Below are 72,089 nucleotides of genomic sequence, written 5' to 3' on the forward strand. Positions count from 1 at the left end.
GCAGAATAGATAAGCGGAAAAAATTTACTGGGCTCACCAAAATGAAAAATAATTCAAAATCCAAAAGGACAACTATCTATCCCAACTGCGGATCGACACAAGTACAAAATAACAAATAATAATAAAGACACGATTCTTCACGGGGAGCGAACACAAAGAGTTCTACAACGTGAAAAAGTTCGTCGACTATAGCAAGAGATCGTCCAGTTAGATTAGCCGGGCGGTCTAAGGCGCTGCAGTCATGGACTGTGCGGCTGGTCCCGGCGGAGGGTCGAGTCCGCCCTCTGGCATGGGTGTGTGTGTTTGTCATTCCTTTGCTTGCGGACTGCATTTCCTTAGGATTCTACCAATGAATCTCAGTCTGGCATCTGGTTTAACAACGATTAATTTTATATATGGAAACCTCCTCCCAAATCTAATGAAAAATTCGATATGGTAGCTAAATTTCATACGCAGCAACATATGGCGTAAAACGCACCAAACGCGAATCATAGGGACCCCTATTTTTCCACTGCCAACTTATCGAGTTTTGGGTAGTCTCTTACTGAAATGGTCCGCAGCTCGTGGTCTTGCGGTAGCGTTCTCGATTTCCGCGCACGGGGTCCCGGGTTCGATTCCCGGCGGGGTCAGGGATTTTTCCTGCTTCGAGATGACTGGGTGTTGTTGTGTCGTCTGCATCATCATTCATCCCCATTATGATCGGAGGAAGGCAATGGCAAACCACCTCCACTTGGACCTTGGCTCGTACCGCAATGCTGGTCTCCCGCATCGTCCCCTATGCTCCTCGGAGTATGGGACCTCATCATCATTACTAAAATGTGTATATCGTAAGTATGACCATTAGCGAGATGATGAGCCCTCCAGCACTAAGCTGACATATAACGCTACAAGTGAGGCAGAAATCAAAAATTTTTGCTGAATAGTTTCTGTAAAATCGTTTGAGAAAGATTAAAGGGTGCGTGCGTTCCGGTTATGTCAGCGTGAGCGACGCCAGTCGGCGCGTGCGAAATATGTGTACGCGTCTCAATATGCCCAGCAGCCGCGAGACGTTCGAAACGTGCGCGTCGAGCTCTAGTGTCGTGTCACGTCACACGTGCTATACGCGCCTCAGTTTGCGCTTAGCTAAGACGAGCACTCGAGCAAGCGTTACGGGCACGGAGTCCGGCGAGTGGTTGCCGGGAATATTTATGGGCCGATTTGAATCCGTGGCTGACATCGAGTGCCGTCTTCGTGCGCAGACTGGCCAGCCAGCTCTGCGACGTGGCACCGACGACAGAGCTGAAGTCAGTTTCGCTGTGCTGAATTCCGAGCACCCTTTGGAACACGAAAGCTTCAGCTTCGATTCGTTAACTTCAGTCAAGTTTTGGATTTTGAGCTCTTAACTGTTCAAAATGGTTCAAATGGCTCTGAGCACTATGGGACTCAACTTCTAAGCTCATCAGTCCCCTAGAACTTAGAACTACTTAAACCTAACTAACCTAAGGACATCACACACATCCATGCCCGAGACAGGATTCGAACCTGCGACCGTAGCGGCCACGCGGTTCCAGACTGTAGCGCCTTTAACCGCTTGGCCACACCGTCCGGCTCTTAACTGTTATTTTCTTATTGATACCTAGTAGAAATCCTTGGGTGACAGAAGAAATATTGAATTTAATTGATGAAAGGAGAAAATATAAAAATGCAGTAAACGAATCAGGCAAAAAGGAATACAAACGTCTCAAAAATGAGATCGACAGGAAGTGCAAAATGGCTAAGCAGGCATGCCTAGAGGACAAATGTAAGGATGTAGATGCTTATCTCACTAGGGGTAAGATAGATACTGCCTACACGACAATTAAAGAGACTTTTGGAGAAAAGAGAGCCACTTGCATGAATATCAAGAGCTCAGATGGAAACCCAGTTCTAAGCAAAGAAGGGAAAGCAGAAAGGTGGAAGGAGTATATAGAGGGTCTATACAAGGGCGATGTACTTAAGGGCAATGTTATAGAAAGGGAAGAGGACGTAGATGAAGATGAAATGGGAGATATGATACTGCATGAAGAGTTTGATAGAGCACTGAAGGACCTAAGTCGAAACAAGGCCCCGGGAGTAGACAACATTCCATTAGAACTACTGACAGCCAGTCCTGACAAAACTCTACCATCTGGTGAGCAAAATGTATGAGACTGGCGAAATAGCCTCAGATTTCAAGAAGAATATAATAATTCCAATCCCAAAGAAAACAGGCGCTGACAGATGTGAGAATTACCGAACTATCAGTTTAATAAATGGCTCTGAGCACTATGCGACTTAACTTCTGAGGTCATCAGTCGCCTAGAACTTAGAACTAATTAAACCTAACTAACCTAAGGACATCACATACATCCATGCCCGAGGCAGGATTCGAACCTGCAACCGTAGCGGTCGCTCGGCTCCAGACTGTAGCGCCTAGAACCGCACGGCCACTCCGGCCGTCAGTTTCATAAATCACGGCTGCAAAAAACCAACGCGAATTGTTTACAGACGAATGGAAAAACTGGTAGAAGCCGACCTCGGGTAAGATCAGTTTGGATTCCATAGAAATATGGGAACACGTGAGGCAATACTGACCTTACGACTTATCTTAGAAAATAGATTAGGGAAAGACAAACCTACATTTCTAGCATTTGTAGACTTAGAGAAAGCTTTTGACAATGTTCACTGGAATACTCTCTTTCAAATTCTGACGGTGGCATGGGTAAAATACAGGGAGCGAAAGGCTATTTACAATTTGTACATAAATCAGATGGCTGTCATAAGAGTCGAGGGACATGGAAGGGAAGCAGTGGTTAGGAAGGGAGTGAGACAGGTTTGTAGCCTCTCCCCGATGTTATTCAATCTTTATATTGAGCAAGCAGTAAAGGAAACAAAAGAAAAATTCAGAGTAGGTATTAAAATCCATGGAGAAGAACAACAACAACCTATAGGTCTGCTGCGGTCATTGCAATTTCTTAGCTGATCTATTTCACCACCAGTTGGTTCCTTGAATTGTGGCTGTTGTTTGCTTTTCCTGAGTCGATACTGACCTTGGTTGTTGGTTAACAGGACATCTTGAACTGTGTGAGCCGAACGGTGTTTTCTGAGCCGGAGCGGTAACGTGTATCTTCTACGCTGTGGCCGGATCCCCCGTTGTAACGCAGTACCTTGATGGTTGGGTTTTACTCGACCTCCCTGCCAAACGTCCAGATAAGTACGTTTCTCTTGTAATACAGCCGGGTTCCGGTTTCGACATACCTTCGGGCACAGCAGACGTAATCGCCCTGTTAATTATATTGACTTATGACGCGCCTGCATCTCAAAATTTGCAATTGCTAAGGCTATGTAATTGGGTTGGGCAGCGTAGTTTTCTCTCGTTTTCTCGCCGTTGTTGTAGAGGCGTTATCTTGCGTTTGGCTAGTTATTGTTGCTTTCACGTAATTAGCCTTGCTGTGCCAATATTTATTTTGCCGATCGGTACCCAACGGAAAGGGTTTTGAAAGGCCGGTCCTCTCGTCATAGCCTTTCTTGTCCTCTCTATTTGGTGTACTCTTGTGCTCCTTGCGTATAAGCCTTCTGGTGCACCCCTTGTGAGGAGGCAGTTCAAACTCTTCGTTACTAAACTGAAGTAGTTATTCATGAAGGCCTACCTGTTTTCTATTTGGTAGTCCTACTAAACTGAAGCTGTTATTACTGAAGGTCCGCCTGTTTTCTATTTAAATATTTTCAACATTTCGCGGCCCTGTCAGCAACTGTATAAACATTAATTTTAATAACCAACAGCACCAGTTGCAAAGTTTACCTAGATTTACCTAGGTTTCAATCGGGATAACCCAATCTTCTTCAGAATAAAAGGAAATACCGTTTGTCCATAGTGGACATCGTCAAACTAAAACAACAAATCCATAAATTATCGTCAGACTGTAAAAACTTATCTCAAACTGCCTCGGCCCCACTTCGCGACAGCGATGCGGCAGTCACGAGTAGTTACTTTTATTTCGAAGAATGTTGAGTTAGCCCGACTGAAACCTAGGTAAATTTAGGTAAACTTTGCAACTGGTGCTGTTTGTTTTTTAAATTTAAATTAATGTTCTCTATTTGATAATTTTAATTAACCGAAGATGTTATTGTTGAACGCCTGCCTGCTCCCTTTTAATTAAATTAATAGCTGTTTCAAAATTTGGGTTAGCTGAAACTCTTATTAATCAAGGCCTACCTGATTTTATTCCCCTATTATTGTACTCTTACTCAATGTGTTGTAATTAACTGTAATTATGACTGCCAAAGGCCTGCCTGTTTCAGTGGTATTTATGTCAATAAGGCAGTAACAGGAAATGACACATGATGGTACATGGGCCCTAACATTTCGCCTCACATTCCTTTATCCATAATTGTAGGTTTCAACTGGTGTTCACTCTCAAGATATGGGTCCTTGCAGCGGTGGCGTGAATTCTTCACAAATCAGAACTGGCGCCCTGTGAACTCGCTACAGGCGCGGAGTTCCAAAACAAACGACAACAAAACGAAAGTCTGCGTTTTAGGAAGCTTCCTATCCGCTGTAGACACAAACGCTTCATCAGTATAATCAACAGGAATCATATGGTGCACCTCTCCGCCATACCCGGCTCAATGGGATCCCAAATTTTACTAGGCACTACGACGGAAGTTCTAGCTACACGGGTTGTAAATGAATATCAATATTCAACTAACGCAAGCTGTATAATAGAGACTGGAAGGCAAAAATATCACAAAATTACCTAATTAACATAATTGTACTCTATAGTATGGATTCCTATGATCTAATACTATCTTGCTCCATGAAGGATTTCTGGTAGTTGTGCGGTGAATGACTACAGATTTCACTGTTGATAATTGCTCTTAAGATTAGGTGGGTGGCTTTCAGTGACCTCTTCTTGTGTACTCTATGTTGTCATTGTGCCTGAATGTCTCCTATTATCGTTTTGGAGGTAGTACTGGCTGATACAGGCTCCTGTTTGGTGGGGGTGCTTGCTGTTACGTCCGTTGTCCCCTGTGGTTCTATTGTGATTTCCCCAAATTGATCCAGGCAAATGGTTCCTTTGAAAAGGCAAGCCGATTTCCTTCCCCATCCTTGACAAAGTCAGAGCTTATGTTCCATTTCTAATGACCTCGATGTAGGTGTGTTATTAAACCCATTCTACCTTTCTTCTGTGAGGTTTTGTCTCTATTTGTGTGACCTTCTTTGCAGTTGTTTCTCTTCTGCCAGGTGTTGCCATGGTGATCAGACCCCGCATATTATTTCCCTCATACTCTCTTCATCCAGCGTGAATTCAAATTCTTGCAGGGTATCTTAACATATTTATTTATTTAGCGTATGGCTCATAACATCACAGTAAAAATTACAGAAACAGCACGATTTTAAAAAATATACATGTGTATAAGCAGAACAATAAATAACAGTTTGTATATAAGGGCACCACCAATTGTAAATTTACACTCACAGAAGAGCAATCACAAACAAACGTCGAGCTTAGATCATATATAGTCGATTGCCTCTTGGGTCGCCATTAGGAAATCCTGTGGGTCACCCTCATGTGCCCTTAGTGGGCATTCCTGCACGATGTGTTTGACCGTCTGTCTCTCAGCCCCACAGTCGCAAGCGGCCGAAGGAAGTTTACCCCATCTGTGTAAGGAGTCGGCGCATCTCCCACAGTTGGTTCTGATGCGATTAAGAGTTGACCAAACTTTGGGAGGGCAATCAAATCCCTTTGGTTTACTAAAGATGCATGGCATACTGTGGCTGTTTACTGCTGTTCTGCTTTCCCATTCCTCTTTCCATCAGTAATCTATTTTAAAGTTGGTTTGGTGCAGCGCCTGTGCGGTCTTTAGTGGAGGGTGCCTAGACCGGAGTCGGTTTCCTTGGATGTCGTGAGTATCTTCATGGATTTGTAATTGAGGGTTGGTCATGATTTTGTGAATTTCTCTAATCAGAGCGTGTTCTCAGCGCAGGTTAGGAGGGGCTATGTTACTGAGAACGGGCAGCCACACTGTAGGAGTTGGCCTGATTGTGCCTGATATAATACGCATTGTTGCATTAAGTTGACTATCTACCATGTGTGTGTGTTTGCTGTTGAGCCACACTGGGGCACAGTATTCTACCACTGGATATACCAAGCCAAGTTCGGATGTTCTTAAGGTAGATGCTGTGGAGCCCCAAGTGGTGCCACAGAGCTTCTGCAATATGTTGTTTCGTTTTTTAAGTTTCGCTGCAGTTTTCGTCAGGTGTTCTTTGAATGTTAGTGTCCTATCTAAGGTAAACCAAAGGTACTTTGGGTGTTTGTTGTGATTTAGTATTTTCCCGTCTAGATATACATGTAGTTCTCTGTAGGCCATTTTGTTGTCCAAATGGAAGGCAGATACTTCCGTCTTTGTAGCACTAAGTTGTAGCCTCAATTTTATAAAGTACTCGCTGAGAATCCCTAGGTCACTCGTAAGGATATCTTCGGCAGTTTCTATATTTCTGTGGGCTGTTGCCAGAGCCCAGTCGTCAGCATAACCAAATTTGCGCGATCTGGTTGCAGGCATGTCAGCGATGTAAAGGCTGAAAAGAAGGGGCGCAAGGACAGAGCCTTGTGGGAGTCCATTATTGAGTTTCATCTGTTTACTTCTCTCATTCCCCATTATTACTTGGAAGGTTCTATTTGACAACAAATCGTCAATGAGGTTGGTTATCTTCTTGCAGGGGACGGCACAGATTGACTTGTACATGAGTCCCTGTTTCCAAACTGTATCATAGGCTGCTGTTAGGTCTATGAATGCTGCAGCTACTTTATGTTTCTTCTGCAACCCCGCCTCTATATATGTTGTCAGTGATAGGACTTGACCTGTACAGCAGCAGCAGGGACGGAATCCTGCTTGTTCGATAGGGATTTTTTTGAGTATAGTTTGGCCTATTCTGTTGAGGAGCAGTCTTTCCAGTAATTTATAGACCATACTGAGAAGAGCAATGGGGTAGTAACTCTCTGGTCTATCGCCTGGTTTACCAGGTTTCACTACTGCGGTGATCTTTGCTCGTTTAAGTGAGGGAGGAATGTTACCCACTTGGAGAATGTCTGTAAAGAACTTAGCCAGCCATTGTTTTGTGTAGGCTCTGACATGTATGATGAACTCAGGGTGGATACCATCGAAACCCGGAGCTTTGCCTGGTTTAACCTTCTTCAGGGCATTGGTAACCTCCTCGATACGAATATCTGATGAATATTGTGAGTCCATTGCACGAGTCCTTTTTAATGTTTTTAAGTCCTTCTTCACTTTTGTTGTGTGCTTTCTATCTCGTGGGGCTCTGGATGCAGAAACTATGCGGGATGCAACCTTGTTGGGACATATTTCGTCCTTTCTATGTTCAGGTGGATTTGGGCCTCCAAGTTTACGCAGTAGGGACCAGGCTTGTCGGCTTGACTTTGAAAAGTGTAGATTTTCAACAGTATTCTCCCATTTTTGTCGTCTAATAAAGTCGATGTTATGTAATAGTTCATCCGCTGTTTCCCAGTCCCCATTCTTGAGGAACTCCGCGTACAGGTCATCGCATATTCAAGTCCAACCGGGAATGTGTTTTTTGCGGTACCCTCTTGGGATCGCTGTTTTCGCAGAGGTAATGACCGCTCCCACAAACCTCTTGCTGGTTGGAGGGATCCAGCTCAAGGTATAATCAAGTTTTTCAGAGAATTTGGTTTAGTCAGATTTTGTAAAATTCCATCTTGGTCCAGGGTAAGACCTTATTATCGGGATGGATATACTGATATTAATAAGCACAGGGCGGTGCTGGCTATGAGGAAAGTCCGTCAGGACCCTTCTGGAGGCTGTCAGTGGTTTATCGTTTGTATCCCTCGAAACAAAGCACAGATCCTGGTTATAGTCGCAGTTCCATGCGGCTGATCTGAATGTCCTTCGGTCGTTGGCATCAAAGAGCAGATATGTATTTTGTTCCTCGGACCAATCGACCAGCATAACTCCATTGCTATCATTCGTACTATATTTCCACTCTTCATGGTGACTATTATAGTCCCCAACGTATACGCTTGGGTGTGGGTGGATCTTTATCACTTTAGCCGGCCATGTAGTAGCAGGAGGTTTATAGATGTTAGTTACTGTAACTTCTCCTATTTTGTTGACAACTTCATGGGTATCATTTGCAATGGAGGCCTCAACTAGAAAGGCGTCCTCTGTCCCCACACACGTATGTCGCAACGCCATAGTGTCTGTCATACGTGGCTCCAAGTAGATCATATCCCAGTTTCCTTCCTCTAGCTTCAAGTTGGGCTCTATTTTCAGCATGAGTTTCCTGTATGGCTACCAGGTCAATGTCGTTATCGTGTAAAATTCTCTGCAATACTTGACATTTTGCTCTGCTTATGCCCTCAATGTTGAAATGGCAGATTTGGATGCATGGTCCGAGATCCTTAGTCAGTTAGTCCATATTTGCCAAGCAATATTTGTTTGTGGCATGGTGGTAGCTTCATATTGCAGAGGCGAATTTTTTCAGCGTTGTTACTCGGATCCTCAAGAATCTTTTTGACTATAGCCTCAAAGAATCTGAAAGGACTCTTAAACCCTGAGGCGACTAGATTCTTCAAAAACATGATTTCGTGTTTGACGCGTTCTTGCGTCTTGTTCAACCAGTAGTCCACCAAGGACGCATCCCTGAATTCTTCATACGATGTGCACGTTGCAGCGATCGTATGCATTTCTCTCTGCTACACTGTCGTTGAGTACCCACAGACGAAACCTAATTTACATTTGAATGGCCACTGTGGAGGTAGTGAGAGGTCAAATTGTGAGATGAAAGTCTTGGGTTGCTAGGTGTTCCCGTTATCTTTGTAACTGTGAAATTTTCTGACGGACACAAAGTGTCTGAAGTCAAATATGTCGTCCATTCGTCGGCGCAGTCTCCTCTGAAATTCGATCCAGTGCTGCTTCCATTCTCGCAATAACGGCGTCGCTTACTACAGGACTCGCCACTTTGTTCACGTGCTCGTCAGTTCTGAATAGTGGTTTGCAACTGTCTTCGCCGCTTCTCGTTCGTTCATCTCGCGATATCTGTTCTACACACTTCTGTAATTCTGTAAGATCGTTTGGAATTACGTCATAATGGGTTATGCATTTCACGCTCGCTTCCTCTACTGGTTGCTTTAACAACTCATAATACTGCTCAGCTTCTTGATATCCACGTGAGCCTTCTTTTTCTCATTGTTTGCTGTCTTTGCTAACAGTTTAGCCTCCTGTGATTCCTACAATGCATGCATAGCTAGTTTTCGGGTCTTTCTGCCTTCCTTTTTCTCTTCCGCTCTAATTTTTCCAATCAATGCTTGTGGCCTCTGTGTTGGCCTTCCTAATGCTTCCTTTCCCCTCTGTGTTGCCCCTCCTACTTCCTTTCCCCTCTGTGTGACCCTTTCTTCCGCTTCTTTTACCATATTCTTTAGTGTTACCTTGAATTCTAGTTCCCTCTGGACTACCCTTTCTTCTATTTTCATCAAGAATGCTAACAGATCTTCCCCACTCTTTCCGGTTTCTCTTGCGTGTGGATGTGTGTGAATTTGAACATCTGACTGGTCGGCTAGGTAAACCAGACCCCGATTTGTTTTGGGCCTCACCATTTGGTCTGCCTTCTGGGTCATTCTCGCATAGTGATGCGACTTCTTCATCTTCCTCGTCTACGTTATCATAACATAACTCATCTTGGATCTCTCCCACTCAGTCGACCCCCTCATTTTGCATCCATTGAGCATCTCTAACATATAAATAGTAAGTGTCGGATGCAACAAAGTGGTATACCTCCTTCAGGAGATGGCATCGAATTGCACATAATCAGATCTTGCAAATGAGGTACCCAAAAATTAGAAACATACAGCCCTGGTTTAATAAGACAAAATATGTTACGTAGCAAAGTAGTGCCTCATTGCCTCGGACCCCTTTTAAAATTACTGTGGGCCTCACCATCTTTTGTTATTATTATTATTATTTGCGTCACTGAGGATCAAAAACTTACGGTCCCAATAAAAACTTAAGCAACCAAAACGAAATATGTATACCAAAAACTTACATTTACCACTAAGACCCCTTCACATCTGTTCCTCTTCTTTCGACGTGCCCCTGAGCTTGCTCAGTGCCTTATCTATCCACGTCTACCTGTTCTGACTCTTTACCTACGACTAAATCCTCCATGCTAATGTCTGCCTCTGCGTGCATGAGCACTCTTACGTGCTTCATGTCTACCTTACCGTACTTAATATTTGCTATTGCATCAACTTCTACTCCCCGGTCCTTACTATGCGTGATAATAAGCACTGCATACTAATATACACGATTTTAAAATTTACAGCATGACACAACAGATTTTCCCAGTAACTGATAACCTTAGAGGTACCTTGTTACCAAAAATGAATAGAGAACGATGACAAAATCCTTCAAAATCACAACGCCGCTATTAATGCCACTAAACGACGTAGAGACGTGGTGCAGAACCCACGGAACAAAAATACATAACAAAAACAAACAAATGAAAAATAGGAGCCATTAAACTAAGACTAATCTAATATTGGCGTGGATCTAATAAAGGTTGCCACAGTTGGTAGAAAAATAGAAACAATAAAATGAAAAAAATGAACTGTACACTTGACCTACTAAGTGACATATTGTAAGAGAAAAAGAAAATCTGCCGACAGAGAAGACTGAGTATGGTTAAAGAATTTATGTAAAACACCACAGTTGTGGAAGTGAAATATTACCGGAATGGTGGTACTCCCAGGCTCCGTCACAGATAACCTTAGAACTGGCGTAAAATTTTAATTGGGCAATGGAATCGCTACCTCAAAAATGATTCTAACATGGAATTCTAAGGCGGAAAATTGCTGGATGACTATTTTTACTCAGTCGACAAATAGTAATAACAATTAATTGAAGGAAAGTATAAGTTACTTCAAATGAAATACAAATACAATTAAATTGGGACTCACAATACCCGACGTCTAAATCTAGCGACCTGTCGCCTTTCATATCCAAACAAAGAGTGTCTTTTCATGTGTCCCTGTTCCCGACTCTGCTGTTTGCGTCTTTAAGGCTGAGCCCTCCAAGCCGGAAAAATGTTACTTTTTCCCGCCAACAGCGTTAAAACCGCCACATTTATTAAATTCTCACCACAGAATGCCTCAAATTGCGGGCCAATCACAGCACTTCTTCAGCACCAATGTGCTCTAACAATTCCCTTCTAACGTCAGTAGGCGATGGGCGTTGTTTATACACTTTTGAATGTCCAGAAGCCTAACGTACGTGACGGTAACTCTGCGAAGACTGTCCCATCACGTAGGCCCAAACATTTCAAAACTTGTGATTTTTTACCAGCACTTGAGGCGGCTTCCTCCAGCATTCTACACAGCCGAACTGTGGAAACACCGTGAACCCCTTCTTAGCTTGACTGATAGGGTTGTTCCGTGATCCCTCTCAGGTCGCTCCTTGCCACCCGAAAGCCAAAACAAAGTTTTCGAATGCCCCTGTAGTTCAAAAGAGCTCCGTGTGAACTGAGAGGTTCTCACGCCTTCTTAGAATGAAGCTACACATCTCGACCGACAACCACTGGAATTTTATAAAATACATTCCACAACATTTAATAACATTATGTCGGCCTCGATAGCTGAATGGTCAGCCTGGCGATCTGCCGTCCTAAGGGGCCCGGGTTCAATTACCGGCTGCGTCGGGGATTTTCTCCTCTCAGGGACTGGGTGTTGTGTTGTCTTCATCATCATCATTTCATCCCCATCCGGCGCGCAGGTCGCCCAGTGTGGCGTCGAATGTAATAAGACCTGCACCAAGGCGGTAGGACCTGCACCGTAAGGGGCCTCCCGGCCAATGACGCCAAACGCTCATTTCCATTTCCAATAACGTTATGAGACTTTTAGCAGGATGAAACTAAAGTATCTTGCATGTCGCCAGACGTGACAAGGGGCAGATGAATTTAGCACATAAATGGAAGGAGGTAAGCCAGACGGCCTGAAACCTTTCAAATGGATAGAAGCCTTCGTCCAGCTTAGAGATTTTGCATAAGACCAGAGGTATCCTGCTCTCTCGGTAAGATCTTTTGCTAAAGTTGGTAGTTCTTGTATGCTTCGCGCATCGATCTTTTTACTGCGGGACGCGAATTTCTAATAACTTGTTTGTCGTCATTTGTGTGTTCTTTTTCAAACCGAGAGTGCAACAGTCTCTATTCCTCAATATTTTCCGAATTTTGTTGTTAAACCACGGTGGTTCTTTTCCGTCCTTAATCTACTTCCCTGACACACACAAACCTTCAGAGCGCGATTTACACTCTGTTTAAACTTTGCCCATAACTCCTCTCCGCCCATCATATTGGAATTAAATTATGTCAATTCATTGTCTAAGTTGTGTGCTAACAACGGCTTATCTGCTCTTTCTACCAGAAATACTCTCATAACCTTCTTCATGGATTTATTAATTTTAACAACTATCGTCGCTATGATGACGTCATTATCCCTACTTCACAAGAATGTCTGGCCGAGCAAAATACAACGAACAGTCAATACTATGAAGTTTAATGTCATTTCCAACTAATATTGCGTGACATGGGTATTTCCACGCTATTGAGCGTTCACTTTCTTTGAATCATTCTAAAAATGACACGACGGAATTGTGTGGCCGATAACAACATCCGATAACCCAACTTGATTTCACCTAGGTCTGGTACGTCCAGATAAGTTCACAGTTAGAATTGATTTCGACCTCGAGAGACACACTACGTTTGTCAGCAGTGATGTACACTTCACCTGCTATGTTGTCTAATCTCTCTTTTCGGTATACGTTCCACATCTCGCTTAACACTTCAGGACTTTCTACTTCGGGTGTCAGCCAGCTGTCGGTTCCGAGAATAATTTGAGAGTGACATCTTTCTTGGAGAGTAGTAAGTTAAGGACTTTTCTTCCTAATACTTCTACAACTGACGGTTAAAGTTTTTACGGTAGAAGTGTCTTTACTTCATATGGGGTTTCATTTCCCTCTGTATCTTAAACGTAGTGGAAGATAGAAACAGAGTTAATATTTAAATTAATATAGGACTACGAAGTATTTATTTTCAAAGGAATATCAGATTTTTATGAGTATACCCTGTACACGTATATACATACAATCTTGGGGATACTTCTTAAAATCACCTATAGGACCTAAGTTACCATTTACCTTTCACAAACGTGCAATGTGCACTCAGTCGTATGTACTAAAAATATCTACACAATGGCCAAACTCGTCCCATCCTTTTGCGAACATGATGGAGTCACATCATTCGCTTCTGCTGGCATTCGACGTTCAAAACCGCTGAAAGCTGAGGCACATAAACAGAGCCTTTCAAAAAAAAATCCCACCAAAGAAAATCACGCATCGAGAGATCAGGGTCTCTTGGAAGCCTGTGGGCAATGCGACCTACCTTACGACTGGTCCATCATTAAGGCAGCTCATTGCCTTATCTCTTGCAACCACACATGAGCATTAACCCATCCTAAGGAGACAATGACATCGTTTCTGAACTCCCTTATGTAAGTCTCAGTAGACGCGCCCGTCTCGAAGTAGTGGTCCCGTCCCAAAACGAGTCGATGGATAGGTTCTGCCGGGGAACTAGTGTTGCGTGGTACAACATCTCACCTTCGCCCAGGGAAACGAGTGAAGACCACACGGGTGTTGAAGGAGGAGAAGAAGGACTACCGTTTGGCGGGTCCGGCTCGAGTGACAACCATTCTTTTAGGGATAGTATAAAAACACCTGGAGGATGGCACCACAACCATTCCGAAGTGCGCAAGAACTGATTTTGGACCAGTTAATGACTGGAACTTTACATACATGACTGTAACAGTTGAAATGACTGTGCCACTCCATCGTTTCTCTAGTAAAAATCATTATGACTAAAGTAAACACAAGTCTAACCCACAGCCCCCAACAGACCCTTAGTGATCTGTTGATGCTCAGAGTCCCTGGGTTCCTTTATATATTAACTACTTGGAATGTTCAAACTATGTTCCGAACAGGTAAACTTTACAACGTCGTTAGGGAACTGACACAACTAGGCATAAAAATACTTGACATGGCCAAATGAAGTACGCCTCAGATACGGAGTGGTAGTGTATTTATAAAAAAAAAATGGTAAAATCAATTATACATACAGTACATTTAATTCACAGAACATCAAGATAATTATTAGCACCCATTGCCAAAAAATCTGATAAACTTTACACGATTCTTAAAATAACGAAGATAAAAAGATATTACAATGAATGTAGGTGACTTGAATGGCAAAGTCTGACAAGGAAAAGTTGGTGGAATTTGCATGGGATCATGGATTAGGAGTCACGAACGAATGTGGCCAAAGATTGAGTTCTCTCAATAGTATAGATTTGTAATAACGAATTTGTTGAACAAACTGCCCAAACGTCGATTATGAGCGTGGACATCACCAAGGCATATACTGAAAATATAATAGGATATCAAATTGACTTCATCCTCTTTAAGAGGACGTCGTTATCAGGAGATAGGAAACTAGCGTTCTACGGATCGGAGCGTGGAATGTCAGATCCCTTAATCGGGCAGATAGGTTAGAAAATTTAAAAAGTGAAATGGATAGGTTAAAGTTAGCTATAGTGGGAATTAGTGAAGTTCGGTGGCAGGAGGAACAAAACTTTTGGTCAGGTGAATACAGGGTTATAAATACAAAATCAAATAGGGGTAATGCAGGAGTAGGTTTAATAATGAATAAAAAAATAGGAGTGCGGGTAAGCTACTACAAACAGCATAGTGAACGCATTATTGTGGCCAAGATAGACACAAAGCCCAAGCCTACTACAGTAGTACAAGTTTATATGCCAACTAGCTCTGCAGATGATGAAGAAATTGATGAAATGTATGATGAGATAAAAGAAATTATTCATATAGTGAAGGGAGACGAAAATTTAATAGTCGGGGGTGACTGGAATTCGTCAGTAGGAAAAGGGAGAGAAGGAAACATAGTAGGTGAATATGGATTGGGGGGAAGAAATGAAAGAGGAAGCCGTCTGGCAGAAATTTGCACAGAACATAACTTAATCATACCTAACAATTGTTTCAAAAATCATGAAAGAAGGTTGTATACATGGAAGAATCCTGGAGATACTAAAAGGTATCAGATAGATTATATAATGGTAAGTCAGAGATTTAGGAACCAGGTCTTAAATTTCCAGAGGCAGATGTGGACTCTGACCACAATCTATTGGTTATGAACTGTAGATTAAAACTGAAGAAACTACAAAAAGGTGCTAATTTAAGGAGATGGGACCTGGATAAACAGACTAAACCAGAGGTTGTAGAGAGTTTCAGGGAGAGCATGAGGGAACAATTGACAGGAGTGGGGGAAAGAAATACAGTAGAAGAAGAATGGGTAGCTCTGAGGGATGAAGTAGTGAAGGCAGCAGAGGATCAAGTAGGTAAAAAGACGAGGGCTAATAGAAATCCTTGGGTAACAGAAGAAATATTGAATTTAATTGATGAAAGGAGAAAATATAAAAATGCAGTAAATGAAGCGGGCAAAAAGGAATACAAACGTCTCAAAAATGAGATCGACAGGAAGTTCAAAATGGCTAAGCAGGTTTGGCTAGAGGACAAATGTAAGGATGTAGAGGCTTATCTCACTAGGGGTAAGATAGATACTGCCTACAGGAAAATTAAAGAGACATTTGGAGAGAAGAGAACCACTTGTATGAATATTAAGAGCTCAGATGGGAACCCAGTTCTAAGCAAAGAAGGGAAGGCAGAAAGGTGGAAGGAGTTTATAGAGGGTCTATACAGGGGCGATGTACTTGAGAACAATGTTATGGAAATGGAAGAGGATGTAGAAGAAGACGAAATGGGAGATAAGATACTGCGTGAAGAGTTTGACAGAGCACTGGAAGACCTGAGTCGAAACAAGGCCCCAGGAGTAGACAACATTCCATTAGAACTACTGACAGCCTTGGGAGAGCCAGTCATGACAAAACTCTACCATCTGGTGAGCAAGATGTATGAGATAGGCGAAATACCCTCAGACTTCAAGAAGAATGTAATAATTCCAATCCCAAAGAAAGCAGGTGTTGACAGATGTGAAAATTACCGAACAATCAGTTTAATTAGTCACAGCAGCAAACTACTAACGCGAATTCTTTACAGACGAATGGAAAAACTGGTAGAAGCGGACCTCGGCGAAGATCAGTTTGGATTCCGTAGAAATGTTGGAACACGTGAGGCAATGTTAACCTTACGACTTATCTTAGAAGAAAGATTAAGAAAAGGCAAACCTACATTTCTAGCATTTGTAGACTTAGAGAAAGCTTTTGACAATGTTAACTGGAATACTCTCTTTCAAATTCTGAAGGTGGCAGGGGTAAAATACAGGGAGCGAAAGGCTATTTACAATTTGTACAGAAACCAGATGGCAGTTATAAGAGTCGAGGGGCATGAAATGGAAGCAGTGGTTGGGAAGGGAGTGAGACAGGGTTGTAGCCTCTCCCCGATGTTATTCAATCTGTATATTGAGCAAGCAGTAAAGGAAACAAAAGAAAAATTCGAAGTAGGTATTAAAATTCATGGAGAAGAAATAAAAACTTTGAGGTTCGCCGATGACATTGTAATTCTGTCAGAGACAGCAAAGGACTTGGAAGAGCAGTTGAACGGAATGGACAGTGTTTTGAAAGGAGGATATAAGATGAACATCAACAAAAGCAAAACGAGGATAGTGGAATGTAGTCGAATTAAATTGGGTGATGCTGAGGGAATTAGATTAGGAAATGAGACACTTAAAGTAGTAAAGGAGTTTTGCTATTTAAGGAGTAAAATAACTGATGATGGTCGAAGCAGAGAGGATATAAAATGCAGACTGGCAATGACAAGGAAATCGTTTCTGAAGAAGAGAAATTTGTTAACATCGAGTATAGATTTAAGTGTCAGGAAGTCGTTTCTGAAAGTGTTTGTACGGAGTGTAGCCCTGTATGGATGTGAAACATGGACGATAAATAGTTTGGACAAGAAGAGAATAGAAGCTTTCGAAATGTGGTGCTACAGAAGAATGCTGAAGATTAGATGGATAGATCACATAACTAATGAGGAGGTATTGAATAGAATTGGGGAGAAGAGGAGTTTGTGGCACAACTTGACAAAAAGAAGGGACCGGTTGGTAGGACATATTTTGAGGCATCAAGGGATCACAAATTTAGCATTGGAGGGCAGCGTGGAGGGTAAAAATCGTAGAGGGAGACCAAGAGATGAATACACTAAGCAGATTCAGAAGGATGTAGGTTGCAGTGTTACTGGGAGATGAAGAAGCTTGCACAGGATAGAGCAGCACGGAGAGCTGCATCAAACCAGTCTCAGGATTGAAGACCACAACAACTACAACAACTCTTTAACCAAAGCTACAGAAATGCCATCAAATTTACCAAGGAGTCGCAGACCATAATCCTGTCGATGCAAATCTTTAAAAACTGAAAAAGGAAACTCTGTTGAATATAATTAATACAGAATTACTTAAAGAAAAGGCGACAGGAACAAAGGTAGAAGATAGAAGAATGGCGAAACTAACTCTCACATCAAAAGGCTACAGTGTTAACGAGGACTGAAAACCGTAAAGGAGGGCCTACTTGAAGCTAGGAAAGGACAATACACAACAAAGTCGAAAACAAAAATTTCGTTAGAGAGGATACACTTATTTGCCAAGATCACTCATAATAACCTTTATTCTAGATTTCTGCAAAGCGAGAAAGTTGTGTGCTTCACTTAGTGCCTGGCATGGTAAGGTAGTCCTTAGTTTACTCGTTTTGGGAAGCAAGTTGCGTTCTGTGCTAATACATTAGAAAAGGTTCAAATGGTTCAAATGGCTCTGAGCACTATGGGACTTAACATCTATGGTCATCAGTCCCCAAGAACTTAGAACTACTTAAAGCTAACTAACCTAAGAACATTACACAACACCCAGTCATCACGAGGCAGAGAAAATCCCTGACCCCGCCGGGAATCGAACCATTAGAAAAGGTAAACTTCTTTGAGAATGAAGGTCATTAGTGATCTCGGCAAGGAAGTTTATCTTCTGTGATGTATTATCACAGGTCCCCTTGCATCTCAAAATGAATAAAATAAAAAAATAAAACAAAACACATGATACACTGACTAAGGGGGCGAAATGTAAAGTAATTAACAAAGAAAAATAGAAAGAATTTGTTCAACATATCGAATTGTGGATAATTCATGCTAAAGAAAATCATATAAATAAAAACATGTGAAGAAACAGAAGAGGAGGATGAAACATGATTCTTTTGGTGTCCAAAAAGATCAGTGAAGTTACAGGGATGAGAAAAAGGAAAGAAACGACAATTTAATCAAATATAAACAAGGAAACGTAATCCTGGATACTTCACAGAAGCTTAGAGGATGGGAAATATACATAAAAGATATTTTTGAAGACCACAGCGGCGAGCTGAAGGACGAAGTACCAGTGGGCCTATATTCTCTATCTATTACAAAAATTGCACTGGAATAGACATTAAAATGGGGAAAAAGGAGGTAATCACCTTGTTCACATTCCTGTTTTCGCTTACAACTTGCGACTTGTTCGTTTCCGTTATAGGGACTCATACCTCAAACTGATACATTTATCCTTCTCCATCATCCTTAAAAGTTTGTAACATCATCACAGAATCACCCTGTATATACACTCCTGGAAATTGAAATAAGAACACCGTGAATTCATTGTCCCAGGAAGGGGAAACTTTATTGACACATTCCTGGGGTCAGATACATCACATGATCACACTGACAGAACCACAGGCACATAGACACAGGCAACAGAGCATGCACAATGTCGGCACTAGTACAGTGTATATCCACCTTTCGCAGCAATGCAGGCTGCTATTCTCCCATGGAGACGATCGTAGAGATGCCGGATGTAGGCCTATGGAACGGCTTGCCATGCCATTTCCACCTCGCGCCTCAGTTGGACCAGCGTTCGTGCTGGACGTGCAGACCGCGTGAGACGACGCTTCATCCAGTCCCAAACGTGCTCAATGGGGGACAGATCCGGGGATCTTGCTGGCCAGGGTAGTTGACTTACACCTTCTAGAGCACGTTGGGTGGCACGGGATACATGCGGACGTGCATTGTCCTGTTGGAACAGCAAGTTCCCTTGCCGGTCTAGGAATGGTAGAACGATGGGTTCGATGACGGTTTGGATGTACCGTGCACTATTCAGTGTCCCCTCGACGATCACCAGTGGTGTACGGCCAGTGTAGGAGATCGCTCCCCACACCATGATGCTGGGTGTTGGCCCTGTGTGCCTCGGTCGTATGCAGTCCTGATTGTGGCGCTCACCTGCACGGCGCCAAACACGCATACGACCATCATTGGCACCAAGGCAGAAGCGACTCTCATCGCTGAAGACGACACGTCTCCATTCGTCCCTCCATTCACGCCTGTCGCGACACCACTGGAGGCGGGCTGCACGATGTTGGGGCGTGAGCGGAAGACGGCCTAACGGTGTGCGGGACCGTAGCCCAGCTTCATGGAGACGGTTGCGAATGGTCCTCGCCGATACCCCAGGAGCAACAGTGTCCCTAATTTGCTGGGAAGTGGCGGTGCGGTCCCCTACGGCACTGCGTAGGATCCTACGGTCTTGGCGTGCATCCGTGCGTCGCTGCGGTCCGGTCCCAGGTCGACGGGCACGTGCACCTTCCGCCGACCACTGGCGACAACATCGATGTACTGTGGAGACCTCACGCCCCACGTGTTGAGCAATTCGGCGGTACGTCCACCCGGCCTCCCGCATGCCCACTATACGCCCTCGCTCAAAGTCCGTCAACTGCACATACGGTTCACGTCCACGCTGTCGCGGCATGCTACCAGTGTTAAAGACTGCGATGGAGCTCCGTATGCCACGGCAAACTGGCTGACACTGACGGCGGCGGTGCACAAATGCTGCGCAGCTAGCGCCATTCGACGGCCAACACCGCGGTTCCTGGTGTGTCCGCTGTGCCGTGCGTGTGATCATTGCTTGTACAGCCCTCTCGCAGTGTCCGGAGCAAGTATGGTGGGTCTGACACACCGGTGTCAATGTGTTCTTTTTTCCATTTCCAGGAGTGTATTTCTATCGGCTCTCTAAGCTTCTCCCTCAAGGTAAGTGGCTGTTTCGCCAGTACGAGAGCTTCTCGAAACACTGGGTGTCCCAGAAGTCTTACCCTGCTTACAAACATTCATGAGGCATAAAATATGACACGTGCACAAGTACTTTTTATCTCGAATTGTCGGACATCATATGCAAATAACATGTTCTCAAATCGAGAGAAAACCCTGTGTTTACTCTGGTATCACGAGCCACAGTTACAGAGACAGTCCAGTCAAAATTCCAGACAGCATACCATTGACAGCCACTAGATTTTAAAAGCATCAAGAAATGGTATTCGAAATTTAAGAAAACAGGTAACGCCTGTGAGCCGTGTTGCGGCTCGCGCTGGTGCCGTTGGTAGGTTGGCGTCATCTAATAGCGATAATGGCGTCTCGTTTTCTTCTCGTGTTTACTGGCGCCACTACGTTTTCTAGATTTGTCTGTCTGCGAGTGGCAGCAGCAGCGGTTATCGATGTCTAGTATCCTAATACTATCTTTGGAAGGGCGTCAAGTGTTTTCTGGGCCGGGAGTTCGGTTGGGACGGAGCAGCAGTGAGGTCTGGCAGCACGAGGACATGCCAGGACTGCTGGAGGCACGCAGTCACTGCCGGATCGAGGGGCTGTAGTTTAGAGGGCCACAACCTCGCTCTCCACTGGACCCAGGACGATTGAGTTGAGTGAACATTAACCTAGTTGTGAAAGCTCCACTATTTTGAGATCACGCCGTTTGTTCACGCATTGCTGCTCTCAGAGTTGCTGAGATGAAGAGCAACTTGTGGTGTGCTTGGAGTTGGCGGAATTAATTAGCCATCCTCCACTTTATTATTTATCATTGAATTCTTGGTGTTTATTGATGAAGTTCAACCAGTGGTATTTTTCTGCCTAGTGGACGCTAACGCCCCAGTTAACTGCCCTGGAGGTTAGCGTATTTTTGCTGCAGTGTACCTTTCCTCACCTTGCCACTGCTGTCCGGTAAGGTTCGACAGCCTCCTTGATTGTGGTTCGGATATTTGTTTCTGTTGGGCTACTCTGGTCGTATTGAGTCATTCTGCTTCTGAATGTTCTAAACACTGGATTCTGATGACAGTGCTGTCCGCTGGTTCTGCCTTGCCTGGGTTATTCCATCGTTATATTGGTGATCAGACATTAAGAAGATGTTGCAAGAGTGTTGGCCTGCGTTTAAACTGTCTCTAGTTTGAGTTGCCATCTGGTTAAGTGAATACAACTCTTGTCTGACTGTCTCATCGTTTACGAAGTTGAGCCACTTTCCCAGGTCGATCCTTGGAGCACTGTCTGAGACCCACTTCTCTCTTGATTTGGTCAGATTCTGATGATTGTCAATAACGCCTTCAGCCGTGAATGCAATTTGTCTTAAGAATTTTTAATTATATATTGTCTCTTAATAGTGAAAATTAGATGATTGTCCTTTTTTATGATATTTTAGTACTTCTTGGAGAAGTTAACTCGTTCTTAAGAATTTGGTATCTAGGCCTTCAGCCGTCAAATTGTTTTTGAGTTATTAGTATTGGGGCCTTCAGCCAACAAATAATTTGAATTTCTTGTCAGTAAGGCCTTCAGCCGTGAGTGCAACTTGCTTAAGAAATTTTTTATTAGACATTGTGTCTTAACAGTCAAAGTGGATGATTGTTCCTCCTTGTCGACCTTATTTGCAATTGTTTCCAAATAAAATGTACATGATTTTTAAAAAGAACTGAGCAACCAACGGTAACTGAGTACGATCCTGTCCACACTGAATCCTGCCTTTCCCTAAGTACCACGTCTCAGTCTGCAATGTCCCTAGAACAAAGCAACAGTAAGTATGCACGTACACAAAAGTTTGAATGTGTCACATACAATTCAAGATGGAAAGTGTTTGTCTATGTGTCATATTCTGTGCCTTGTGACTGTTTGTAATCAGGGAAAGACTTATGGGACAACCGATATTATCAGTTTGCTGCATTCGTTCCAGTGTTCCGGAACCGCTGACTTAGTGTCTTGTGTCTTTAATGTTCAGATATCCGTGTGCTAATCGGTCACCCTGTCTCGCCTGCATACACTAGCCCACTCTCACAGATGACATTGTAAACTCCAGCGGTATGTAGCTTATTTTGCTACAGCTTCGTAACATTGTCTTGATACCTGCTCGGAGGAGAATTTTCACCATGTGTTCAGTGACCGCTTGACGTATGGTACAAGGCGATGATTCGTGCTTCCTTCTGCTCCTCCCTATTGCCTTAATCCTTTGTCGCCATAGTTTTGTTTATCATCTTCATCCCATAACGACTGACTCCAATCATGGAATTAAAGTTTTGTGATTTATTCTTCAGATGTTCTTCATTGCTCATCTTCTCAGTGCTCCTGCGGAGGCTTACAGTGAATGAGCACTTACTGGTTGTGACAGAAATGCGCTGAAACTTCTAGTGCCATCGTAGAATGCTTAGAACTGTAGAGGGTGGAGTGCCGTACTTTCAAGGACAATTATGCTGTGCATCATTCCATGTAGGCTTTCACTCTTCCTAGATACACTTTCCAGTACATCTACTATGTTACGACTTATCTCATCTAAATTGAAGCTAAATTAAAATAATAAAATAGAATAATCAATAATGAGAGCGACGGGCGATGTGTACACACCTCAGAGCCAATATCAGTTAAATTAAATAAATTAAATTACTATCAAATCCACCTTCATTAATAGTATTTCACCATCAAATCCGTTATATACAAAAATCTATTGTAACCCACCTCCTCTTAACTATAAGCTGCACCTTGACCTGAAATACTTTATAATTATAAATGTTGAGAATTATAACTCTAAAAAGATTCTCTGATAACGGAGATATACAAACAAATAAATTAAGTAGAGTAAATCGTGTATTATCAATCACGGGGTAGGTTCCTCTGAATGGAATGAGATACCGCCAAATTCTTTGGGTTTAAAGACCTTAACTAATAGTACCCAGGTAAATATAATTAACATTTAAAATAATAGGGTATCTAATCCTAGTTTATTATTCAAATTTCACAGATTCATAAAAAGAGCTATAAATAAATTTTAACATTTCACCTTACAAATTTATATTTTAACCCTAAAAATATAAATAACTGTTTTAACCAATAATATTCACTTGTATCAATCGTATAACCGCGGCTGCTGGCACGAATTATGCCAATACTAAATCAATTGCTAAATCCAAAATCACTTGATAATTAAATCAAATTACTGCAAAATAGAACATTTAGTTTAACAAAACTTACATATAATACAAAAAAAAAGTGAATAAATTAAGCAAGAATAAAACTTTTGGAAACAAAATAAGAAATTTAAAAATTTATAAAAATAAGAAAAAATAAACGATTCAAATATTTAAAGAAAAAAAAGAAAATAAACACAAAAATAACAAAAAAAAAAAGAAACGCTCCCTAGAATGACCACAACAACTTCTCTATTATATATAAATAAAGATTAATATGGAACATTTATACCAATAAATGTATTATATTCTTTCTTATATAATCTTTCTTTTCACTAATAATAAAGAAAGATTAAATAATATAATAAATATATTTAATATAATTATGTAAATTAATGTAATATGTTATTAATATAAAATTAACTTTATATTAAGTTAACTTAAATATTAATTAGTTAAATAATTTAATTATAGTTAATATATTAAATTATATTATTATAATTAATATAATTAGTTATATTAATATAAAGTTTTATATTTAATAATATTAATTATATTTATTATATCCAATTATAATAATATTTAATATTAATTTACATATTATTATATAATTTATAATATAATAACCTATTTTAAGCTAAAAACATAAGTAGCTATAGTCCTAGGTAAATAAATGTATTAAAATAATCATTTAATAATTATAAAATAACATTATAAGTATTTAAATTTAATTAAATGTAATATATTAATATAAATTATTTATTATATATAATATATATTCAGATTATCCTAACCGAGATAAATTAATTAGAAATAACCAAAATAATACATAAACAAATTTCTAAAAAAAATTTTTAATTTATATATTAAATATAAATGAAGTGCCTGATTAAAGGGTTACCTTGATAGGGTAAATCAAGTAAATAAAATTACCTTCATTAAAAATTACATAAGACAGAATTAAACTACCTCCTTTAGTATCAAAAACTAACGTGCATCATACACCTTAATGTAAAAAGGTAAGCTAAACAAGCTAATGGGTTCATACCCCATTTATAGAGGTATCAATCCTCTCCTTTTTAATGACCAACAACTCTACAAAACTTCTCTTCCTATCAACATTAATGATAGGAACGATACTGTCCATTTCATCAAACTCCTGATTTGGAGTTTGAATAGGACTTGAGATCAACTTACTTTCATTTATTCCGCTCCTAACAAGAAATAAAAATATAATAATAAATGAATCATCAATTAAATATTTTATTGTCCAAGCAATAGCATCGACAATACTATTATTTTCAATTTTGCTGATTCAAATAAAGTATCCAATAGGATGAGAAACAGAATTTATTCCATCAATAATAATTAGATCTAGATTATTATTAAAGATTGGGGCTGCACCCTTTCATTTCTGATTTCCAGAAGTAATAGGAGCTTCAAGATGAAATAACTGTTTAACACTAATAACATGACAAAAAATTGCCCCAATAATAGTATTATCTTATTGTATTCAACTAAGAACTTTCATTTGAACAATTATTATTCTAAGAATTATTATTGGGGCAATAGGTGGTCTAAATCAAACATCGCTACGACAACTTCTAGCATATTCCTCAATTAGACATTTAGGGTGAATAATTAGATCCCTAACAGTTAGAGAAAACATTTGAGAACTATACTTTATTATTTATTCACTATTAAGATTAATTATGGTCCTATTATTTAAGCAAATAAATCTATTTTTTATAAATCAAATCTATTCAGCCAGAAATATAAAAACTGAAATTAAATTCATAATATTCTTATCCCTTTTATCATTAGGTGGTTTACCACCATTTCTTGGATTTCTACCAAAATGAATTGTAATACAATCATTGATGGAAAATAACATAACAACTATTATAACAATTATGGTTGTATTAACTACAATCACACTTTATTATTATATACGTATTAGATTCTCAGCCCTAATTATATCATACACAGAAAATTCGTGATCTATAAAAATAAAGTCTCAAAAATCAAGAATTATTCTTCCTATAACAGTAATAATTTCAACAATAGGATTAATCTCAACATCAACCTTAATCTCATTATACTAAGGACTTAAGTTAAACAAACTAATAACCTTCAAAGTTATAATTAAAAGAATAATCTTTTAGGCCTTAGTAAAATTTTACACCTCTAGAATTGCAGTCTAGAATCATAATTGAATATAAGACCTAAAGTATGGTAAGAGAGAAACATCTCATAAGTAGATTTACAGTCTACCACCTTAAATTCAGCCATCTTACCGCAAAAATGATTATTCTCAACAAACCATAAGGATATTGGTACCTTATACTTCTTATTTGGAGCGTGAGCAGGAATAGTAGGAACATCAATAAGAATACTTATTCGTGCTGAACTTGGTCAACCAGGATCTCTAATTGGAGATGACCAAATTTATAATGTCATTATTACAGCCCACGCATTTGTAATAATTTTTTTTATAGTAATACCTATTATAATTGGTGGATTTGGTAATTGACTCGTACCATTAATAATTGGTGCACCAGATATAGCGTTCCCACGAATAAATAATATAAGTTTTTGATTACTACCTCCTTCACTTACCCTTCTTCTTACATCTTCTATAGTAGATAACGGTGCTGGTACAGGATGAACAGTTTACCCTCCTCTTGCAGGAGCTATCGCACATGGGGGGGCATCTGTAGACCTACCTATTTTTTCACTTCACTTAGCAGGTGTATCATCTATTCTTGGTGCAGTAAACTTCATTACAACAGCAATTAATATACGATCAGAAAGTATAACTCTAGATCAAACACCTTTATTTGTCTGATCTGTAGCTATTACAGCCCTTCTCTCCTTTTATCGCTTCCAGTATTAGCAGGGGCTATTACTATACTATTAACAGATCGAAATTTAAATACATCATTCTTTGACCCTGCGGGAGGAGGTGACCCAATTTTATATCAACACCTATTCTGATTCTTTGGACACCCAGAAGTTTACATTTTAATTCTACCGGGGTTTGGGATTATTTCTCACATTGTATGTCAAGAAAGAGGAAAAATTGAATCATTTGGAACATTAGGTATAATTTATGCTATATTATCAATTGGACTAATAGGATTTATTGTATGAGCACATCATATATTCACAGTAGGAATAGACGTTGATACACGAGCATACTTTACATCAGCAACAATAATTATTGCTGTACCTACAGGAATCTAGGTATTCAGATGATTAGCTACACTATATGGAACTAAATTCAAATTCAATCCACCGTTATATGAGTTTTAGGATTTATTTTTCTATTTACAATTGGTGGACTAACAGGATTAGTATTAGCAAATTCATCACTTGACATCGTATTACATGATACATATTATGTAGTAGCCCACTTCCATTATGTGTTATCCATAGGAGCAGTATTTGCAATCATAGGAGGTGTTATTCAATGATACCCATTATTTACAGGATTAACTATAAATAATATATGATTAAAAATCCAATTTACAATTATATTTATTGGAGTAAACTTAACATTTTTTCCTCAGCACTTCCTAGGACTAGCAGGAATACCACGACGATATTCAGACTATCCAGACGCATATACATCATGAAATGTAGTATCAAGAATTGGGTCCACAATTTCTATTGTAGGAATCATTATATTCATTGTAATTATATGAGAAAGAATGGTTACAAACCGGGCAATCATATTTAGAGCTAATATAAGAAGATCAACAGAATGGCTACAAAATAACCCACCTGCGGAACACAGTTACTCAGAGCTACCATTAATTTCTAGATTCTAATATGGCAGATTAGTGCAGTAGATTTAAGCTCTACAAATAAAGGTTTGACCTTTTATTAGAAAAATTAATTAATGGCAACATGATCAAATTTATCCCTTCAAGATGGAGCTTCACCATTAATGGAGCAACTATCATTCTTCCATGATCATACTATAGTCGTATTATTATTAATTGCAGTAATTGTAGGCTATGCCCTAAGTTACATATTATTCATTGCCTATACAAACCGAAACATACTTCACGGGCATTTAATTGAAACAATCTGAACAGCACTACCAGCAATTACACTAATTTTTATTGCACTACCATCATTACAACTACTATATCTACTTGATGATTCAGTAGACGCAATAATTACAATTAAAACAATTGGACGACAATGATATTGAAGATATGAATATTCAGACTTTATAGATGTAGAATTTGACACTTATATAACGCCAGAACAAGACCTAGAAAACGACGGATTTCGACTTCTAGATGTAGATAACCGAACAATTTTACCAATAAATACAGAAGTACGAGTATTAACAAGAGCATCATACGTTCTACACTCATGAGCAGTGCCTGCATTAGGAGTTAAAATTGACGCAACGCCAGGTCGACTAAACCAAGGAACATTTACAATAAACCGGCCTGGACTATTCTTTGGACAATGCTCAGAAATCTGTGGAGCAAACCACAGATTTATACCAATTGTAATTGAAAGAACTTCAGTAAACTTATTTATCAAGTGATTATCTAAGATAATCTAAGGAGTTAGTTAAAATATATTACATTAGAGTGTCAATCTAAAATAACTAAATAATTAGTACACCTTGAAATACATCAGATGACTGAAAGTAAGTAATGGTCTCTTAAACCAAAAAATAGTAAATTAACGACTACTTCTGATGGGGAATTCAATCCAAATCCCTCAAATATCCCCTCTCATATGATTCTCCCTATTTATTATATTTTCGACTACATTAATTTTATTTAATCAAATAAACTTTTTCTCATTTAAACAAAACCTTATTAAAAGAGCAGAAAAAAGAACAATTGATATAAAGAACTTGAATTGAAAATTATAACAAACTTATTTTCAACATTTGACCCATCAACTAATATCTTCAATTTATCATTAAATTGAACTAGAACATTCCTTGGATTATTATTAATCCCATCAATATTTTGACTTACACCATCACGAATTAATATTATTTGAAATAAACTAAACTTAACATTACACAATGAATTTAAAACATTGCTAGGACCAAAATCATTTAATGGAACAACATTCATCTTCATTTCAATCTTTATTATAATAATATTTAATAATTTCATAGGATTATTCCCGTACATCTTTACTAGAACAAGACATATAGCATTAACATTTGCAATTGCTCTACCTATATGATTAAGATTTATATTATTTGGATGAATTAATCATACAAATCACATATTTGCACACCTTGTTCCACAAGGAACACCACCTGCATTAATATCATTTATAGTATTAATTGAAACAATTAGAAATGTCATTCGACCAGGTACACTAGCAGTACGACTAGCAGCAAATATAATTGCAGGACACTTACTATTAACGTTACTAGGAAATACAGGACCATCTATAGCAATAAACTTAATTTCACTATTAATTATTGGACAAATACTTCTATTAATTCTAGAATCAGCAGTAGCAATAATTCAGGCCTATGTTTTCTCAATTTTAAGAACTTTATATTCTAGAGAAGTATACTAAACTTATGTTAACAACTCACTCAAACCACCCATTCCACTTAGTAGATTACAGACCTTGACCATTAACAGGAGCAATTGGAGCAATAGTTCTAGTATCAGGATTAGCAAAATGATTTCACCTATTTAACATTAACTTATTTATAATTGGATTTGGAATTACACTTCTAACTATAATCCAATGATGACGAGATGTAGTCCGAGAAGGAACATACCAAGGACTACATACGGGATTTGTATCAATTGGATTACGATGAGGAATAATTTTATTTATTGCATCAGAAGTACTATTCTTTGTTTCATTTTTCTGAGCATTTTTTAGAAGAAGACTAGCACCTACTATTGAACTAGGAATATTATGACCACCAATGGGAATTCAACCTTTCAATCCTATACAAATTCCATTACTTAATACAGCTATTCTTTTAGCGTCAGGAGTAACAGTAACATGAGCACATCATAGTCTAATAGAATCTAATCATACTCAAGCATTACAAGGATTATTCTTCACAGTAATACTAGGACTATACTTCACTATACTTCAAGCATATGAATATTGAGAAGCACCCTTCACCATTGCAGACGCAGTTTATGGATCAACATTCTTTGTTGCAACAGGATTTCATGGTCTACATGTAATTATCGGAACAATTTTCTTATCAACATGTCTACTTCGACATTCAATAAATCAATTCTCACCAAGACACCACTTTGGGTTTGAAGCAGCAGCATGATACTGACACTTTGTAGACGTAGTATGATTATTCTTATATATTTCTATTTATTGATGAGGTAGATAATTGTTTTTCTAGTATAAATAGTACATTTGACTTCCAATCAAAAAGCTTGATATAAATCAAGAAAAACAATCCTAATTTTATCTACAATAATTTTTATTAGATTTATTATTCCAATAATTGTTATAATCCTTGCAACAACATTATCAAAAAAATTAATTAATGACCGAGAAAAAAGATCACCATTTGAGTGTGGATTTGACCCAAAAAGATCAGCACGAATACCATTCTCACTTCGATTCTTCTTAATTGCAGTAATTTTCTTAATTTTTGATGTAGAAATCGCATTAATCCTTCCAATTGTAATTATTTTTAAAACTTCAAACATTATAATCTGAACAGTATCAACAATATTTTTTATTACAGTATTATTAGGTGGGCTATACCATGAATGAAATCAAGGAGCCTTACAATGAGCAGAATAAAGGGTTGTAGTTAACTATAACATTTGGGTTGCATTCAAAAAGTATTGATATAATCAATCAACCTTAAATAGAATAAGAAGCGAAGTATTGCAGTCAGTTTCGACCTGGAAGATTGGTAAATAAAATACCCTTATTCTTATTAATTGAAGCCAAAAAGACGCGTATTACTGTTAATAATATAATTGAACTATAAAGTTGCAATTAAGGAAATGTAAAGCCAATATGAAAGCTGCTAACTTTTTATATTAGCGGTTAAACTCCGTTAACACTCTCTGTACCAGGCCTATTTTATGCACCCGTCCCTAGAAACCGGGCAATTTTACCAATATTAAAAAAATTACTGCATCAAATCTACTGTTTGGATTGTGGCAAATTTGGTACCATCTTGAAGCTGCACATTTCTACTTTAATTCTGAGTGAAAGAAACTACTTTACAATGCACAGCTTTAAGGTACAGTTATAGAAATCACTTAGATGTTTTAAGAATTTAGAAAAAGTCATACGAATAAGGGAATACAATTGTGATTTATTTTTAACCAAAATTGTGGCACTACATTACATGTTTCTGATAGTATACAGTATTACATATAAATTTCACACAGAATCATATTGTTTTTTAGTGTGGAAAATTTTAAAGCAAGGTTCCAGGCAGAGTGCAACGCCACACTGTTCACATTCGTATCGTGTCTCTTTGCGAGAAGCCTTGCCACTCTGTTTCTTGCTCCTGGAACTGCACACGTGACACACACGAGCAGCATACTTCTTAGTAGTTGCAGGTATGTGCTGCAAAAAATGTCTCTTTGTTAGCCGACCTACAGTTCCTTCATTTCTTGGAATGAATTCAAGTGTGTCGTCTTCAACAAGCTGAACTGCAAGCACTGTTATAAAGTCTGTTATTGTAATTTTCTTCCTGTGCACTGCATTGTACAGCCAAAATGCATTTGATACTCCCATAAGCAGCAAATGGAAATATAATTTTCGCCACCATTTCACAGTTCTGTGCTGGAACGGATTGTACTGCAGGCGTTGGTCTCCAATATCCACTCCAATTTTATTGAGGTTGTAATCAAGTACCTGAAGTGGTTTCAATACTACAGACCCATTTCTCTTAGTATGCGTACCAAATGTTGCTTGATGCCTTGTAGACAATGTATACACATCTCTCTTATCTTTCCACTTCATTGCCAATACATTATCTTTACGCCGAAAAGACATTTCGCCCTTTTTCAGCTTAGCAGATACTAAATCTTTAGGCAATCCTTTCCTGGATTTGTTCACAGTACCAACAGCTCCAGTGCCTTTCTCTGCCAGTTGCTGAAATAGCTCTGGACTGGAATAAAATCGATCTAAATACACAGTGTGGCCTTTGTTCAGCAAGCTGCTGTCAGACAACAATCGCAAAATAACCGCAGACGAAGAATTGTCAACAATATGCTTACCAGCATAAACTTCAAAATTTACAACATAGCCACTACTGGCTTCAGCAACAGCATATACTTTCAGTCCATACTTATGAGGCTTATTTTGCATGTAAACACGGAAACTCACACGACCTCGAAATGGGCAAATTCCTTCATCAATTGTCACTTTTTCTGAGGGACGATATGCCTGGATACATCGCTCCTTCAAATTATTATAATATGGCAAAACTTTGTAAAGTGGATGAAATCCATCTTCGCCTGGTTTTTTCTGATTTGAATTGTCAACAAGATGCAAGCATGACAGTATCTGAGTGAAACGCAAACGGCTCATGACATGGGGACAAAAGTTACAACTAAGAACAGGATTAGTGCTCCAATGGTCCGCAATTTTTGGCTTTTTCGAAACACACATGTGGAAAATAATACCCAAGAAACGCCTCATCTCACTTATAGTCACTGGCTTCCACGAACTCAAAACTGAATGGGGCTTCAGATTATTTCCTCTTCTTTTCTTCTGTATTGTCTGTGATGCATACAAATTTGTCTGTCTCTTGAGTTCATTTACGTCACTGTCAGTAAGGAACACTTTACTGCAATCCAGTACAGAACTCGACTCATCAATATCCACTAGTATCTGCCTGGGTGTCGTGTTGACAGGCAGAGGTCGGTAGGTGTCAACTGCAGTCCACTCACTGTCTTTCGGATACGGCACAGCTGCTGGATTTGAAGCAACACCTTCAACATCATTCTCGTCTTCATCTGAAGACAAACTGTCATCAATCTCGTCTTCTAAAAAGAATATCACATTATGTGTAACTACATACATCGTTTACACATGTTCAACAGATATGTGCGTACTGCACAATTACGTGGAAAATTCGGAAATACGTACCTTCAAACACACCATTGCATTCAGAATCGTCTGAATCACTCTCTACATTATCCAGAGTGTCGCTATGATTGATCAAATCCGCAATTTCTGCGTCTGATAAACCGCGCCGAAACATGATGACAAACAACTGAATGATATACAGACTGAGAACGCAAAGATAAGTTTTAACATGAATTACAGCGCTGCCGTGACATCTATGGACGCATTTTGTTAATAAACATCTGAAAAACGTATAGCGCTGGCCAAACCCGTAGAAATAACGTTGCAGTGTTTTGAATGAAATTAAATGTAGCGGCCCGTAAATTTTACGGGCTTGGTGATTTTCGCGCGATCCCAGGCCCGTAAATTTTACGGGCTTGGCGCTTAGAGTGTTAACATTTCTAAAATTTATATAGTTTAAATAAAACATTACATTTTCACTGTAAAAATAATATATGTATATTTATAAATACCTAAAAGTAAAAATACTTCCTTAACATCTTCAGTGTCACGCTCTAATTATAAGCTATTTAAGTAAACGAAAAATAATACCACCAAAATAAATATTCAAAAAATAAAAGTTAAAAGATAAATCTTAAAATTAGAATCATATCAACCTTGTATATAACTAATTAAATAAATAAATAGTCTATATAAACCCTGACCACCAAATAATTCACCTCAACCATAATCAAATGACTTTGATGAATAATAACCCAATTTTAAAGGAAAATATCTAATAAACTTAGTTGAAATGAAAGGTATAAACCACATAGAACCAGCAAATCTAACAAAAGAAAGCATACTTAAAGAAAATAAATTTTGAGAAAAATCAAAATTAGAAATAAGATAACCCAAATAAGCACCTAAAACAACTACAGTAATAGTTAAAAACTTCAAATAATAAGGCAAGGCAATCACATGAGGAACAGGAAAAATTAACCAAGACAAAAGACTACCACCAAAAACAGCAACAAACAATAAACCAATTATACCAAAAGAAATATAATAACCCTTATCGTCAAAAGAAAATCTAGAATAAAGATTATTGTCACCAGATATTGAATAATAAAAAAGACGAAAAGAATAAGAAGCAGTTAAACGAGTAGAAAAGAAATAAAGAAAAAAAATCAAACAATTAATTCATCTTAAACAAACCATCTCAAGAATTAAATCCTTTGAATAAAAACCTGCTAAAAATGGTATACCGCACAAAGATAAACTAGAAACATTAAAACAAACTGAGGTTAAAGGCATAAAATTAACAATTGAACCTATAAAACGAATATCCTGAGAATCCTTTAAATTATGAATTTGGAACCTGCACACATAAACAATAATGCCTTAAATAAAGCATGAGCTAATAAATGAAAAAATGCAAGTTTTGGATAGCCCATAGCCAAAATTCTTATTATTAAACCAAGTTGTCTTAAAGTAGAAAGAGCAATAATTTTCTTCAAATCAAATTCAAAATTTGCACCCAAACCGGCCCTAAACATAGTTATACAACCAATTAAAAGTAAGAATCAACCACAATTATAAGTATCTAATATTGGTCTAAAACGAATTAATAAATAAACCCCAGCAGTAACAAGAGTAGAAGAATGAACCAAAGCAGAAACAGGAGTAGGGGCAGCCATAGCAGCAGGAAGTCAAGAAGAAAAGGGAATTTGAGCTCTTTTAGTTATAGCTGCTAAAACAATTAATACAGTAATAAGCTTTATTTCAAAAGAATTAGAAATAAAATCATAATAATAAATATAATTTCAACCGCCAAAATTCAATATTCAAGCAATAGAAATTAAAATAGCAACATCACCAATACGATTAGAAAGTGCAGTTAACATACCCGCACTATAAGATTTTACATTTTGATAATAAATAACTAAACAATAAGAAACTAAACCTAAACCATCCCATCCTAATAAAATTCTAATCAAATTAGGACTAATAATTAAAAACCCTATAGAAAGAATAAATATTAAAACAATAATAATAAAACGATTTATATTCTTTTCTCCCAATATATAATCCTCTCTATAATAAATAACCAAAGAAGAAATATACATAACAAAAGATATAAAAATAAGAGACATTCAATCCAAAATTAAAGTCATAACAACCATAGAACCATTTAAATTAAAAAGCTCTCATTCAACAAAAACTCTATAATCAATTATTAAATAATAAATACCCAAAATAAAAATTATAGTTCTAGAAAAAAATAAAGAAAAAAAACTTAAAGAACAAATAGAAAACAAATTCACGGCCTAAGATGAAAAAATTCATATCATTGATTCCACAAAACAACATTTTTAATTAAAATAATTAAGCAAACTAAACAAAAAAATACTCCCCCTTTAAACAAAGAATATTTAAAGGCAATCAATGTAAAAATAAAAGATGATATTCACGAAAATAACCAAGAGAACAAGTATAAACACCAGAATAATAATTTCCATGCTGAGAATAAGAATACATATATATGAAGTATAAACAGCTCTAAAAAAAGACAAAAAAATTAAAGCAAGAAATCTAAAAGAAGATCAAGACATAATTCTATTTAATAATCTAAGTTCACCTACCAAATTTAAAGAAGGAGGAGCGGCTATATTAGAAGATCTCAAAAGAAATCATCATAAAGCCATTCTTGGCATTAAATTAATTATACCCTTGTTAATTAATAATCTTCGTCTACCTAAACGCTCATAAATAATATTAGATAAACAAAATAAACCAGAAGAACACAAACCACGACCAACCATTAAAGAAAGAGAACCTATACAACCTCATCAATTCATAGTTATCAATCCTCCAATAACCATTCTTATATGAGCAACAGAAGAATAAGCAATTGAAGACTTTAAATCAACCTGACGAAAACAAATACATCTAACAATAACCCCACCGGATAAACCTAAAGATAATCAAAAATAATTAAACTTTAAACCCAAATAAGAAATAACCTTTATAACACGAAAAATACCATAACCACCTAACTTTAATAAAACACCAGCAAGAATTATTCTACCTGAAATAGGGGCCTCAACATGGGCCTTAGGAAGCCACAAATGAACCAAAAATATTGGCATCTTAACTAAAAAAGCAAGAATTATAAAAACATAAAACATAAAATAATAAGAACCAAAATCAACCAATAAAGGAAAGTATAAAGTATTAGAAAAATCATAAACCCTAAATAACACTAATAATAAAGGCAATCTAGCAACCAAAGTATAAAAAATTAAATAAACACCAGCCTGCAAACGTTCAGGTTGATAGCCCCAACCCAAAATCAAAAGTAAAGTAGGAACCAATCTAGCCTCAAAAAAAATATAAAAAGAAAGAAGACTCAATCTAGCAAATGAACAATAAAGCATAATCATTAAAATTAAAACTATAAAAACAAAAAAATTAGAATGATAAGAACTTAAATAAACTGAACCTCTAGCAGTAATTATTAAAGAACAAATTCAAAAACTAAGTAAAATCAAACTAAAAGAAAAATAATCAATACCAAAATAATATCTAATCATATTTAAATCTGCATATGAATAAACACAAATCATAAAAACAAAACTAGACAGAAACATTAAAGAATGAACCAACCATCAACAATTATTAACTAAACAAAGAGGGATCAAAAAAATAGTTATAAATAAATACTTTAACATAAAGATAAACCAAAAGAATTTAATAAATCATTACCATGAGAACGAATTATTGAAACTAAAATAGAAAGACCTAAAGCACCTTCACAAACAGAAAAAACCAAAAAAATAACAGGAAAAAAATAATCATAATCAAACTCAATAAGAAAAACAATAACCAACATAAATAAAGAAAGAACAATATATTCTAATCTCAAAAGAACCATTAATAAATACTTACGTTTAGAAGAAAAAACATAAACACCAGCAAAATAAATCAATAAAGAAGTAAAGACAGAGAATATAAACATTAGTTTTAATAGTTAAAAAAAAACGCCAGTCTTGTAAACCGGAAATAAGTCTGGCCCCCGCTTTTAAAACTTCAGAGGTGGAAAGCTTTCCATCATCGGTCCCCAAAACCGATATTTTAAATAAACTAACCCCTGAAATGATCAAAATAATAATTATATCACTATCAAACGTAATAAATATTAATTTTATTAAATTAAGACACCCAATATCAATAATGCTTTTCATTATCCTACAAACCTTTTTAGTTGGACTAATAACAGGAACAATAATGGAAAGATATTGGTTATCATATATTTTATTTTTAACATTTCTTGGTGGTATATTAGTTCTATTTATTTATATTACGAGAATTGCATCAAACGAAATATTTCAACCTAAATCAATTATAATAATTATTACTTTAACAATATGAATATTTATCATATCAACATTAATTATTTTAGATATAACAATATTTATAGACTTTTTCAAAAATACTGAAACTATAAATATTGATAATTCAATCAATTATCAAAAAATAACAATATCTTTAGAAAAACTTTATAATAGACCAACATTCATTATTACAATAATAATAATAATTTATTTATTTTTAGCACTATTAGCAGTTGTTAAAATCACCAACATTAACCAGGGGCCTATTCGTAAAATAAGATAATTTACTAATGAATAAACCCTTACGATTGAGACATCCTTTAATTAAAATCATTAATAACTCTTTAGTTGATTTACCCGTACCAACAAATATTTCATTTTGATGGAATTTTGGGTCCCTACTAGGACTATGTTTGGTAATTCAAATTGTAACTGGACTATTTTTAGCTATACATTATACATCAAATATTGAAATAGCATTTAGTAGTGTAGTTCACATCTGCCGAGATGTAAATAATGGCTGAATTATTCGAACCTTACATGCAAATGGAGCTTCTATATTTTTTATTTGTATTTATTTACATGTAGGACGAGGAATTCACTACGGATCTTATATATACATACACACCTGAATAATTGGTACAGTAATCCTATTTTTAGTTATAGCAACTGCATTTATAGGATATGTTTTACCTTGAGGTCAAATATCATTCTGAGGTGCAACAGTAATTACTAATTTATTATCAGCAATCCCATACTTAGGGACAGATTTAGTTCAATGAGTGTGAGGAGGATTTACTGTTGATAATGCAACATTAAATCGATTCTTTACATTTCATTTTGTACTACCATTTATTATTGCTGCAATAGCAGCAATTCATTTATTTTTCCTCCACCAAACAGGGTCTAATAACCCTTTAGGGCTAAATGGAGATATTGAAAAAATTCCATTTCACCCATACTTTACTTTCAAGGACTCTATTACATTTGTATTAATAACATCATTATTAATTATATTGTGCTTGATTAATCCTTACCTCCTAGGAGATCCGGATAATTTTGTACCTGCCAACCCATTAGTAACTCCTGTCCATATTCAACCAGAATGGTACTTCTTATTTGCATACGCAATTCTACGGTCAATCCCTAATAAACTTGGAGGTGTTATTGCATTATTCTTATCAATTAGAATCTTAATAATTTTACCATTTTATAATAAAACACCATTCCGAGGTATTCAATTCTATGTGCAGTTTTTGAATATTTCGCGGGTGTTCAGCTGGATGGCGCTTTCAGGACGACGCTATTCTGATGGATTCCCGAGAAATATTCAAAATCTTCCTGCGCCGGGAAATTCTAAAATCTCATACGTTGTACGTTCGTTACTGAGTTGCACCTATTGCTGTGTTATCGCCATCTCAACTCGACTCCCGTTGGGTAAGGAACGAGCGAGCTAGCAGTACTAGGGATAGCCCCTGCTGGGAACCACACGAACCAGCACTTACAACCGGTGCCAACGAAAAACTGTTGGTTTCGATGCGGAAGTTCACCTCACTGTAGTGAAACGAGAATTCTTTGATCTGTTGCATAAAAGGACATGCAGTTCACTAATTTTATTTCCCCATACTGGGCTCTAGAAATGTAATGAACTGTGAATACTTCTGATCTCTTGCATAAAATGACATAGAGATGTGAGCCAAAAATTAAGTGACCTCAATAATTAAATAAAATCAAACACGAGGGACTGATAAGAGAATCGAACGGATTTTTTAGATGAATAAAACATGTAATGGCCGCCTTTATTTCAGTAACTTTTACACACAAAACAAAAATCAGGGCGGGTTTGACGGCGTGGACGCGACTCAGCTATTAAAGGGAACGAGGGGGTAATTTTGGTAGGGTCTTATGGGGCCAAACGGCTGAGATCATCGGTCCGAAAAAGGGGGGAATCAATCATCTTACACTCGTGATCATTCGACGCGTGGTAATGTCGGTGGGTTGTACTGCATCAACACGGCGCGTGTCCTCGAAGGTGCGTGGTGCGAGTCGGTTGCTCTCATCGGCGACTCGTGGCTTTATGGCAATGCCCAGGTACGATCTCCGCATTCTATGCACGTTATGGGTGGTGTGGCCGAAGCTGCGATATCACGGTGTCGAAAGGCTGATCTTGGCGACCGACGGAAGAGCCACTTGCTTCCGCACAGTCACAGCAACTATCCCTATGCGAATTCTTGGCGCTTTGCGTGTACGCTCCCTCCCATAGCGTGTGGGGTGCCTGAATTCTCGACACGGCCTGGTTGTTTAAGGGGAGACGGAAGGCAGTTTTTATCCCTATTCGGCCAATGCTATTTTGCCCTTTGAATAGGTACACTTTTCAAAAGAACTATAAGTGATAAAACAATGAAATTTTTACTGCATATGTATAACATACATGCCTCAATTTACAAGTAAAATGAACATAGTACCTCTTATGCTTTTGAAGAAAAAAGAATTTATTCTTTCACTAGTAAAATTTAACTTCCTTTTGTACATTAATTATTATAAAACAGTTTCTGAGGGTTTGGTGGTTCTCAATTTACTTGTAACAGCTTATTACCATCTGCAGTACAAATTGACCAAATTTCATGTTTCTAACCCCATTAGTTTATCAAATAATGGTACCTGAAAGTAAAAAAAAAATGTATTTTTGAGAAAAATCTGTTTAAAGTTTAATATTGCAATTCTAGTACAGCTATTGATGAGAATTACTTACCACTAATATTTTCCTGCACCATACTGAGCACCATCTGAGTCATACTGATCTTCTTTTCTCCTCTTTGTCCCTCTTCTTTTCTGTCTGGCTTCTTTTGTGCATTTTAAATTAGTGATATCTGCTTTGCTGATTCTCTCTTTATCTATTTGCACCGAGGATTTTGCAGTATTTCCGCTAGATTTTATGCACAATAATTCCAAAACGTCCAGTTTTCTAATTAAACTATCATTGAAGTATAATATAGCATCACAAACACCAAATTTGACGGTTGCAAGCTGAACAAATACAGTTTTCGGTAACCGGTTCCAAATGACAGAACTCACACATTCATTTAAATTTTGGGTTTTTCCATGAAGGTAGGAAACATTGAAGCGATAAAACAATAGAAGCATGATATAATATACAACGAGTAAAAGAATGCTGTGCATTATCTCTGCATGGGGCAAGAAGGAAGGCGTGGCATTTAAATGCCACATTGCACACAGTGTCAGGAAAACCATTATATCTCACGAAAAAATTGTCGTATGTGCACCACTGGCAATTAAAATTGCTACACCAAGAAGAAATGCAGATGATAAACGGGTATTCATTGGGAAAATATATTATGCTAGAACTGACATATGATTACATTTTCACGCAATTTGAGTACATAGATCCTGATAAATCAGTACCCGGAACAAACAACCTATGGCCGTAACAACGGTCTTGATACGCCTGGGCATTGAGACAAACAGACCTTGGATGGCGTGTACAGGTACAGCCGCCCATGCAGCTTCAACACTATACCACAGTTCATCAAGAGTAGTGACTGGCGTATTGTGACGACCCAGTTGCTCGGCCACCATTGACCAGACGTTTTCAGTTGATGAGAGAGCTGGAGAAAGTGTTGGCCAGAGCAGCACTCGAACATTTTCTGTATCCAGAAAGGCCCGTACAGGACCTGCAAGATGCAGTCGTGCATTATCCTGCTGAAATGTAGGGTTTCGCAGGGATCGAATGAAGGGTAGAGCCACGGGTCGTAACACATCTGAAATGTGATGTCCACTGTTCAAAGTGCCGGCAATGCGAACAAGAGGTGACCAGGACATGTAACCAATGACACCGCATACCATCATGCCGGGTGATACGCCAGTATAGCGATGACGAATACACGCTTCCAATGTGCGTTCACCGCTTGTCACCAAACACGGATGCGACCGTGAAGATGCTGTAAACAGAACCTGGATTCATTCGAAAAAATTGCCATTCGTGCACCCAGGTTCGCCGTAGAGTACACCACCGCAGGCGCTCCTGTCTGTGTTGCAGCGTCAAGGGTAACCGCAGCCATGGTCTCCGGGCTCATAGCCCATGCTGCTGCAAACGTCGTCGAACTGTTCCTGCAGATGGTTGCTGTCTTGCAAACGTCCCCATGTTTCGACTCAGGGATCGTGACGTGGCTGCACGATCCGTTACAGCCATGCGGATAAGATGCCTGTCATCTCGACTGCTAGTGATACGAGGGATCCAGCACGGCGTTCCGTATTACCCTGCTGAACCCACCGATTCCATATTCTGCTAACAGTCATTGGATCTCGACCAACAGGAGCAGCAATGTCGCGATACGATAAACCGCAATCGCGATAGGCTACAATCCGACCTTTATGAAAGTCGTAAACGTGGTGGTACGCATTTCTCCTCCTTACAAGAGGCATCACAACAACGTTTCACCAGGCAACGCCGGTTAACTGCTGTTTGTGTACGAGAAATCGGTTGGAAACTTTCCTCATGTCAGCACGTTGTAGGTGTCGCCACCGGCAGCAACCTTGTGTGAATGCTCTGAAAAGCTAATCATTTGCATATCACAGCATCTTCTTCCTGTCGGTTATATTTCGCGTCTGTAGCACATCATCTTCGTGGTGTAGCAATTTTAATGGCCAATAGTGTATATAAAACAGAAACTGTTTCACGCAGGAAAGACTGGGAATTTCAGGTATGCTAAAGTCTAAAAATTTTTGAAGCCCACTTGCTTTCCGCCTCCGCTTAAGGTAGGTAAAAACGGCTATTCTCAGCGAGGCGAGAAGGATTCACCTTCACATGTTAATTCTTGATAATCAGTCACAGTGGCTGCATGGGTCCATCAGTTTCCAGCACACTTCTCATTGTCCACCAGGATAACTACAAGGCGTCCATTCTTAAGCAAGGGAAGAGCATCCTCACGCCTACCTTTTCTGGTTGCAGAATGGCTCCAGTGCCCTCGTTTGGGGCGCACGCCGTATAGGGTCCGGCTCGCTGCTCGTCCTGCGTCGCTGGTGTTTTGAGTTTGGGAAACTCGTCCCCGACAGAGATCTCACACCATGTTTCTGTCTTCATTCATACCGAACGTTTGGTCTTAAGAAATCATATTAGTTTTTGTTTAAATACCCTGTTCTGTAAAATGTTTGTAGTGTTTTCGTTGCTGTCAGTTGTAATATGTAATCGAACAAGTTCTTTTTCAATAGAGTCAAAAGAAGGAAGCAACTCTTCTATAGGATTCCTCCGCGGGATTTCAGATTCTGGTGTGCTGGTGCACATTTCTGTCTCGATAGACAGAAAATCTCGGATGCAAAGACGCAACGGATGTGGCTCCGTCCGTGCCAGTTAATTAACATACATTCCGCGGTCATTTTGAAAAGAGGTCGCCTAATTAAACTAACAAGCAGCCACTTTCTCTTTCGTCTCAACAAGAGTTGCTGAAAAAGCCGCCGCCATTGTGAAACAGAGCATTTTCACATATCGGAGTGCAAACGTCCGAGCGAGCTACTGAGGGGAGATCGTACACCTGCCTCTTCTGTTCTGTAGGATCTCGGTGCGTAAAAACAGTAGGCCGGATGTCGGCACGTACAGTGGCAGGGTGCCGAGAGCAAGTAGCAAGTAGTGGGGTGGGAGGGGGGGGGGGAGGCCCAAATGAGCGGCCTCAACAAAGCGAGCCGGCGTCGGCGGGCCAATTAGGCGTCCGCGGTGGCGGCTGGCGGGCGTATCAATGGTCCGAGGCCGTAATTGGCAGTAAGCGAGTTTCTGGTAATCAGTGACTGACTGCGGCCGCGGTTCTCAGCTGCCACCCCCTCCGCCCCCCCCTCCCCCTACCCTCTTATTGTGTTAGTTGCACGGCGCCGCCGTCTTGGCCGGCGGCTGTCCGCTCGTTACGGGCGTTGATTGTGTGCCCGCCGCGGCAGAGTGACCGCCTGCTGCGAAGCCCCTCCTCCGGGCGCCACTTTCTCCTCCCTTTTTCGGCGCTGGAGCAGTGATTTCTCACTGTAGCCCACTAGGTCGGGCCGGCAAAAGTGCTTAATCCTAGCATTACCAAAGTATTTTCCACGGCGATCAATAACAAGGGGGGGCGGGGTACTTTGTAAACACCGGAAAAAATTTAAAAAACATTGTTGTTGAATTATATTAGCAACATAGTTTTCAAATAACTGCTGATGTGTAAGTATGGTCCAGAACTTGGATATATCTTTTAGCACACTCTTAGCAATATCAAAGCACTTTTAGTACTGTGTACTACAGACTTCTTCACTTTTTAAAGAAATGCTGATGTGTAATCAAGGCCCTGAACTTCGAAATGTTGAATACGACATTCACTGTAAAAAAGTAAAAACTGCTATTGTGACTTCAATGTTTGGGTTAAGTTTTACAGAAAAGTTTAAAAGATATGTGGTATCTGGTAGAAGAGATCATTAGAAACAATAAATTTTTTTCAAAATTGTAAAATAAAAGATAACTAACCTAATTATATATTTTCCGTAAGGTGAGCATAAAGTACCCCCCACTCCCTTGGTATTGAGAGGGTCGAAATGTTTACGACATAGGCGGAATACCGGCCATGCTACCATCAATGACGTTACAGTAAATGTCCCAAATATCGCCTACCCTAACTATGTATTTGCAATGTGCCCTCAATAAATTTTGCAATATTTGTCCTCAATAAATAGCACAATCGACTCTCCTAGTTTAGTTCTCACGAATATGATTTCTTCTAGTATTTTCCTACATTATATTATTAAGCAATGCTTGAAAGAAATGATCATGTGGATATTATTTAAAAAAAGTATTCATAATTACACATAGTCGTCTTCCTCACAGTACGTAATATGAATAAATAGAAATCAACAGCAGCAGATGGTGTACTATGTGGTGGCCAGCTCATGAACATTACATGAATCTTCTCTAGCAAGCTTTGTGAATTCCAGGTTTAACATTCATGAATACTGACCATAAAACGGAGAAATAACTGAAGTTTAAGAAACGAATGAAAATGTATCACTTACGAACAGAATAAATTCTTATTGATTCGTTAGTGGAATGCTGTAATACATCTAGGAAAAATAAATTAATAAGGTTCAACTTTTTTTTGTATTTTTTGGGAGGCAGTATAATACAGGCTTCTGGCAGAATTTGGCACCACTATCGAGGTTTTGTCAGTTCTACATAAACTGCATCCATATCTTCCAAAATAATCCTGTTTTATCACAGTTTTAAGAATGCAGGTTTTACTCAATTTTGCTGCTCCACAAACCCCAAAACTTACAAACATTTCAACTTAACTTGAAATCAATAAAATTTACGTTTTTCAAACATTTGAGGAAACTTCAAACAAAATCATAAAATATAAAATACTATAAAATCTGTTAATTTAATAAAATTCTGCATTTTCCATATTTTATTAAAATTGTGTAAATCAGTGAAATTGTAAAAAATTATAGGGTTATCATCAATAATGAGCGAAAAATAATATTCCATTTCTCGTTATACAATTGGACACTACAGTCAGCAGTAAATATTTTTATAATCGGTTTAGCTCATTTTCATCACTTTAATGCCGGGAAAGATAGATGCCTATCATTCTGTGAAGAATACATGTATAAATATTATAAAATATTACATAGAGAGAATTATTAAGATAAAATTCAGAGAATTACTAAGATAAAATACTTCATGGTTACAGAAATTCTACAACTCCACTAGCTACAAAAGTACATTTAAAATCAACCAAAAGAATGGTAATTAATTAACAGTGAAATACTTGTGAATATGTTAAAATACTATTTTTAATTTCAAAACCATGTTTGACAAGGGATAAAAAAATAGATAAATACTAAAAATGTTATTGAAAGATCTAGAGAAATGAACCAAAATTAAGAAAACCAAGGAATTTTAGTGGGAGAATTGTAGGAAAGTGTGGTTCATCTGTAAAGCAGACCACATAGAGATCATACTGATCGAGTGTTAGAAATCCCCATCATATCAGATCAAAGGAAAGCATCGAAGGAATTCAGAGGTGGGCTGCTAAATTTCCTCTGTGTTCAACCAATACACAGGTGTTATGGAGATGCTTCACGAACTCAAATGAGAACTCTGGAGACGAGACGACGACTTTCTTTCCATTAACCACTACTGAGAAAATTTAGAGAGCCAGCAACTGAAGCTGACTGCAGAACCATTCTATTGATGCTCACATAAATTTTTCGAAAATTCAGTGAAAATAAGATAAGAGAAATTGGGGCCTATACAGAGGCATATAGACACTTGTGTTTTGTGTTCCTCTGTCTGTGTTTGCGAATGGAGCAGAAAGGGGGGTGGTAAAAGGTATCCTCACTATGCACCACACAATAGCTTATTATATATATATATATATATATATATATATATATATATATATATATATATATATATCTTATTATATATATATATATATATATATATATATATATATATGTGTGTGTGTGTGTGTGTGTGTGTGTGTGTGTGTGTGCGTGTGTGTGTGTGTGTGTGTGTGGATCTAGATGTAGATGTAGACAGTAAGCCTGCAGCTTTGTTTAGAATTTAAAGAAAAGCATACAGATATGTTTGAAATCTAATGAAAAAGAAGGTTTTAAGTGATAATTCCAGGTAAGAATATCCTTATCCAAAATTCAATTTTTCCTCTCTAAATAAATGGACATCTATTTCTACACTCCTGATTTCTGCATGATTAAAGATGTGGAACTCATAGCTCTAACTAAATCTGTTGGTATAAGAAGTTGTTATAAAATGAGGGAAGAAGACTTCATTACAGCTACTTGAAAGTACTTCTATAATAAAGCAAGAAGAATAAAATAGAATTAAATTTATTACCATTTCACAATTAAAATATAGCAGAAGAATGTGGTATGATAAGAAATTAAAGTGAATATTCTTATTCTCTACAGCCATATTAGAAAAACATAACATACATATATGTAACATATATAGAATTTACATCGTTGACTGAGCTTTCCAAAACAGACTTAAAACAATTAATATAGAAAATTTTAGAAGATCAATAGATGCTTCACATTTCCTAACTCCTCTAAAACATGTTATATCCAAACTGATTGAAAATATTTCTTTTTTTTTTTTTTGTCGTCAGTCTACTGACTGGTTTGATGCGGCCCGTCACGAATACGTTTCCTGAGCTAACCTCTTCATCTCAGAGTAGCACTTGCAACCTACGTCCTCAATTATTTGCTTGACGTATTCCAATCTCTGTCTTCCTCTAAAGTTTTTACCCTCTACAGCTCCCTCGAGTACCATAGAAGTCATTCCCTCATGTCTTAGCAGATGTCCTATCATCCCGTCCCTCCTCCTTATCAGTGTTTTCCACATATTCCTTTCCTCTCCGATTCTGCGTAGAACCTCCTCATTCCTTACCCTATCAGTCCACCTAATTTTCAACATTCGTCTATAGCACCACATCTCAAATGCTTCGATTCTCTTCTGTTCCGGTTTTCCCACAGTCCATGTTTCACTACCATACAATGCTGTACTCCAGACGTACATCCTCAGAAATTTGTTCCTAAAATTAAGGCCGGTATTTGATATTAGTAGACTTCTCTTGGCCAGAAATGCCTTTTTTGCCATAGCGAGTCTGCTTTTGATGTCCTCCTTGCTCCGTCCGTCATTCGTTATTTTACTGCCTAGGTAGCAGAATTCCTTAACTTCATTGACTTCGTGACCATCAATCCTGTTGTTAAGTTTCTCGCTGTGCTCATTTCTACTACTTCTCATTACCTTCGTCTTTCTCCGATTTACTCTCAAACCATACTGTGTACTCATTAGACTGTTCATTCCGTTCAGCAGATCATTTAATTCTTCTTCACTTTCACTCAGAATAGCAATATCATCAGCGAATCGTATCATTGATATCCTTTCACCTTGTATTTTAATTCCACTCCTGAACCTTTCTTTTATTTCCATCATTAGTTCCTCGATGTACAGATTGAAGAGTAGGGGCGAAAGGCTACAGCCTTGTCTCACACCCTTCTTAATACGAGCACTTCGTTCTTGATCGTCCACTCTTATTATTCCCTCTTGGTTATTGTGCGTATTGTATATGACTCGTCTTTCCCTATAGCTTACCTCTACTTTTTTCAGAATCTCGAACAGCTTGCACCATTTTATATTGTCGAACGCTTTTTCCAGGTCGACAAATCCTATGAAAGTGTCTTGATTTTTCTTTAGCCTTGCTTCCATTATTAGCCGTAACGTCAGAATTGCCTCTCTCGTCCCTTTACTTTTCCTAAAGCCAAACTGATCGTCACCTAGCGCATTCTCAATTTTCTTTTCCATTCTTCTGTATATTATTCTTGTAAGCAGCTTCGATGCATGAGCTGCTAAGCTGATTGTGCGATAATTCTCGCACATGTCAGCTCTTGCCGTCTTCGGAATTGTGTGGATGATGCTTTTCCGAAAGTCAGATGGTATATCGCCAGACTCATGTATTCTACACACCAACGTGAATAGTCGTTTTGTTGCCACTTCCCCCAATGATTTAGCCGGCCGAAGTGGCCGTGCGGTTCTAGGTGCTGCAGTCTGGAACCGCGAGACCGCTACGGTCGCAGTTTCGAATCCTGCCTCGGGCATGGATGTGTGTGATGTCCTTAGGTTAGTTAAGTTTAACTAGTTCTAAGTTCTAGGGGACTAATGAGCTCAGACGTTGAGTCCCATAGTGCTCAGAGCCATTTGAACCATTTTGAACCCAATGATGGAATGTTATCTATCCCTACTGCCTTATTTGACCGTAAGTCCTCCAAAGCTCTTTTAAATTCCGATTCTAATACTGGAACCCCTATCTCTTCTAAATCGACAACTGTTTCTTCTTCTATCACATCAGACAAATCTTCACCCTCATAGAGGCTTTCAATGTATTCTTTCCACCTATCTGTTCTTTCCTCTGCATTTAACAGTGGAATTCCCGTTGCACTCTTAATGTTACCACCGTTGCTTTTAATGTCACCAAAGTTTGTTTTGACTTTCCTGTATGCTGAGTCTGTCCTTCCGACAATCATATCTTTTTCGATGTCTTCACATTTTTCCTGCAGCCATTTCGTCTTAGCTTCCCTGCACTTCCTATTTATTTCATTCCTCAGCGACTTGTATTTCTGTATTCCTGATTTTCCCGGAACATGTTTGTACTTCATTCTTTGATCAATCAACTGAAGTATTTCTTCTGTTACCCATGGTTTCTTCGCAGCTACCTTCTTTGTACCTATGTTTTCCTTCCCAACTTCTGTGATGGCCCTTTTCAGAGATGTCCATTCCTCTTCAACTGTACTGCCTACTGCGCTATTCCTTATTTTCAAATGATTGAGTTTCTGTCATTATCATATGTTGCAAGACATTAAGCTCAAAACTGGCCATAAATTAAGAAAAATATGCGCTCCCCACGAAATGCCAGATGTAAAATCATCATCTCGTAAAGATATCAGCAAATAAGTGTGTGAGGACACCATATTTAATAAACCTGTTTTTATTTAACAGAATTTAAAACTACAATTCAAGTTAGGAAACATTCACAGAATTCTAACAATACACAAAAGAGAACAAAATGGCAAAAAAGTATGATAAAAGTATCTACAAACTGGTGAATCCACATCTTCATCTATACTCTGCAAGCCACTTTACAGTCTGTGGCAGAGAATACTCGGTGTACCACTGTCACCCCGACCCTCCCCCACACTTCATCACCACCATCCCTTTCCCAGTCACTTATCGTTTGCAGGAACAACGAATGTTGGTAAGCCCCCATGAGAGCTTGAACCTCTGCAATTTTACCTACATGATCTTTTCTCGAAATATTCGTAGAAGGAAGCAAAATACTGATTGACTTCTGTAAGAACGCATATTACCGGAATTTTAACAGTAAACGACACTTTTGTAGTGTCTGGCACATGGGCTGCTCTTCTGTACATCTTCCCTATCTCCTTTATCATTCCTACCTGGTACAGATTCCAGATTGACGAGCAATATTAAATATATAAGAAGATGGTGCCTGTTCTTTCGGACATGTCTGAAAGATACCATTTGTGATCTTGCAACTCTCGAAGAATGAAATTACTATGAAATCCAGACCATTAGCTGCTTACAGGCGTTGATAAATGTCAGCGGGGACGGTTAAAAATATGTGCCCCAACCGGGTCTCGAACCCAGAATCTCCTGCTTTCATGGCACACACTCTATCTGACTTTTTTTTAGTTTCATTTTGTTCGTTTTCGTTCGTTGCATTTGCTCGGGGCGGGACGCCGCAAGACACTCCTTTAAGTTCGTCGCACTATCCCCTGTGTCCTCATTGGGTCACTTGGATAAAGCGTCTGCCATGTAAGCAAGAGATCCCGGGTTCGATACCATTCGAGACACACATTTTCAGCCGTCCCCGTTGATATTGATCAACGCCTGTAAGAAGCTAATCGTCTGGATTTCATTTCAGCAGTATTAAAGCTATCTCGTTTGTAGGTGCACTACACTTCTCAAGAAATATTTCCAACGAATCTCAGTATGACACCTGTTTACCTGCATCGTGTCGTTACCCTTTAAATCAATCTTTATGCATACTTATAGATATTTTATGGATGTGAATGCTTCCAGTAACTGTGTAATTATACAATAGTGAGTCCTTCCCCCTGTTTGTGTGCACTGTGCAATGTGATACATTTGTTGACGTTGAGGCTCAACTGCCAGTCTCAGCACCAAGAATAGGTTCTTTGCAGGTCACCCGCATTTCGCTACTACTTTCTAGGGTTTGGACTTCTCTGTAAACAATTGCATCAAACGCGAAACGCCTCGTGGAACTACACACATTATACACTGGGTCATTTAGAAATACAGGTATATTTGAAATAAATGGTTGTAGCTCAGTCATAAGTTGCATTGAGAAGCTTCTTTTTTTATTTCTTGATGGTGACTACTTCGGACACCTGTGTCCATTTTCAAAACTTCCTGCAAAGAAAATTACAGTTGGCGTTGTAGGGTTTTTAACTATACATTAAGTTAATGAAAGAAAAAAGAATATATTGCTTAGTCAGTAAATACTTTATCTTCGACGCGCACCGCTGTCAGCGGCCTCTAAAGTTTTACCTACTAACACCTGGTGACTCTACACAGCAGTTCTCTAACCTTCGTTCAATGTGGTGTATTTACTGTTGTTGACTCGGCCACAGTGCCCCTCTGATCATCACTGCAGCGGCAGTTTTTGTACATAGGCCTGTATTTGGCACTTTTACGATACGGTTTTTAACTAGCAAGATAACTCGTAAATCTACATAACCAAGAAAAATTTGTATACCCTACACGTATATTGGTTTACTGTAGTTGTGATGCAAATATGTTCCTCATTTGAATAAAATTGTTATGTCAACTGCAAATTTCTTTTTAGGGTGGTTTGAAAATGGAGACAGGTGACCGAAACTAGTCACCATCAATAAATAAAAAAAGATATTTCTCAATGCAACTTATGACTGAGCTACAACCATTTATTTCAATTTTAAGACCAGTTGCGCGCCTATTTTTCACGTGCAGCATGCTGCAAGTTCGTACAAATATACTGCCAAACGTGATGGTCCAATAACACTCCCATAGGGTACGCCCGATGTTACTTTTACATCTGAAGATATCTCTCCGTTCAGAATGACATTCTGTGTTGCGTTTCTTTTTAACCCTTCAATCTCACCATGCAGCTAGTCTGCTATTCCGTGCTTTCTTAATTTGTTCGTTAGACGACAATACGGAACTGCAAGGAATACGGCATCAACCTGGGTGTCGGAATCTACTGCTTTCTGGATCTCTTGGGAGAACGGAGCCGAGGGTGTGTTCAAACGATAAGTGTTTCCGAATATCATGTTGAGTCTTACAAAGGAGATTTTCAGTCTGAAATTCACTTCCTGCCATACCGTCCTACTCATAACGAATTCTACTCCAGTTATTGCTGGAGATATCGTCCTATATTTGCCTCACCGAAAATCATTATCTTCCTTCCATTTAACGTCACTGATCCTAATTGTATGTAGATTCAGGCTTCATATTTCTATTTTCAAATTTTTTAGCTTCTCTACAAAGTTCCTACTTTTGACGTTCCGTGTTCTGACTCTAGAATATTTTCCCTTCCTTGGTTATTCTGTCTATTTCTCATGGTCACTTCCTCCTTGACAGTCCGCTCTCGGAGATCGGAATAGGAGACTAATTCTAGATCTTTTGCCAGTGAAGAGACCATCCCAACACTTTTTCAGTTACAGGCAACATGTCCTGTGATCATCATTATGTGTCTGTAACGCAGTGGCTTCCATTGTCTTCTGCTTCCTCATGCCGTTGATCTTAGCTGAGTTTTCTTCCCGTCAGGGGCAGTAATTTCCATCCCGAGGCCAAGAGGATGCCATGTGAAACTATCTCTTTAATTGTTTTTCTTTGATAAACACTGTCTAACAGAATTTTCCCTGACAAAGACAACTCAAACTTAACCTATTCATTTACTACCCACAATATACAAGCCCAACGCAGTCTGACTGCTATACATTGGCAACATGACTTCCAGTAATTAACACAAAAGAATGGCCCTGAACTGCAAGAAATCCTAACAATAATACAAATCCAAAAATTATGAAATTAAAGAAACATGAAACTACCTCCAACTCTGTTAATTGCCTAAACTCATTTCAATCACGAATCCCGATAGTGGAAGCCCCCATTCTGTTTCATAAGTCACTTACCTCACGGAAAATCTTCATAACGCGAACTACAGCAATTACAGCAAGTAGTAACAACAGCCAGCTAAATAAAAAGATTCAAACTACCGTAGACTCTAACTGCTAGGAGGTATATGGTTAGCAAAAGAAAGATTTTGTTGAAGAGCAAACAATGTATTTAGAAAATTTTACCTAATTATGTGACATCCAGTTCCAAAAATTATATAGTTATCAGTAATTCCACAATTCAAACATTATTAACGATACACCCATCCTCACACATTCGTTGCGTCTCACTTTACAATGCATTTCTCCACTAAGAATCTCATATCCATGCACATCCCAATCCACTCGCCAACTACTAGTCCGTCAACCACAGAATCTCTTGCCGAAGGCGCAGAATACTGCCAGCGATGTTAACAGAGTCTGTAGCGCTGCCAACATACAAACAGGCTACTTACACACTGACCATTTTCCGCTCGTTCCCCCCTCCCCTTCGACAAAACCTTTGACAGAACGAGGGAGTGTCCTTATGCGAGTATCCTTCAGTTGCTATTGATGATGCTTCTTATTCAAAAATTGAGCAGTGGTTGTGATAGAATCCAGAACCCAGGGTATTTTGATTACTAGTCAAGGACGCTACTTCTAGAGCACGATGTGTTCGCGTACCTGCTTCTTACTGTGTTATAGAATATCAGTTTCTAAGTTTTTATGACTATGTTTAAAAGGTGGTCTTGTAGAAAGTTGAAACCTCAATGAACTGAAGTAATAAATGAACAGTTGCTGTTCAGAAGGGACGGAATGATAAATGTGTCAAGAGATGAGTGAATCATTTCGGTAGTACTCGAGGGAGATGTAGAGAGGATCAAAATTGTAGGGGAAGAGAGAGATGGGAATATACCCAACAAATAATGGAGCACGTCGGGTGCAAGTGTAACTCTGTGATGAAGGGATGAGCACAAGAGAGGAATTCGGGGCGGTCGGCATCGAAACAGCAAACTAACTCAACAAAAATTAGTGTGAACAAGGCACAACTAGGGTTTTGACTGATAGAATCTGATGGTATGGTACTGTTACGGAGACACCTAAGCTACGTAAGTATGTATTGTAGAAAAGATGACTTTTTTCCTCGAGACTGGCCCAGAAGCCGAAGTGACTAATCTCCACTATGCGTTTATTTTGACTGCTCAGTATACAGGATCAGCCCGAACGCGTGTGGAGTCGTGCTCTTTAATTCGTTCTTTCATTCTCCTCCCAGCACGGCCTGTATATTCGCCCGTTTCTGCGATTTTGTAAATGTAGTAGCATGGATCAAGACAAAATTGTAACACATCGTCGTAGATAAAATCTGGTAACTGTACAAACAGTGGCATGTATAACAATTTAAGGGAGCTGGAAAAGAGAGTTTTAGTGGAAGACTGCGTAAGGGACGACTGGGACAGCAGGAACGTGGGCTGGCGCTCGCTGCTGGAGTCGCTCGTACCCGGAGTGACCTTTTTATGCCGCTCTATTGGAATTTTATACGTTTGCTCCACATACATTACTTTTATTTGAGTTAGAAATACTTTGTTCTATACGCAACGGGAGCGGCCAACCTTGCAAGTTTGTGTCGTTTGAAAGGCAGTTCTCGAATTTGGCTTCGATAGCAGTCTGCGATCGAACCCGCATAAACAGCTGGAAAAACAGAAGAAGTCACAACATCGCCGAATTATGACCAACATCTGGAAGTTCTTATGGCTAGGGCCTCCTGCCTTCTTTTAATACAGCTTGTGTGCCTGTAATGTGTTTGCTACAAACCCTTCTACCTTCGGCATCAAAGTGCGTTATTTTCAAATACTCTTAGGTACAGCAAGAAGAATATACACCGAGGAGCCAAAGAAAAAGGTACACCTGCCTAATATCCTGTAGAGACCCAGCGAGCACGCAGAAATACTGCCACGACTTGGCTTGGATTCAACTAGCATCTGTAGTAGTGCTGGTGGGAAATGACACCATGAATCCTGCAGGGCTGTCCATAAATCCGCAAGAGTACGAGGGGGTGGAGATCTCTTCTGAACAGCACGTTGCAAAGCAACCCAGATATGCTCAATAATGTTCATGTCTGGGAAGTTTGGTGGCCAGCGTAATAGTTTAAACTCTGAAGAGTGTTCCTGGAGTCTCTCTGTACCACTTCTGGACGTGTAGGGTGTCGCATTGTCCTGCTGGAATTACCCAAGTCCGTCGGATGCACAATGGACATGAATGGAAGCAGGTGATTAGATAGGATGCTTACGTACTTGTCACCTATCAGAGTCGTATCTAGACGTACCAGGGATCCCGTATCACTCCAACTGCACAAGCTCCATACCATTACAGAGCCTCCACCAGCTTGAACAGTCCTCTGCTGACGTGGAGGTCCCATGGATTCATGAGGTTGTCTTCATACCTGCGCACGTCCATCCGCTCGATGCGATTTGAAACGAGACTCGTCCGACAAGGCAACACGTTTCCAGTCAGCAACAGTTCAATGTCGGTGTTGACAGGCCCAGGCGAGGCGTAAAGCTTTATGTCGTGCGCTCATCAAGGGTACACGAGTGGGCCTTAGGCTCCGAAAGCCAATATCGATGATATTTCGTTAAATGGTTCGTACACTGACACTTGTTGATAGCCCAGCATTGAAATACGCAGAAAATTGAGGAAGAGTTGCACTTCTATAACGCTGACAGTCGTCGTTGGTCTCGTTCTTTCAGGATCTTTTTCCGGCAGCAGCGATGTCGGAGATTTGATGTTTTACCGGATTCCCTGATATTCACGGTGCACTCGTGAAATGGTCGTAAGGGAAAATCCCCACTTCATCGCTACCTCGGAGATGCTGTGTCCCATCGCTTGTACGCCGACTATAACACCTAGTTTAAACTCACGTAAATCTTGATAACCTGCCACTGTAGCAGCAGTAACCGATCTAACACCTGCGCCAGCCACTTGTTGTCTTATATAGGCGTTGCCGACTTTCTTGTGCTTGTGCCGTTTTTCCCGCGGATACGCAGGGTCGGCACGGTTAATCGTATGTGACAATGTTAGTTGAAGGGGTGGCCGGATGCCCTTCCTGCCGCCATCCTGTACCTCCTGGGTAGGAATTAGTGTACCCCAACTGTCAGGGTCTAGTGTAATCCATGGAATAGTGCGAAAGTGTTCCAATGTCTGCGAGCTTTGTAACTGAGGCGGGAAGTAGGGACCAGCCCGGTATTCACCTAGGGGGATGTGGAAAACCGCCTAAAAACTACAACCAGGCTGGCCGGCATATCGGCCCTTGTCGTTAATCCGCCGGGCGAATTTGATCCAGGGCCGGCGCGCCTACTCGAGTCCAGGAAGAAGCGCGTTAGCGCGCTCGGCTAACCTGGCGGGTATAGGCGTTGCCGACTGCAGCGTCTTATTTGCCTGTCTACCTCTCTCTGTATTTGAAAACGCATGTCTATACCAGTTCCATTTAACTAATCTGATAAACGTCCCAGTCTGATAAGCGATACTGAAGCCACTTATTTAGCGGAAGAAATACATTTCCAATGATTTTCAGCCTGACATTTTGTATGGCAATGCACGTCACACAGGGCCTCACTTACGTTGTTAATTACCATGTTGTAAGACCGCATCTCAACTACTTTCCGAGTGATCCCTGCAAAAGGGAACTCCATGAAATGGACATCTTGAGTCAAGTTCCTTGGAAAACTCCATTGTTCACAGTGGCACAGCTCCAAGTCTCCAATCGGCCAAACGGAACCGAAACTGGAGGCCTGTAACGCGGTCGGACAAGTGATGGTTTTGTTCATTTCAAATAATGCAGGCCGTCGACTGCGCCTACAGCCCCATGACTCATATAACGTGCATTGTGTGGCGGAGGTGGTTTTGTGATGCATTGGAAGTGTTTTTCGTGTCTTCGTTAGGGCTCACTCATTCAGGTGACCCTACACATGAATTGCAATGTTTATTTTCGTATTCTCAGTTATTGATCAAGTGTTGCCTCTTTCTTATACAGCTTCATGATGAGTAAACTGTGGATACTCCCCTCTTCTAAGATGACAACAGTCGTTTTCAGAGGACAGTCTGCATACGTTAATGGCTGACGAATTCTGGGGCATCCTTTCGCACGTCCAGTGGCCACTAAATCATCGAAAATGTACTGGATTGTCTTGATGAACAGCTGAAACATAGTATTCACCACCCTCAAAATTCGTATAGGTCTTACGAGATTTAATTATCAATGAGTACATTGAGGTTCATGTCACGTACTTGAACAAACATGTGGACTCTAAATGGTTCAAATGGCTCAGAGCACTATGGGACGTAACATCTGAGGTCATCAGTTCCCCATAACTTAAAACCACTTAAACCTAACTAACCTAAGGACATCACACACATCCATGCCCGAGGCAGGATTCGAACCTGCGACCATAACGGTCGCCCGGTTCCAGACTGAAGCGCCTAGAACCGCTCGGCCACAGCGGACGGCCATGTGGACTCTCTTCGTCACCAAAATGAAGCCATTATTAAGATTAGAAGCGGTGTTACACGGTGTTAGTGTGATGTCTCTTAAGGGTGAAGGGGTGGCTGCTATTTTGTGCAGCGTGTATTAACAATATAGTGAACTGCTGCCCTCAGTTTTACGATGTTTCACACGAGAACGTGAGAGATAGTATACTTAGTGAGACACACACAAGTGTTAGTTGGATTGCTCATGGGGAATAAAAGACACTTCAACCGTAATTTCAACCGCTACGGCTGCAGGTTCGAATCCTGCCTCGGGCATGGATGTGTGTGATGTCCTTATGTTAGTTAGGTTTAAATAGTTCTAAGTTCTAGGGAATTGATGACCTGAGAAGTTAAGTCCCATAGTGCTCAGAGCCATTTGACCCAACCGTAATTTCAAAATTCCTTGGTTTGGATAAAGGTACGTACACTGCTCAGGTTTCAGGAAAGTAATCCCATCTTCAGGTGCTATACGCAAGTATGCAGCACCTGAAGATGGGATTAGTGTCCCGAAACCCGGATAGTAAATATGTCTTTATCTAAATGAAAGAAGTTTGAAATAAAAACTGCAAAAGATTTTATTCATCATGAAAATCGGGGGGATGCCAAATTTCTCGACATTTCGTAAAACATGCCAATGTATTTTTCATTTCTAACGTTATCAATGACGTCAAGTTGTTTGTCCCTAATCACAATGTGAACGCCGCCTTCCGCTTAGTGCGGCTACCGGCTGGAAGAGCGCCGGGCAAACCGCGTGCAGTGGGTGGCCTTGGTGCGGCACAAAGGCAGCGGGCTTTGGCGGGGCGCCACCCAGCAGCATGTGTGACTCAGGCCCGGGCGGGTTTTTTGGGCAGGCTCGCCGACATCTGGACATCTGGTGCGGCGGCGGAGGCGGCCGGAATGTGGAGCCACCGCGTGAACGTCCCAAGTGGTGCAGCGGAGGAACAACGGGCAGCCGGCAGCGTCCGCGTTTCCAGCACGCGTGATCATCTACATCTACATCCACACGGGTACTCTGCAAATCACATTTAAGTGCCTGGCAGAGGGTTCATCGAACCAACTTCACAGTTCTCTATTATACCAATCTCGTATAGCGCGCGGAAAGAACAAACTCCTATATCTTTCCGTAAGAGCTCTGATTTCCCTTATTTTATCGTGGTGATCGTTTCTCCCTATGTAGGTCTGTGTCAACAAAATATTTTCGCGTTCGGAGGAGAAAGTCGGTGATTGGAGTTTCGTGAGAAGATTCCGTCGCAACGAAGAAGCCTTCCTGTTAATGATCTCCATCCCAAATCCTGTATCATTTCTGTGACACTCTCTCCCATATTTCGCGATAATCCAAAACGTGCTGCCCTTCTTTGAACTTTTTCGATGTACTCCGTTAGTCCTATCTGGTGAGGATCCCACACCGTGTAGCAGTACTCTAAAAAAATGGCTCTGAGCACTATGGGACTTAACATCTATGGTCATCAGTCCCCTAGAACTTAGAACTACTTAAACCTAACTAACCTAAGGACATCACACACATCCATGCCCGAGGCAGGATTCGAACCTGCCACCGTAGCAGTCGCGCCGCTCCAGACTGAGCGCCTAGAACCGCTAGACCACCGCGGCTAAAAGAAGACAGACAAGCGTAGTGTAGGCAGTCTCCTTAGTAGATCGGTTACATTTTCCAAGTGTCCTGCCAATAAAACGCAGTCTTTGGTTAGCCTTCCCCACAGCATTTTCTATGTGTTCCTTCCAAATTAAGTTGTTCGTAACAGTAATACCTAGGTATTTAGTTGAATTTACGGATTTAGATTAGACTGATTTATCGTGTAAGCGAATCTTAACGAATTACTTTTAGCACTCATGTGGATGACCTCACACTTTTCGTTACTTAGGGTCAAGTACCAATCTTAGCACCATTCACGTATCTTTTCTAAATCGTTTTGCAATTTGTTTTGATTTTATGATGATTTTATTAGTCTGCAAACAACCTAAGACGGCTGCTCAAATTGTCTCCCAAATCGTTTATATAGATAACGAACAACAAGGGGCCTATAACACTACCTTGGGAAACGCCAGAAATCACTTCTATTTAACTCGATGACTTTCCGTCAATTACTACGAACTGTGACCTCTCTGACAGGAAATCACAAATCCAGCCACATAGCTGAGACGATATTCCATAAGCACGCAATTTCACTACAATCCGCTTGTCTGTTACAGTGTCAAAAGCCTTCCGGAAATCCAGAATGCAGAATCTATCTGAAATCCCTTGTCAATAGCACTCAACACTTCATGTGAATAAAGAGCTAGTTGTGTTTCACAGGAACGATGTTTTCTAAACCCTTGGTGACTGTAAGTCAATAGACAGTTTTCTTCGAGGTAATTCGTAATGTTTGAACACAATATATGTTGCAAAATCCTGTTGCATATCGACGTTAACGATATGGACCTGTAATTTAGTAGATTACTCATACTACCTGTCTTGAATATTGGTGTGGCTGTGCAAGTTTCCAATCTTTGGGTACGGTTCTTTCCCAAAGACTGGAAACTTGCTCAGGTCACACCAATATTCAGGAAAGAAGTACTGATCATCTAGTAGTTTAAATTGTGACAGAATACAGGAAAATCGTTTGGTATACTTCATATCAGAATCGCCCCGAGGAGGTCCTGTGTCCCTGGCAGAGCTGCCAAAACTGTACCCCCCCCCCCTTCCCCACCACACACTCCACTCAAGAAAACTACTTCTAGGCCAATTTTTCTACGTATTTTCAATAAATTTTAATTTCTATGTATATTTAATAACATGAAGCACAAGGAAACCCAGCGTCCCGTGAGATTTTAGAATTAATTACATGGGATAAGCATTTTGGGAAGCGATTAGCAAAAAACATTAGCGTTTCAGATGCTATACCATGAGTCACAGTTTCAGTCACAACAACGACAAAACTGCTAATATGTAAATAAGGACTTCCTTCAGTCATCTTATTATGCAAGATGCTTGTGTACTGCAAAAAAATGGTTCAAATTGCTCTGAGCACTATGGGACTGAACGTCTGAGGTCATCAGTCACCTAGAACTTAGAACTACTTAAACCTAACTAAGCTAAGGACATCACGCACATCCATGCCCGAGGCAGGATTCGAACCTGCAACCGTAGCAGTCGCGCGGTTCCGGACTGAGCGCCTAGAACCGCTAGACCACGGCGGCCGGCGCTATGCCTCTGCTTCAAATGCAGAAACTGACGACGGCTCATGCGAATGTGATAGTGGCCAAACTGTGGTGGAGCAATGTTGCACCTGGTTATCAGCGGGAACAAAGGAGATCACTGCTTATTTGCTCTATAGTGTAATTATCATGTATCGAAATTTCGGCTACTGAGAGTGTAACCGTTAAAAGTCGATATAATTGAAACGTTCATGACTCGTCCGGAACCTGCTTTATAAGCTAACAGCTTAGCACACCGCGGGGAAGTCTCAACTGTTTCGGAATAGCCGATCATATGATATTTAGGTTCCGCATCTCGGTCGGCAGGAACGAATCCCTTATAGAATAACTTTGCCCGTGGGTATGTCTGACCGTCTCTTAAGCCCCCTTTTCATCACAAAGTGGTGCAGATATCAAATTGAAATTTATGTCAAATATTAAGGTCAATCGTCCCTTACAGGTGAAAAAAATTTAAGTTTCTAGGTCAATTCACTCAATACTGCCAATTATTTCCACATCTCTTGATACTCGCAATCCAACTCGTCAAAACCTGTAGGGTACTTACCATTGAATTGAATCTGGAAAATAGGAAAAAGCAAGAAGTAACTATATAAGTAAAGGAAAAATATCCTAAAACTGTTAACTTGTAATTATATAACATAAAAATATTTTTGGGCATTTGTTGTTCGTTTGTCTGTCCGTCAGTTAAGATCCCTATTTCTTAGGACGAATAGAGGCATCAAGCTGAAATTTATGTCAAATTCTAAGGTCTGTGGTCTCTTGACGGTGTAAAAAAAATTAAAGCTTTTAAATCAATGCAGTCAAAAGATACGGCCATTTATGTCACGTACTTTGAGAATTCGCAAACTCACTCATAAAACCTAAACATGAATAAGACTTCACAGGATACGAAATTTGTAACACTGTTGACAAAAAAATATTGTTAGGTATGTTCATAGTAGGAATGGAAGTATCGGGAATGATTCACGGTACTATGTAAATCGTTTTCCAGACACATTAATCATGCTACCTGTTCACTTGTCGCGGACAGAAGTGTCAGAACATACCATATTCCAGGAGGGAGACTGTTCAACGCACTATCAGTGGAACATTTCTATGTGGATACTATGGCCTATAATCCAATGACTGTTTAATGCTGTCTTCACGCTAGGGTGTCCTGTATGACATCTGCGTTCTACAACCATTTGCAACTTTTTACCGTATTAGAGCATCGGTTTACCACTACAATTTTTATCCGTCCCCACCAACATTTCCTCCAGTACAAGTTCACGATTCCATTATGCTGCAAGATCTGTCTAATCAGCTTATCTCTCTTTTTAGTCACGTTGTGCCATAAATAACTATTTTCCTCAGTTCTGTTCAGTACCTCAACATTAGCAATTCGAGCTACTCGTTTCAGTATTCTTCTGCGATTATATATTCTAAAAGCTCTGAACAACAGATTTAGGGTTGGTCACGAAGGAAGCACACCAAAGAAGCTTACAAAGGTAAGTGGAATATTACCCCAAAGTGCCCGAGCTGGCAGTGCTCACACCAGGGGTTCTTGTAGGTCGTATTGTAGAAGCGGCCATCTAAATAAACATTAGGGAAAGTCGTCGAATTTGAGCCAATAGAACCTTGACAGTGCATGCAAAGTCCAATCGATGCGTCTAACCCCAGCGGTCCTAGAAACACAAATATTTTTGTCTCTCAATCGACACGGACTCGGCATCTCAAACATAAACTGCTTTGACACACGTTTCGTCAGTTAGACGTTTTATAATGAACAGCCTTCAATGTCTGCACATCAAACCGCTTATTTGAGGATTTTAACAACTACCGTGATTTTTTCACGCGTTTCTGTGTTTCACGCTCTATTTGTGCATGGTTTTGACCTACTAATGCCCTTTTAACCTTCCGTCTACTTGAGTTTTAACACATCCATGATTACCGTAACACACATAGAGGATATAGGCTTTCAATAATCCTTTATTCGAAATTGTCTTGACTGCACGTGGTGGACTTATAACAGTTAACCAGTTTCGACTGAAATGAGTCGTCATCAGAACCAATATCTTGTTTCCAATGAAACACGCCAAGTCGTCATCTATTGCTCATAGTGGTCACTTACAGTCAGTGAGTTACTGTGTATTTACGTAATTGTACTTCTCAAGTTTTCCCGTGACAAAAGTAATACTGCCAGTTGCTACGCAGTAAAACTTATACTCTATAACTTAAAGGTGATCTGTGCTGATGTTAGATTTCTGATGACATATGGTAGCGAACATTTGTCTAATAATTAATATATCTACATCTACATTTACATTTATACTCCGCAAGCCACCCAACGGTGTGTGGCGGAGGGCACTTTACGTGCCACTGTCATTACCTCCCTTTCCTGTTCCAGTTGGGTATGGTTCGCGGAAAGAACGACTGCCGGAATGCCTCCGTGCACGCTCGAATCTCTCTGATTTTACATTCGTGACATACTCGGGAGGTATAAGTAGGGGGAAGCAATATATTCGATACCTCATCCAGAAACGCACCCTCTCGAATCCTGGACAGCAAGCTACACCGCGATGCAGAGCGCCTCTCTTGCAGAGTCTGCCACTTGAGTTTGCTAAACATCTCCGTAACGCTATCACGCTTACCAAATAACCCTGTGACGAAACGCGCCGCTCTTCTTTGGACCTTCTCTATCTCCTCTGTCAACCCGACCTGGTACGGATCCCACACTGATGAGCAATACTCAAGTATAGCTCGAACGAGTGTTTTGCAAGCCACCTCCTTTGTTGATGGACTACATTTTCTAAGGACTCTCCCAATGAATCTCAACCTGGTACCCACCTTACCAACAATTAATTTTTATGATCATTCCACTTCAAATCGTTCCGTACGCATACTCCCAGATATTTTACAGAAGTAACTGCTACCAGTGTTTGTTCCGCTATTATATAATCATACAATAAAGGATCCTTCTTTCTACGTATTCGCAATACATTACATTTGTCTATGTTAAGGGTCAGTTGTCACTCCCTGCACCAAGTGCCTACCCGCTGCAGATCTTCTTGCCTTTCGCTGCAATTTTCTAATGCTGCAACTTTTCCGTATACTACAGTATCATTTGCGAAAAGCCGCATGGAACTTCCGATACTATCTACTAGGTCATTTATATATACTGTGAAAAGCAATGGTCCCATAACACTCCCCTGTGGCACGTCAGAGGTTACTTTAATGTCTGTAGACGTCTCTCCATTGAGAACAACAAGCTGTGTTCTGTTTGTTAAAAACTCTTCGATCCAGCCACACAGCTGGTCTGATATTCCGTAGGCTCTGACTTTATCAGGAGACAGTGCGAAACTGTATCGAACGCCTTCCGGAAGTCCAGGAAAATGGCATCAACCTAGGAGCCTGTATCTAATATTTTCTGGGTTTCATGAACAAAGCGAGTTGGGTCTCACGCGATCGCTGTTTCCGGAATCCATGTTGATTCCTACAGAGCAGATGATGACGAACTGACAACCTCAGCTGCCGACAGGTGTTGTTGATATACCTCGATGTGTCAGTTAGTCATCATTTATTCTAGGGAAAAGCTGCACGGTCATCAACAGTAACTGTTCTTTCTAGAACAAGTTACTGTCTTCGTATATTAAGTATTTTAAACATAGCTGCACAACAGCAACGGTTCCACGTATTAAAAATTATTAACAGCCGACCAGTTGCAATGGGTAAAGAATTCTTTACCTAGGTTTCAACAAATTTAAATTTGTCTTCTTCAGAAGGTGGCAATTTTACATTAGTGTGGACTGATGTATCATCGCCGTTTTTAGAAATGTCGGCATAAGTCCATTTGTCAAAATTAAAATATAGCCCTAGAAATAGGGTGTGTCAAATAAATATAAATTAGTACATGGATGTTGCAGAGCTCACAACCGACTCGGTTCTGCGCATCTGCTCGACGACCTTTCTTGAAAACTGGAACTACCTGTGCTCTATTCCAATCATTTGGAACCTTCCGTTCCTCTAGAGACTTGCGGTACACGGCTGTTAGAAGGGGGGCAAGTTCTTTCGCGTACTCTGTGTAGAATCGAACTGGTATCCTGTCAGGTCCAGTGGACTTTCCTCTGTTGAGTGATTTCAGTTGCTTTTCTGTTCCCTGGACACTTACTTCGATGTCAGCCATTTTTTCGTTCGTGCGGTGACTGCAGTGCGGTCTTCCTCTGTGAAACAACTTTGGAAAAAGATGTTTAGTATTTCAGCTTTACGCGTGTCATCCTCTGTTTCAATGCCATCATCATCCCAGAGTGTCTGGACATGCTGTTTCGATCCATTTACTTATTTAACGTAAGACCAGAACTTCCTAGGATTTTCTGTCAAGTCGGTACATAGAATTTTACTTTCGAATTCACTGAACGCTTCACACAAAGCCCTCCTTACGCTAACTTTGACATCGTTTAGCTTCTGTTTGTCTGAGAGGTTTTGGCTGCGTTTAAACTTGGAGTGGAGCTCTCTTTGCTTTCGCAGTAGTTTCCTAACTTTGTTGTTGTACCACGGTGGGTTTTTCCCGTCCCTCACAGTTTTACTCGGCACGTACCTGTCTAAAACGCATTTTACGATTGCCTTGAACTTTTTCCATAAACACTCAACACTGTCAGTGTCGGAACAGAAATTTTCGTTGTGATCTGTTAGGTAGTCTGAAATCTGCCTCCTATTACTCTTGTTAAACAGATAAACCTTCCTCCCTTTTTTTATAATCCTATTTACTTCCATATTCAGGGATGGTGCAACGGCCTTCTGATCACTGATTCCCTGTTCTGCGCTTACAGAGTCGGAAAGTTCGGATCTGTTTGTTAGCAGTAGGTCCAAGATCTTACAGGTGCTTTAAAAAATGACGTTTGTTGTGACTTAACTTCTGAGGTCATCAGTCCCCTAGAACTTACAACTACATAAACGTAACTAACCTAAGGACATCACGAACATCCATGCTCGAGGCAGTTTTTTGTTCTTTTTCTCGGAACTCCTTAGTAATCCACGTTTCATGTGCACGTGAAACTATTCAGTGCGTATTGTCTGGAACCTGAGACACTTATTTTATTTATTTCTTCTTCCGGCGATCATCGGCTACAGTACAAAATAAAAATCTTCTAAAAATTAAGTGCTTCCAGGATCGCAGTTCATATCGACCAGAATTTTGCATTGAATGGTAGACAAAAATAAAAGTTGTAGGGGACTGATGACCTCAGAAGTTAAGTCCCATAGTGCTCGGAGCCATTTGAACCATTTGAACATAAGCCCCCTGAAGGATATGGCTTGTTTGAGTCCTAGCACTTCCGTAAAAAATAAAGAAAGAAAGGGATAGAAGTAACGTTAGCACGGAATACCTCAGTTGACATATATATGAGTTGTATCTCGAACTTCAGTCGATCTGTATAGGTTAGCTGCAGTACGGGAAACAAATTTAACGTACGTCGGTTTCTTCGTTTTCTTTAGCATTAGTATCCTATACTTCAGATGACCTATATAGGTAAATGATAGCAGTGCTACATACGTCGCTTTCGTCGTCTAGATAGCACCAGTATCCCGTACTTCAGTTGACCTGCACACGAAGACTGAACTACCGGATACGAATTTTACGTAAGTCGGTCTTTTCGCCTTCAGTAGTGCTAGTATAGACTCGAAAAATCGTAGTGATACTGGTAATAGGAAAGGAAAAAAGAGCAAAAACTGCAAAATTTGTATTCTCTACTGCTGCTGACGTACCCATACTTAAAGCAGAACACTATAATACGACAAAGAAATACATCAAAATATTCAGATTCAGTAAGGCTAAACTTAACCAGACGCAAACTCCTCCGCAAAAAACCAAAGCTCGCCTTGAAAGACGTCAACACAAAACACACACATACATACCAATCTATAAACCCAGAAGTTCACATAAACGAAATGAGATAAAATAATTTAAAAATATATCTACAGAAGAAAATTAGCTAACATAAGAAAATGAAGAATGATAGCTGAACCCCAAAATATCCAAGTCAATAATTCAACCATACCGATCAAACCAACCGTTTTCCTTAATTATCAGTCCCCTCCCCCTACGCCCCCCCCTCCGAACCTGAAATTAACTAACAAATTTTGAGGACACATTTGCCCAAGACATTTTAGGAAACACTTAAACGGGCAATATGTATCGGGTACTCTATGCCTCCATGAGTATTAATCTTAATTCTTCTGTAGTCTCGACATGCGTCGTTTGCCCCTTCCCTACAACAGATTTTATAGCTGACCAATAACCTTCAGTACTATTGGTACAATCCCCAGTTGATGAAGATCTGAATTCAGTATTGTGATTGACAACAAGATGGTGATAGCCCCTATTCCCCAAATCCGTATATGAAGAAAAACATCGGAAATAACTACAGAACCCTCTGCAAAACATGATATTCAATTATTTTTTCCCACACTTTCCTCGTTCGATTAGGAACTACTTCAAAAACTACATCACATGCTGGGCCTGAAATTACAGCCCACCATATTCATAATCCCACCGCAGGTTCCTCCCTGTTGTACTTGGTTTTGCCAAAATGAAAGACATCGATTTCGACAATACTGCTCGGCCCCCACAAAGGCCCCCTATACTTTGTATATTCCCCACAAACAACCCTAATAAACTAATACCAGTCTAAAACGGTAAGCTCACTCATCTGACATTGATGCACAAACAACCACACAGGATACCTCAAACACCAACGGTACGTATTTTTTATTATATCCCTCAAAGCCAGATCCGATTTCTCAACCGATGTTCCTCGTCTCATTGAGCGCCATAGTCGATCCTTGCTACACCTCCATATGAATAAATCGTGAGTACGACGAGCAGACAAATTTACCATGCGCATATGTTCCCGACATCGAACGTAATCATCAAGAAGGCGAAACATTTGCAAAAATTGAAGCGTTGCCATCATGTCTAGGCATAAAGCCTGCTTTAAGTCTTCCATATTCATGGGAATAGATAAATTCATACCTACGAACGAAAATCAAAAACTAAAAATTCTTGTAAATGAAAAACTATTCTCCCAGACTATCGCAAACTCACTAAGAATGAAATTAAGTTCCGAATGAATTGGAAAGAACCAATTATTTACATCTATTCAAACGAAAAAACGCAATGTCTAGTGCTGTCTTTTAAAAACACTCATTTATTTCAGTTTACAATGATGGCGCTTATACACAGTAGACAGACGATTTATTATCTATGGCTCTAAAGTAAAGACATCAATATCTATGAGTAACCTATGACGTCATTGTCAAAGCCGACGGGTTGTATCCCGTTGTTCAGTTGACCCGAACCACTTACCTGTCATAGTTTAGGTGATACGACGTCGTAACAGATGAGATACATAAAAAACTGACCATCATGCATGACAAAAAGTTTATTTCTTCTGAGCTAAAACTCAATGCACAGTAAATTTCACAAATGGTATCCACATATGCCACCAAATGCACCTACAAAATATATCACTCTACCAGACATTGTTCAGGAGATATGACGCCATAAACTTGGGAAACGCGTAAAAAAATTCCGCGTCATTGATCAAGTTTTAATGTATAAAACACTCATAGTCAATGCAATTTTGTCATATGATGACATATTGGAGACCGTGGCTGTTTTTGAAGACAAATGTTGATCGTGTTGGAACAGCAACCAGCCACAAATTTACTTTGAGTTCCTTTATTCAAAGGAAACCGTTACCGGTTTCGAATCGTTGCGATTCATCATCAGACGGCTTACACACTTTCTTTCTACATTTGGTGTGTTTTTTACAGATTAATTGTCTTAAAATATAAATAAAACACAATTACAAATATGTCACACACAGATGGTTGCGTTGCAGATTTTCGTTGCATGTGACTTACGTGAAACGTCGGTTTCGAGTGATTGTTTCTATAACGTTCATCCAGTCGATGTAAATGCATTCCCACTGCATCCTCGTTGTTGCACACGTAATAGTTCTCACTGTACACTTTAGATTTGTCACTGAGTTCATTCCAACCACGCACCACATGTTTTGGTACATACAAAGAGCTTACAAACATATGGGTGTCACAGATGTTATGATATATCGTAACATTTGACGATGATGTCCTATGTTTGGAAAGGATCATATATTCTTTTACAAAACTGTAATGTCTTTTACATTAGTGTAGAGAGATTGAATTTTTTTTTAAATATATATGTATAAATCTGCTACTGCTAATTTAATTATAAAGTTTTTTATATATATTTAGAGCTGTATAGGTAAAATAGTACATTATTTTATTACATTTGGCAGCATGAGAATTATAGTAACAATAAATTTTCTACTTGATCTGCAGACAGGTGTATTAATGTTTTTTTTGCTTTGGAGGCTGGAAAGTAATTTTTGGAAATTTTTCAGGAAAGGGGCGTTAGCCAACTCTGTTTGTTCGTTAAGGATATAGTCTGGGGTGCTGTTTTTGTGTGTGTGTATTTCTAATTCTTCTAATATATTCATAGTGGCCCCTTTTTCTGTTAGATGTAAAATCTTTAAGTTGTCCTCAATGTTACCCACTGAATGGTTTTCTTCAGCAATATGGGCTGAAAATGCTGATTTGTTCAAGTTACCGAGTCTTAGGGCGTCAATATGTTCTTTATATCTAATTTCGAAACTTCTGCCTGTCTGTCCAATGTAGAATTTGGGGCATGTATCACACTTGAGTTTGTATATTCCTGATTTACGGTAGGGACTCTTGGAGGTGTTTACATCATGTATCACTTTTTGTTGAAATTAATTTTTTGTGGAAAAGCTGATTCTGATATTTTTCTTCTTTTTAAATAAGTTTGCTATTTGGTATGAAAGTGGGCCTATGTATGGGAGAGTAGCATATTTAGGTTTGGCTTCAGTGGCACACTGATTTGACTTGAAGTGACTGCTGTGAAGTGGATCTGTGGGTTTTGTCTGCATTTTGTTGTGGAGTTTTTCTATTATTGTGGGTTTATATTCATTATTATGAGCAACTGTTTTAATTATATTGATTTCATTTTGTTGGTCTGTGTCACTCATTGGTACTTTTTTAATTTGGTGTAGCATCGTTCTGAAATATGCCATTTTTTGTTGGCGGGGGTGGCAAGATGAGTTGCTAATACTGACATCTGTGGTGGTAGGTTTTCTGTAAATACTGAATTGATGTTCATTGTTAGTATTGCAAATTTTCAGGTCAAGAAAGTTAATGCTTTTATTAGTTTCATGTTCAACTGTGAATTTAATATTTTTGTGCATTTTGCTAAGATCTGCTGCTAATGTATCTATTTCATTGCTTGTACCATCAAAAAGCAGTATTGTATCATCAACATATCTTCTGTAGTATATTATTTTGTTTGAGATGTGCTGGTTGGCAGAAAAGAATTTTTGTTCTATATGGTTGATATAAATGTCAGCCAATATCCCAGCTAAGCTACTTCCCATTGCCAAACCATCATGTTGTTGGTACAGTTTGTTGTTGAAGCTAAAGTAATTATGGTCTAGAATAAGTGAAAGTATTTCTATGAGTTCACAGATCTCTGCAACACTAATTTTCTTATATTTAAGCAGATTGTTTCTTATAATGTTAATAGTCTCTTTTACAGGGATGTTCGTGTACAGGTTGACTATGTCTAGTGATGCTAATTTAGCTGTTGGTGGGATGTGGATGTCTTTAATTAAGCTTATGAGTTCATGTGTGCTATGTATGGTGTAGTTATTTTCAAATGTATAGTATTTGGTAATGTGGTCTTTTAATTTACGGCTTATGAAGTATGCAGGGCTGTTTCTTGAGTTAACAATCGGGCGAATGGGACAATTTTCTTTATGAACCTTTGGCTGTGCACGCAGTTTTGGTGCCGAGGGATTCATTGTTATGCAGTTACGTATTTCATATTTGTTCAGTAAAAAGTTACAGTTTTGTAGTAGCTTTCGGAGTTTAGTTTGGAATTTTACTGTAGGATCCGTCTTTATTTCAGTAATATTGTTGCTATGGAAAAATTGCAAGGTTTTCTCTACATATTCCCTTTCATGCATTATGATTAAAGAATTTCCTTTGTCAGCTTTTACTATGAGTGCTTTACTTTCAGACAGTTTGCTATTAATATTTTTCAAATCTTTAAGTTCAGTGTTTTTGCGGGTATTATTTGTTTGAAGTTGTTTCATTATCAGTTTATTTGTCTTGTATGCAACTGCATTTTTCTCACATGTGTCTAGTTTTGCTGTGTCACAAGCAAGTTTTGTGCAGGCTATGAGGTTTTTAACACTGTGATTATTGAGATTTGTTCCAATATTATGTTTCAGACCTTTATTTAACAAAGTGAGTTCACTGCTGCTAAATTGGATATCAGTTGTATTAATGACTCTATCAAAAAATTTGTGTTGGCTTAGCTGTTTGTTATTATCAAACTCTGGATTGTTCATAGATTTTAAGGCTTCAATTTTCTTTTTGTGTTTGGATAGGATTATCTTTTGTTCTTTGTCTACTTTATCGTCTATGTGCTGTAGGATGTGCGAGAATTGTAAAGGTGAGAGGCTGTGTCCTAGCTGCAGATGCAAGTTGTACATGACATTGTTTAAGTGTTCTTTTTTCTTGTATTGCATTTTAATCTCTGTTTTTAACCATATATTTTCACATTTTTGCTTAGCAAATCTGGCAGCTTTACTATTGCAGTTAATTTTGACTTTGACATATTTTGGGACTATTTTAAGTGACATACACTCTTTGTTGAATTTAATGTTAAGAGACGTTTTCATTAGGTTAATTTTATGTTTCTTGAAAGCATGTATATTTCTCATTACCTGGCGAGGTAAGCTTAATGCAATTTTGTCATATGATGACATATTGGAGACCGTGGCTGTTTTTGAAGACAAATGTTGATCGTGTTAGGACAGCAACCAGCCACAAATTTACTTTGAGTTCCTTTATTCAAAGGAAACCGTTACCGGTTTCGAATCGTTGCGATTCATCATCAGACGGTTTACACGCTTTCTTTCTACATTTGGTGTGTTTTTTACAGATTAATTGTCTTAAAATATAAATAAAACACAATTACAAATACGTCACACACAGATGGTTGCGTTGCAGATTTTCGTTGCATGTGACTTACGTGAAACGTCGGTTTGGAGTGATTGTTTCTATAACGTTCATCCAATCGATGTAAATGCATTCCCACTGCATCCTCGTTGTTGCACACGTAATAGTTCTCACTGTACACTTTAGATTTGTCACTGAGTTCATTCCAACCACGCACCACATGTTTTGGTACATACAAAGAGCTTACAAACATACGGGTGTCACAGATGCTATGATATATCGTAACATTTGACGATGATGTCCTATGTTTGGAAAGGATCAAATATTCTTTTACAAAACTGTAATGTCTTTTACATTAGTGTAGAGAGATTGATTTTTTTTTTTTTACCTATACAGCTCTAAATATATATAAAAAACTTTATAATTAAATTAGCAGTAGCAGATTTATACATATATATTTTAAAAAAAAATTCAATCTCTCTACACTAATGTAAAAGACATTACAGTTTTGTAAAAGAATATATGATCCTTTCCAAACATAGGACATCATCGTCAAATGTTACGATATATCATAGCATCTGTGACACCCGTACGTTTGTAAGCTCTTTGTATGTACCAAAACATGTGGTGCGTGGTTGGAATGAACTCAGTGACAAATCTAAAGTGTACAGTGAGAACTATTACGTGTGCAACAACGAGGATGCAGTGGGAATGCATTTACATCGATTGGATGAACGTTATAGAAACAATCACTCGAAACCGACGTTTCACGTAAGTCACATGCAACGAAAATCTGCAACGCAACCATCTGTGTGTGACGTATTTGTAATTGTGTTTTATTTATATTTTAGGACAATTAATCTGTAAAAAACACACCAAATGTAGAAAGAAAGCGTGTAAACCGTCTGATGATGAATCGCAACGATTCGAAACCGGTAACGGTTTCCTTTGAATAAAGGAACTCAAAGTAAATTTGTGGCTGGTTGCTGTCCTAACACGATCAACATTTGACTCATAGTCAAGTTAAGTAAATCGCTGACACCAGGCAGCGCTTTTGACAACTTTCAGTTCCGAAGGGCAAACGGCTGTAGGCTAAAACAATAGCCGCCTTTAGAGCTATGAGGAGGCGTTGCCGTAGAGATGTTTACAAAATTGTGTTGTAGGCACGCGAAGCAACTGTATCTATACATTGTACGATTATTTCATCATTTCAAAGGTGTTTTCACGAATACACAGAAACGAAATTTTTTCGATATTACAGTAGAAACACAGTTCGGTTTTTTTTGTCGTTTCTAACAGAAAATAAGAGGAATGAACACCCAGACAATGCTGGATTTGTCAGCTAACTGGACCTGTTTTCGCTTTCGTGTTGTGTATATATCTTTATAACCCTTTTATTTAGTGTTGTTGCGGGATGCGATCGTGTATTGCGTTTTCTCCTTCTTTCTTTTTGTGTCTGTGGAAGCGTTGCTATTCTGTGTTTATACACTCATCAAAAAATGGCTCAAATAGCTCTGAGCACTACGGGACTTATCATCTGAGGTCATCAGTCCCCTAGAACTTAGAACTACTCAAACCTAACTAACCTAAGGACATCACACACATCCATGCCCGAGGCAGGATTCGAACCTGCGACAGTAGCAGCAGCGCGGTTCCAGACTGAAGAGCCTAGAACCTCTCGGCCACTGCGGCCGGCTACACTGATCAGCTAGAGCTTTATGACCACCTTTGGCACTGATGAGAGCGGCGACACGTCGTGGCATGGAAGCAA

At 39.2% G+C, this 72,089-nt stretch overlaps 1 protein-coding gene across 1 annotated transcript; it reads right to left on the reverse strand.

The window, feature by feature from the left end:
* Positions 1 to 30,764: 30,764 nt before the first annotated feature.
* Positions 30,765 to 32,417, reverse strand: LOC126455401 (piggyBac transposable element-derived protein 4-like). Its single transcript, XM_050091171.1, has one exon. The coding sequence runs from the start codon at positions 32,415 to 32,417 to the stop codon at positions 30,765 to 30,767; it is 1,653 nt and encodes a 550-aa protein (XP_049947128.1).
* Positions 32,418 to 72,089: the final 39,672 nt, after the last annotated feature.

Source organism: Schistocerca serialis, chromosome 1 (genome assembly GCF_023864345.2).
Source record: "Schistocerca serialis cubense isolate TAMUIC-IGC-003099 chromosome 1, iqSchSeri2.2, whole genome shotgun sequence".
Lineage (NCBI taxonomy): Eukaryota > Metazoa > Arthropoda > Insecta > Orthoptera > Acrididae > Schistocerca > Schistocerca serialis.

Coding starts and splice junctions, on each gene's coding strand:
- LOC126455401 (XM_050091171.1), bottom strand. CDS start 32,417: ATGTATGTAGTTACACATAATGTGATATTCTTTTTAGAAGACGAGATT.